The sequence below is a fragment of the Scomber scombrus genome, chromosome 5, assembly GCF_963691925.1.
Source record: "Scomber scombrus chromosome 5, fScoSco1.1, whole genome shotgun sequence".
Classification (NCBI taxonomy): Eukaryota; Metazoa; Chordata; class Actinopteri; order Scombriformes; family Scombridae; genus Scomber; species Scomber scombrus.
Window position 1 is genome coordinate 13,516,842 of NC_084974.1, and position 72,089 is coordinate 13,588,930.

General features: G+C 38.3%; 2 protein-coding genes across 3 annotated transcripts; one reads left to right on the plus strand and one right to left on the minus strand.

The window, feature by feature from the left end:
• Positions 1-26,240: 26,240 nt before the first annotated feature.
• Positions 26,241-43,417, plus strand: drd2a (dopamine receptor D2a). Of its 2 annotated transcripts, XM_062419036.1 has the most exons (7): positions 26,241-26,519; positions 33,679-33,788; positions 37,917-38,053; positions 39,651-39,859; positions 40,951-41,044; positions 41,371-41,739; positions 43,153-43,417. In XM_062419036.1, the coding sequence occupies exons 1-7, from the start codon at positions 26,241-26,243 to the stop codon at positions 43,347-43,349; spliced, it is 1,395 nt and encodes a 464-aa protein (XP_062275020.1). In that variant the 3' UTR covers positions 43,350-43,417. The 2 variants fall into 2 exon arrangements, with proteins under 2 accessions (XP_062275020.1, XP_062275021.1); XM_062419037.1 differs by lacking the exon at positions 40,951-41,044 and having other exon boundaries at positions 39,651-39,817; positions 41,352-41,739.
• Positions 43,418-57,051: 13,634 nt separating this feature from the next.
• Positions 57,052-66,627, minus strand: ankk1 (ankyrin repeat and kinase domain containing 1). Its single transcript, XM_062419483.1, has 9 exons — positions 66,282-66,627; positions 65,746-66,028; positions 65,455-65,606; positions 65,083-65,132; positions 62,998-63,153; positions 61,804-61,928; positions 61,468-61,501; positions 60,344-60,584; positions 57,052-59,426 (listed from the first exon to the last, which is right to left on the minus strand). Exons 1-9 carry the CDS (start codon positions 66,461-66,463, stop codon positions 58,385-58,387), a joined length of 2,265 nt encoding a protein of 754 aa, XP_062275467.1. The 5' UTR covers positions 66,464-66,627; the 3' UTR covers positions 57,052-58,384.
• Between the last annotated feature and the right edge of the window lie 5,462 nt (positions 66,628-72,089).

A 72,089-nucleotide genomic window follows, 5' to 3' on the forward strand; every position in this document is an offset into this window, starting at 1 on the left:
TCAATGGCTTAAGAGTATGTGTGCTGTGTGTGTCCATGTGAGTGAGAACCTTTTATGTCACAGTAGCATCCTCGTTCTTATCCAAGTCCTCTCCTAGGCTGAATTCAAGTCGGCATCGGCTCACTGGTGGCAACTCTGTGCTTAGCCAAACTTTGAGAGCTACTTGTGTGTCTGGAATCTACAATCTGAGGCTGAATGAGGCTGAAAATGCATGGCAATTAATGAGATGAACTTAACCCCAACTCGACATTAACATTGTATGTAATATGTGGATCTCATGGCTAGTTGAAATCCTTAGTGGATTATGGCACATTACGTTAGCATGGCACGAGGGTGAAGCCGGTGTGTGTAAAGTGGCATGAACTGAACACTGCCATCAAAGCTGCTCTGATTTATTTAGGATTCTGCCAACATCCACTCATCAACACAAGTTAATAGAGGCCATATCAGGCAACACCAGGCTGCAATGGTGCCTTTTGGCAGTCAGCAGTTAGATGTGTTTGTGCCTCCCACAGCAAGCCTGGGGACTGTGCGTGTTTGTGTGTGTGTGTTTGTGTGTGTGTGTGTGTGTGTGTGTGTGTGTGTGTGTGTGTGTGTGTGTGTGTGTGTGTGTGTGTGTGTGTGTATTATATGGGCGTATGCATCTGAGCGTGTGTATATTTTTGTGAGAGTGAGTGAGAACATCTAAACTGTGAATTTGCAAACTTATTGGGTACTGCTGTTCCCACAACGGCACAATACTGAGAAAAGCCGTTCTGCATGAGTGCTGCTTCCCACATACTAGTAATAGTATGGTAATTAGTATGGTAAGTATAGTAATTTTATAAGATGATTTCAGTTGTAATTTAGCTTTTTTCGCTTTATCTGTTCCCTCAGCCTGTATTGCTTCACTTCCCAGAATGTCCTTTGGCAGCCCCAGAACATTTCCAAACTTGTTGCATCCAGCTGTGGAGGCAAAGACAGAAATGATTACAGGTAATATTAGTGTTAATGACTGCATGCAGTAGGGAAAAACGATACTCAAAACATAATAAATCAGGCGGTTGTGTGGCTTTATGGGAGTTAAGGGTGCAGAGAGGTGTTAGATGCTCCTCTGCCACTGTGGATTTCCGCCAAGAGTGATTCCTGAATATGAATGAAAGATAAGGAAGGAGATCCTTCAACTTTAATACTGGTGTACTGAGCATAACACCTAATATTCTCACAGGAAATGTTTTAATGTGATGTTATGTTTTATTATTTTTCAACAATAATTAACAAAATACATAGTATGTAGAAATATTCAGATTCTTATGTAAAGGCAACAATACCACAATGTCAACGGTTGCTGTGGTTATTCTACTGTATTTTAAACATAAGAAATACGAAATAATTAATAATATTGATGTCTGTCTTATATTACTTGCAAAAAATATATTCTAGTACATTTACTCAAGTAGCTTACTGTATTTAAGAGCAATTAATGGCATTTTTTTTTTTACTTTGTTTTACATTCAGAGTGGAAAAAGCTTGTGTTAAATTTCTTTTTGCATGAATTCCAGTTTTCCTTCCAGTTATTAAGTTTCTATGCCTACAGTCAATGATTAATACTTCAAGTCAGTGTCAAATTAACATAGATTAAAGGTAAAAAAAAAACAACTCAGTTGACTAATTTCCTACAGAAATGTTCAGCGTTATCTCTCTTTGTATTTTCTGGTAATGAGAACACGCTACTCTATTGATTGCAGTGAGTGTTGTGTTACCGTACATTAACCAGGTTGTGCTTTAACATAAGTTATTCCAGTGCCATCTGTATAGAGGAGTAGAAAGCAAGGTGATGTAAAATTACCAAACATTTTAACAATTGTTGGTCCCACTGAAGCCAAATGTGTTTGTCAGGAATTCACTTATGAAAGCAGTATTTGCTCCTTTAAAAAAATTATTACTGAAGCTCTACAGTACAGTACATTTACACCAACTCTGGCTGTGAAATATAATGAGATATGTAATGAGGATCATGACTGTAATCATGCTGCTTTCCAGGAGGATGCACGCACAAGCAACAACATTGGCTACAGAAAGAAACCCAATCCTACAACATTCAATGACGTGAGAAATTCATGTGACACTTGAAAATGCTATTGTGCTATTTCTGATATACTTTATATAAAAAAACAATTTCAGTGTTGTGTCCTTGTGTCCCTTCACAAACACCAGGGGTACAGTTGAGAGAAATCCTATTTGCGCTTTGTCTTCCCATTTTAAGCCATCATATAAAAGGTCAAAAGTGGATCCCACTGAAAACAATTCAGTTTGTAGCCAAACATACTCTTCTCATTATATTAATGTATAGTCTTATGTTCAAGGTGCTCTGTCTGTAACATGAATCTGAAGTCTACAGGCTGAAATAAAGCTCTATGATGTGACGTCAAATTTGTGGTACATTGTACATTAGTGTTTCTCAATTCTGCCCCACTGGGCCCAGAATGCTACTGGTTTTCTATCCTTCCAGCCACTTAATTGCATTCAAAAAGCATCCCATGTGTAAACCAGCTCCTGATTACATGGCAAGAATGAAAGCCAGCAGAGCTCTGAGGACTGAGATGTCAGTTATTAAATAATGACAGGGTTTATTAATGGAGAAAAACACAATTGTTGCTTGTCTGACAGAGAGGGAAAAAAAGAGAGAGAGAGAGAGAGAGAGAGAGAGAGAGAGAGAGAGAGAGAGAGAGAGAGAGAGAGAGAGAGAGAGAGAGAGAGAGAGAGAGAGAGAGAGTGAGAGAGAGAGATTTGTTAATATAAGTACATGGTTCCAAATGCAATTTTCACTACAGTCTTTCTTTAATTCACTAGGCTACTACATTACCATTTTCCACGTCTTGCACTAGTGTGCTGGTCTGTCACAGGCCATCACAGGAGCATACTGTGTCCAATTTTAACTAAACGAATTTAATTGTAAGCCTAGCATCTGAAGCTGAGATTCCACATATTCACATTTTTACTTTTTTAAAATCTTTTTTTCTCTAACTACAGACGGAGAGTGGAGAGGGCAGTGCGAGGAACTGCGAGAAAAGCATAGGTAATGTAAGATTTCATGCTGTTAACATTAAAGGCAACATAGGTCCCTGCCAGGGTTTAAACAGATGTAACCCCGCCTTGATTTTCCACAGTCCTTTACAGTCACCGCGTCTCCTGCCTCCCTCAGTAGCGAAGGTAACTCCGTGCGTAAAGCTCCTGGACACCAGACGGACCCCGCGCACTTTCAGCCTCTGCTTCAGCTCTCTGACGACCGAAACAGCATAAAACCATCCGTTGATGTTTCAGTTAAAAAAAAACGGAAAACATTTAACGATTCAAAGCGTGTTATTACTTTTCTTTTTGTTCCATTTGTATGTGTTTTTGGCGCTCGGTTGCGCATTTTTCCCTGACAGCCTGTACTTATGCCTCGCACCCACTCGATAATTCGTAAAGAGTAAACAATGTGCAAAGCAAATGATGGACATAGTGGGAGTTAACTGTGGATGCTCTTGGATTTAACAATCGGTGCCTGTAAAAACAAAGACTCGGTCAAACTTATGGCGTGAAGGTAAGGCTTTTTTTCTGTGATGTGCCAAACTTAGCAAAGAACAAGATAATGTATGGCTTCAATCACTCTACAGCATTAAATATTGCCCTCTGATATATATATGTAAAAGCATTTCGGTCCAGCAATGGTCCAGTCCTACCTATTCAATGAAAGAATCGGGATGATACAAAGTGATTTATAGGGTGTGATATAAACGCTCAAGGTGAATTTGCCGCTGCTGTTATCTGACTATTTGTGGCTGAACAGCAAAGGACATTTTGCACATTTCAAAACGAACACTTGGTGTCCGTTTTTGTGAAGCAAGGAGTCTCTGAGTGTAAGCACACTAACAGTGCATATGTCACATGCACAGCTACGTTTTATGAGGATTTGTAAAACAGGTCGGCTGTTTACAGTATTGATCTGGGTTGGTCTTTAATGTAAAACAACTGAAAACAAAAATTTGCTCTCTGCCGAAATCCAGCCAAGGAAAAGTGCTCTGAGTGAGCTGTAGTTCATTTCTTGAGATGTTACAGTGTGTCTGTGTCAAGCTATCCTTTCCAACCGACGGTGCGCTGATTTCAGATCTGTTTGTGCCTGTTTGTGTAATTAGTGCTGGGTTGTCCAGATACAGCGCTTCTTGCAGGGCAGGTGACTGGTGTTCTAGCTGCACAACCCGTCTAATCCTATCAACGCTCACTGAGCAGCTTTAACAAGTTAACAACAGCAGGCAATATAAATGATTTGAAAAAGCGGGATTTTTTATCCACAGCTCCCCTAATAAATCTGTCATGCTTACAGCGTATTGATGCTATTAAAGAGAGAGTTTATAGTGGCCTTTTCATGCTTGATGGTATTTTAATAATCTCCATTATAGTCTAATACTGCTGTACTGATGCATTTGTTTAGCTGCAAGTACTTTGCCTCTACAAACAGCTGGTTTACATAAGTGCTTGCATTTTTGTGGTCATTTTTCCAAATAACAGATGATTGAGACTGATTATCATGATGCTGACACTGATAGTCAGTTTTATAGTTGCTTTTTAATGAGTCAGTAACAACTAATAACAAAAGGTGGAACGAGCAAAACATGTGACCGGCTAATGCAAAACATTGCCAAACCCTACCTTATAACTCCTGTAAAATATGGCAGGGCATTTGGTCAGCAGCTGTTCTGAAAGTCAGCAGGTATGAATTTCTAGATAACTCAGACCTGGTCATAACACATGGCTGCCAAATTGGTGCTGTCATGAAAAAGGACACTGTCAAGATTTATTTGACAGGTGAAATGGGTTATGTCAACTTCACTTGGGCATAATTAATAATTTTCAATGTTTTTGTAACAGAGGAGGATTAACAGCAAATCCCAAGTGAATGGATCTTTAGTTATGTATCTGCTGTGACTGGATGCTGTGTTCAATAGCTGTCTAACCAGTGACAGTCCTCAGACACATTGTCCATCCATATGGATTCCACACCTTCCTGCGTCTGATGTGCCACACCTCATTATGTGGAAAACAGCCTGCTAGAACTGCCTGATGCAGCACCTGTCAAGCCCAGCTGTTTGACACAAACAGCTCTATTGAATAAAACTCCTGGATGGTTCCTGAGAATGATCAGTTAAAAAAACAGCATGAATTAAATTAATATCAGGAAATGATAATACAATACAAACACCTCAGATTCCAAAGCATCTTATATATGCAGATATGCTATCACTTTACACTGAGAGTGATTGGCTTACATGAGGATGCTTACTGTAAATGAAGGTGGTACACTGTATTTAAGTGGATAAGGCACAGTATTAGCACATTAGTTACTGTAAGTGGTTTAAAGCCAAATCACTTGATGCAGCTGGTCAGTCAACACTGACATTTAAATACAACACACTGCTCCCAAGAGAGTTTACATGCATTTGACAAAAATAACACTATCTCAGCTTGTGCTTATTAAATTCAATTACAAAACAAACAAAAGTTATTTGTTTGTGTGGCTCTGGCATCCAGATTTGAACCAACCTGTGGAATTTCTAAACAGATCTGAAAGCTTTTTACCACTGAAACTTGACAAATGCTGAACTCTGGTATTCCAAGAACAGTAACCATAGACACACAGAACTAAGTCTTTGAAAACATTAACATGACTTCTAGTTATACGATGTACAAAAAGGAAACATCTTTTTCATCATTTTTTTCATTCTCTGTGGAGGCAGCGGTTGGCCAGTAAACTCTATTGGAAAGTGAAAATAATGTTTATTACCTTAATGCAGGTAAATGGTGTCATGTATACTATCATATTTACAGGATTATGTGTGTAACTGGACTGTCAGAAAAATGACACCATACTGATGAATGTCAAGGTCCACAAGCATCTTCTAATCATGATGAATTGATAATGCATCTCTCACATGAGACTTAGATCGTAAAAAAGCCATGGGTGTATCCCATTGGTGGGCCAATGTAAGTAGATGAAAAGAAAGTTTAGTTGTTTGGACCAGAATGAACAAAAAAGGCAAGGGAATAGAGACAGTGACCTTTGCATGTGGTTCTGTCTGGAACACAAGCAAGCTAAGATGAAATATAGATAGTTTATATTTTCAGCAAAACCAAAAGCTTACTAGCTGGATGCCCCAAATGACCTCCAAGTTACAGACAGTGTAACCAAAAGCTCCATAACTATTTTCTTACTGTACTTGTACGGTGGTCATGTGGCTCAGGCAGCCCCATTGTCTTTTAACAAGTAAATCATTTAATTGTATTGGATCTCTGTTAATGTATCCAACTGGCCTACATTCTCTCTCTCCTGAAACCCATTTCCCACCATGTCAAATATGTCAACACTCTGGGGACCAACAACATTGCTGAAAGGATGGAGGAGCCAATTAGGTCCAAAAGCCAATAAGAGATCCATCATGATCTGGTTATGCTCCAGGTTACAGTTATATGCTGAGAAAGTTATGTCAGCTGGTTGGTCAGTCTGTACATTAATGGTGTGTTCATGCTACATATTGATCCACATGGTGTATAAATAGTTTGGTGTATTATGTTTGAGTAGTAAACGTGACCCTAAATGAGTATGTTGCTAGTATTTTGTTGCATTCAGTAGGTTCTGTTTGTTGCTTTGTATCACTGAATATTATTTCTTAGCACTCATTATAATTACTATCGCTATATTTTGCCTCTTAGCATCTACATGAGTCACACTGTGATATGCGCACAAACAGTGTGTTATTTGCCTTTACACTGCAGTCTAAACATTTAAAAGTCACTAACACCTTCACAGTTTTGTATGTATATTTAGAATACATACATATGCAAATTCCCAAAGTTGCCAAAGTGACTGCCTTGCTGTTAAAAGAGTTACAAATAACTTGTGCACAGCTACTGCATCACCAGTTTTAATTTGAATAACAGCCCATTGGTTTTGATCGTTTCAAGCACAAGCAACAGGCAGTCAAAACTCAAGGTGCGTAGAAAGAACTATGAACCTTTCCATGACTCTATTTCAGTGAGCCAGCATGGAGCAACACACAAACACACACGTAATATTCCCCTGAGAGGTGTGAAAGCGCTTTAGTTACAGTTAGGCTACACTGTCAGAGGAGATCAGGCAACCCTCTTACAGAGCTACATATGAATGCATGGATGCACATGTGCACTGCATACAGGCACACATGGAATATCGTTGTAAAGGGAATGTCCTTATTGGCTTTGGCTCCTGTAAAACCTGATAAAATCTCAGAAGTAAATGGCTAAAAAAACTACTTCTAGACCCACAAGGGAATTCTCAGAATTTTCCAGCGAACCATCTGGACCAATGGCATGACAGAGATTGTGCAGTGAGTAACAGGATGACTAGTAGAGGAGAGGGGAAGGAATGAGGATTAATGTCAAAAGCAGAAATAAAGAACAGAGTTTCCCAAGAGAAGTACAATTTCTTCCCTATTATCTTGGTGTGTAGTACATTTGGTCTGAATACCCTGAAATGTGAATGTGTGGTCCATTAAAGAGTATTTCCCCATAGCCTTTAAATTAGTAGCACCAGTTCCAGGTCATTCCAACTCCAGCAGATGGAGCTTGACACACACAGACCCTTAAGGTGTGGAAAGAAATATTATTTTCAAAGTTCACTCAAAAGGGCAGACCGAATCTCTACTGAATCTTAGCCTGTAAAAGGCAAAAAAATAAAAGGTAAAGTTAGGTGATATGTAAGTTTCAAGCTTTGCATGGCATGATTTGTGTGTCACTTTGGACAATTTATTTCAACTTCTTGTGTCAAGTGCCAAATAAAACTAGGGTTGTACTGAACAGTATTACATTTTCCTCTAGAGTCCGGTGGTCTTTTGTTTGGTGAACAAAGCAAGCATAGATCCTTCTTGCCTGTACAGAATGACCTTTTGGTCTTAGCTTGATAAATTATTGTCCAACCAAATACTTTCTTAGCAACTGCTTATCTCTGAAAAATAACACATACAAAGACCACAGCTTTGAAATAATCTGCATCAAGATCCTCAAAGAATTAAATAAGTGAGTGGCAAAGCAAACAATAAGGAGGTTATATCTGCTAATTTCAGCTCCATTTGATGATTTTACAAAGGGTGCAAGGAGTGCAAATGTACCCTCTCAAGATCATAGGGAAACAGTGGTGAACGAAATTTGACGTGAATTTTATAATTAATTCTATTTTTTACATCAACATCCAATCAAATAAATTGTTGCTTAGAAACAACACTAAATGAGCTGGTTACATTACACATTCCTTACATTCATTGTTTTGGTTTCTCACCAACCCCCCACTTAACCATAGGAAGCCATTTCCTACAGATAAGCTCATCTGAGAGTACACTGCCTTCTCAACATGAAATGGCAGAGAAACAAAGGGAACTAGAAGCTGGTGAAACAGGCCATTAACCACTGAGCATCAAGCAAGAGTTTCAAGTTCCAACCAGGATTTAGAAAAAGTGAATATTGCCCTTACAATTTTGGGGGCCAAGGGCCAGAAACATGATCCCAGGGCTCAGATGTGTCATCTCTGCTGAATGTATTTGCTATCGATATGGTGATTTTATAGTTTATAGTCTCATACTCAGACTGTTCACCTGCTACGTTTTTTTTCAATGTGGTAGCTCTGTATTCAAATAATGTTTAATGCCACAGCCAGATACTGACAGTTACACTCTCTGAGTGATGACAGAGCACCTTGAAAGTAAAAAAAAACATCACTTGTGTAACTGGTAAGAATGACAACCACGAGATAACAGTTTCTGTTGTCGCTACCAATCCGTCTGGCCATGTGACCTTTTTGGAAACTCACACTTGTTGCATCTGAAGTCCCACTGTGTTCTCTCAAAATCAGATTTTAAGAAGTTGAATTACATTGTGGGCATGAAATCTCACGCACACAAACATAACACAATAAGCTGTATTTGTTTGTGGCATGCTGTCACAAGCCCCAACATTTACACATGTAAAGATAGCAACACAGATTGCAGTCCGGTGACAACTAATCTCTTCTTACACAGTAAATGATGATAATGCAGTGGTGTGATCACAATTTAGCAGCAAATGTGTTAAACAGACTGTATCTCTGTGTAAGAGAACACAGACAACACATTGTTTATACTTAGCTACTGCTTTAAAAATCGATTACAGAAACACACAGGTATCACAGAGTATCCATACTTTTGGTATTGATCCGCTTATCACTAGTGCAAAAGATTCTTTCTGCCTGATTGCATCTCTCATCCCAGCATGGCCAACAGCACCATCCAGGTCAGAATGGGGATAGGCAGGATTATAAACTGACTCAGATGATTGTGGAGTAACCTCAGTCATGGATCAGGAAGGAAGAAACACCCTGTATTATTTACCTTGCCCATTTTATAAACACCACAGCTGTTGCAGACAGTTACAGCAGCACCTGATTTACCTGGGGCTTACAAGCCTCTGTTGAGCAGGCAAGGTGTGTCAGGAAAAAGTGGGAGTAGAGACGTTGTGAATGTGTGGATGTGTGTGTGTTTGTGCATACACCTTCTTCTTCTCCTACATGTGTGTCTGTATGTTTCATGGTGTGTAATGGAAACACAGCCAGGGTTGTGTGTGTATGCAGCATGCAGCCTCACAAGAGACAAGACCGGTTGTTAGGTTGGCGCTTCCCTACAACCTAATGAGGTCGATAGAGGCTTGTTACCAACCTCTCTCTCCTCTCTTTCTAGTGGGCGGATGTTCTACCATTTCCCCCCCTCATGCCTTGATTTGAGTAGGTAATGTCTGAAATGAATCCATCCATCTCAAAATTTTTCACATTTATTAATGTGTACATTGCCGTAAGACTGTATCTGATGCTTCCTGTCACAAACTGCGAGGGAGAACGGTCATTTTCTCAAATGTGCAGGATAAAAAATGAACTTCTGACAAAAATGACCCAGAGATGCCTTAACAGTTTGTCACTCAAAGCCATAGAGGCTGAACTGGTCCGAGAGTTGGACTTTGATGACCTTATCAAGGACTTTTCCTCGAAGAAGGCCAAGAAAAAGCTGGTGGTTTAGGTGAGTTTCACTGTGGTTTTGTGTGGTCGTAGCTGTGGCTCTTTACTGATGTTCATTCATATTGCCTTTATTACTTTCAGGATTTGTTTATGTGGTCATATTTTAATTAAGGTGTGTTTTACTCCATAATACTGCAAAGGCTGGCTATTTGAGCTTGCTTGCTGTCCCATAATATGTATATTGTCCTGTACATGGCAGGTGCCAAACAAAACAGACCTAAAATGACAGTAATTTTGTGTGGTTGTGTGTTACCCGGTGTTGTTATGTGCGTAATGGAAAGAGCGCCTTGGCGCGTGCACAGTTTGCGTGTGTAGGCAGGGGCCCGTGGCGAGTTTGTGTCCAAGGCCCGTGGTCATGCCGTCTATGCTGAATGCCATGTCCAGTGATAGCCTACAGGTTATTGCATGTGTCAGTCAAGTAAATGACTGAAAGGTCCCAGTAGTACTTTTTTTATAAGTGAAGTCAGATATTCTAGTATCCAGAATGTCTTCTTCTTTTTCCTCTTCATCTTATATTTTTGCAGTTTTAATATAAGTACATTAATCCGATGCACCATGCCTGAAGATAGATTTGATTTGTACTCATGGATATGAACACTTTCCTTCATTATTTTAGTATGTTTATTATTTCTAAGAACACAACAGATGAGCCATAGTGGCTAAAACAGTAAATGCACTATATGTCTTATTAAGCATTCACCATTTTTTCATTTTCTTTATTACAACCATTTATTACCCTTACCCCAGAAGGGTTCCAAACCAAACTGAATGAACCTTTATGGATCTTTCATAATGATAAGTGCAGCGACAAAAGGGCCATAATTGCAACACCAAGATAATGACACAGTAATTGCTACTCTGAATGAGCAGGTTTATTTTCAGCACAGTAAAAGTCATAGCAGCTACCACCTACTCAGCCAGTCCGTAGAAAAAGTGGCTACACAATTGCGGTGACTTGCTTCTTCGCTCGTATGGCAACAAAAGATAGCTGTTTTCGAGAAAGGGAACTCACAGTCATTGAGTTTGCCAGCATCAATGATGTTGACTTGGCAACTAAGAGGGTTGTAGCAGATTGAAAACTAATTAGGATGAAGGCTATCGCAGGGTAGGATCAAACACTTTGACAGTATTGACACAGTGGTATCAGCTTGAGGTTTTGCCTTCCTTTTGCATAGGCTGATACTGGGAATTAAGGAAAGATTTCATGTTGCAGGAGTCTCAACCCTTTGAACTGCAAATGCTTATTATCTTATCTGCATAAACAATTCTATGAGGAAAATCAGGTGTGAATAATTGGTTTCCATTTAGAAACAACAATTTCCCTGATACATTATCCACACAAATTTGATTTATGAATCCACTATAAGATCATTTCCATTTGAGACAGATGTAGGTTATGATGCATTCACTGCTACTAGTATCATAACATTTCAAACAAAGAGTATATGGAGCAAAGATAGCAAAACAAGACTAATGAGGTGTATCTTGTATGGTAGAGGGGAAATGGAGTCGTACAAAATGGTGCTTCTGTTTTATGTAAATGCCCTGTTTATGCACAAATGTGATGTGTGTGCATCATGAAACCTTGCATGCATGCACGCACCTTTGTATGAGTGTGTTTGAGGTGATTTAACAATCAAATTTCAGGGATCTGGAGTAGCAGAGATTCAACAGCCAAATTGTTGATTAAATGGGGCTTATTGTAAGATTAACAGTGCAGTTTATTGCAAGGTTTAATAAACTGATGACTGCATCCCTGCTGCATGACTGGATGAGATTAGTACTCAACAGCAAGGAACTGGCCTGATTATTAGTTTTTCTCTGCCTGACACCAATTCACAAACCATTTAAAGTGATTGGAGATTTGATTGCAATTATGAAACAGTTGCTATTCATGATGCAAGATAACAGCCAAAAAATTAATGGAGTTTAAGATTTTTGAAATTGAAAACATTTTGTGGGTATAATATGGTTGCTACAGAGGCAGGGAAACACAAACTCGAAATGACAGGTTGTAGTTTTTTTGTACAGGTTTAGGGAAATATACAATAATTATGGTTAAACTATTTTTAATTAGATGAAACTTATATTTACTGGTTAAAGTTGTGACTATTTTGCTCCATCGTAACTAAATTATGGTACCCCATAATTATTTATAAGTGCCTTATTATTGTAAAATAATTACACCAAACTTTGCTGGCTGTAATCTAAAACAACTATAAGAGTGCACTCATTAGAGTGGAGATCTCTACCAGGTGTGTACAGTCCAGATGGCATCGAACAAAACAAAAATAGGGATTTATTCATGCCGTATTGCAGACAAACTTTAGTGGACATATTGGGTGTGGAAATAATCTGCAGATGCTCCAGTTGAAGATGAGACCAAACTTTTCTACAGATGCCAAGTTTGAACTTTTGAGCCACAACAAAGGCCAAATGTGACAACAGACAACAGACTGAACCTTGTTTTTTTGCCTAACTGATTGCCGGAAATGCCTTCATCTATGTCGTAACACATATCGTAAAATGGCGAAGACTGCTGAAAAGATGAAATTCTAAGTTTTACGATAGGTTCACTATCGTACGAACCCACTCTCAAGGTACCAAAATGTGGCACTGATTGTTCTAACGTGGATCTAACGTGGACACATGGCATGATTAGTTGTCTCTAGCTGAATCAAGATTCCAAACTGAAGCAGTTGTTGATCCCTTGCAGCCCCTACAGGCTGGTCAAAAGGGGTGAGGGGTCAGCATTCAGTGGCGATATAAAATAGAGCAGACAATGGTAGCAGACCATTTTTGAAAAACCTATTTGGTTTTTTAAAAATTGATTCCTATACAGAATCAATCTGTGTAAGTACTATAGAACAGTTTCTACACCAGACCAATATGAGAACTGAGCACTGCCAAACACTGACACTAATGGCGCTTTTCCACTACACAGTTCCAGCACGACTCGCCTCGACTCGCCTCGCCTCGCCTCGGTTCTTTTTGCGTTTCCACTAGGGAAAGTACCTGGTACCTGGTCCTTTTTTAGTACCTGCTCTGGTGAGGTTCCAAGCGAGCCAAGCCGGTACTAAAATGTGACGTCGACACACTGCTGGCTGCTGATTGGTAGTTGTCGCTGGAAGCGTCATGAGCCGTCCCACACAAGAATCAAACCCGGCATTTATAAATACCGGCAGCAGCGTTACAACCATAGTTACAGCCATACGGCTCAATTTTCTTGCTTTGTGTGTGACAGAAAGCCTCATACAGCAGCAAGTACACCACTGCCTCAGTGTCCTCCATGGTTTTATGTGTTTTGTGTCGCGTATAAAACAAAGTCACAGCAGTTTCGCAGAGCCGTGCTATGACGACCCCGCCCACGTTGAGTAGGTACTTTTTTGTAATGGAAAAGGTCTGTTCTGGAACCGTACCGAGTCGAGGCAAGCCAAGTCGAGGCGAGTCGTGCTGGAACTGTGTAGTGGAAAAGCGCCATAACTGTCTGGGACCTCTGACTATCAGTGCTGCAAAACTTACAGTTACATTTATAAAACACTGCACAGATGTCTCCATCCTAACTGCACTGCTTGTATATGGGGCCACTGAAATGAAGCAAAAGTCCAATATCCTAAAGTTCAAAATCTCATCTGCTAATCTCATCTATTTTTTCTTTATTGTATTGTTTAATGTCTTATTGTTTTATAGATTACAGCAAATCTTTTTTGTTTTTTTTACATTGAGCAAATTTGAACTTTTGTCTATTTTAATTGCTGTTTGCTATGTGTGAATGCACTGCCAGGTTTGCTACTTATTTTCGTTGTACTCTGTGCAATGATGATAAAGGAATTCTATTTTATTCTATGACCTGTCACTCTTCTGTAAATGTTTGTGTTACATATTGCTATTTCCTCTTGGACTGAAGTTCTTCACTTTATCTGATGAAAGAAATCAAGCAGCCAAAACCCTGCATGGAAGATGTGTAGTTGGGTACAAGACAAAAATCCTTACTTGTGGTTCTTATCTGTTTTAGTTGGGCAGTTGAGGCCAATCTACAGAGAAAAGCCTTGTCACTACTGTGGAAATCCAGGATAGTCAGATAATGCCTCCTGCTTTCATAGATCAGTGCTGGGGTCACCTGGGAATAAGAGGATGCGGTTAGATGTGAAACTGAGGGATTGTGGGTAGAAAGTGAGGTCAGGCTATTTAAGGAATATATCCAGGACAGGTCAACTGCTCACAATTGAGAGGTCAACTGTTGGTTATTTAACTTGTTTAATGATACCAGCTGGATGTACTGTAGCTGCTGCTCAGCAATCCATTTAATATTTTAAAAAAATGCAGTATGCATATATAGGAAAGAATACATTATAGCAGAAATAGCTCTCTGTGTGCTCATTATATCTGAATGTGGCTTTCTTGATACTGATTGTGAGACAGGGACATTTTCAAAATGTATAGTGCATCCAATCCATATTAATTAATTTACTCCAAATTCTTAAATAATTGCCTCTGTAATAGATAAAGGTGTGAAAACATTTATGCATTGTGACTCATCTTCTGGGCTGTGCCCATTGATTGCATGCAGCAGCTCAAACACCCTGTCCTCTGGGACCCATTTTCAGCTTTTAACTGACAACAATCTTGCATAGTGCATAACAATGGGTGACAACAATGACAACTATAACAATGATAATATTGGCAGATTTAGTATTTGGAATCCTTTTTGAGTTTCCGAAACAATAGTTCTTTGATTTCATACAGATGTAAAGAGATTGCTAATTTGTGTCTGACAATCAGCAATCTTGCTGCTGGAATTAGAAGAATTTATTTTTGTTGGTAGCTGTAATACTAACTCCACAAGCTAGTTGAAAAGTTTCAGCAGCCTCTTTTTAAAACAAAACACATGGTGTTAAATATGCAAAAATATGGGGCTTGATGGCGACATACATAGTATATTATTTACTTATAGCTAGAACACTGCATGCTAAAGTTGTCCCAGCTAAAAATTCCTCACCAGCCATGATCCATATTAAATGGTAAATGGACTTTACTTATACAGTGCTTTTCTAGTCTTTTTGACCACTCAAAGCACTTTTACACTACATGTCACATTCACCCATTCACACACACACTCATACACTGATGACAGGGGCTACCAAGCAGGGTGCCGACCTGCTCATCAGGTTGGAGCTAACATTCACTCACACATTCACACATCGTTGGCACAGCCATTGGGAGCAATTTGGGGTTAAGCATCATGCCCAAGGACACATTTGACATGCAGACAGGAGGAGCAGGAAGGAGGAATCAAACCACCAATCTTCTGATTGTTGACAACTGCTCTACCTCCTGAGCCACAGCCGCCTCATATTAAAGACATGTCAAGAAGAAGCAGCATTGTTCTTATTCTTATTGCAGAATAGAGCTTGTTATTGCTAGAAGTTACTGGAGTGTAAGCTTCCCCAAATCCAATACAGAGCAGGACAGAGCCACACAGATACATTTTGCACAGTTGTCATGTCTGAAAGACTGCTTCACCTCATTTTCTAGTCTATATAATATGTATTAACTTAGATGGTTTACCCTGCTTCCTTGCAATCTTTAAGCTATGTTAGGGTTTTGGTCTATGTATCTCAGTGCTGCTCAGTAATGAAATTAATCAATCTTATCCTCTAACTCTGGATAAAACAGCAGAAGAATATGTATAAAAATGTCCAAGTCTTCCTTTTACAGCCTACAAAGGAGAATTTACAACACTGTTTTATGCACTTGTATTTCAGAACCATTACTTTTTATTATCTAACCACAGTGTACTCTCTAAAGTATGAATAACTCAACAGTATTGAGAGTTTGAAACATGTAATCTGTGAAATGATTTTATTATTTCCTGTTGCTGCTTTAGACAGTTCTTCTGAGTGCTAAGAATGCTTATAGCCCATTTACGACCAAGCATAAAGTTTGCAAGTCATCATTCTAAATATTGTCATGCTGTTTTATTACAGAATTGCATTTTCTGACATAAACTTCGCTCTATCACATCAGGCCAGCAAGAAGTCTGCTTCTCTGCAGTCTTGATCTTCCTGAGAGTGAACCAGCCACATTTTTGCAATGTTATTATAATTCTGCCAATTAGACTAAAACAAATCCCCATGAATAAAAACATATTTGAATTTTAATTGGATTTGGGGAGATATTTGAACAGCGTTGTAGTGGTAATATGTACATGTATTTGTAATTGCGTGCACTTCTATGTACTTATACATTGTTTTATGTATGCTGGTGGACATGGTGAAACGTGCACTGTGTCAGGTCAGCCTTTTCAGTGTTGAATGTTTGTTGTTCAACATGAGCCTTCTCTTTCTACATGGTGATTGATTGTTTTATACATTTTATGACTCACTGGGCTTACTGGGCTTTCAGTTCTCTGGTTTACTGGCCGCACACCCAAAAAAATCGTCCAACAGTTTGAGCCAAACTAATTAAAGCACAGACTCACACTTGTCTTACACATCAAATACAGTAACTGATGTAACTGGTACAATGATTTTCACATAATTTCAACTATAATAGTCTACACTTTTTTTTACTTTTCTGGCTGCCAGTTTTGTTTGACAGAACATGAAGAACACCCGGTAGGCTACTTCAATTTTTTTTATCTGTGATCATAAGATGCACTTTTAATTTAATGCTACCGGTTGTAGTCTGGTCATTTTATGAAATTAAGTTTGCTGTTTAGCATTTTCTTACCACCAGCTTATTGGCTGTTCTTATTCACACTTCACATGACACATGATAAAGGAAAACTAATGAGAGAGCTTCAAGATAATAAATCATGACAGAGAAATAAAAATAATATGCATTATGATATTGTTTTCTTGTTTTTAGCCATGTTTTCTTTGCTTGAGCACCACAAAGTTTATATGTTTGTTGCCGAAATATGTTTTATTTCCCAAGAACACAAAAAAAATAATTACAAAAAAGTGCTATTAATCACTATCACAATTAAACCTTTACAGATATGACATTTTCAGTTTGTGCTCTGAGGGTGTAAACCTTCTGTTTGTTGCACTTTATACATTATTGATTTTTTTTAAAAATTATGACATTCATCATGGCCATTATTTAATTGTTCAGTTTGTGCATCATTTACACCTTTTATTTAACAACAAACGATCCAGGGTAGTGGACACGATACCCAACATAGACTACCACGACACACCATGGTATTATTATGCAGTGATGGTTGTTCATCTTTATTCTATGAAAAGAAAAGAGGCAGAATGATCAATGCAAGGAACAATCAATGTTTTTTTTGTTTTTATACTACAATGCAATCAAACCAGTAATGTATAAAATCAACACAGGGAATCAAAGATAAAATTATCCATGCATAATAAAATGTCCTGAAGAAAGTTATTGAGCAGCCTTCAGTTGCTTGCAAAACCACATTTGCCACCTCTGTAATTATGTGAGGCAATTCATTTCGCTCCATTGCTCTGGCACACATGAAGAAAATTACGTATCCTAGTCTTATATCTATAAAGTTTCAGGTCTATTAGTGCCGATAATGTGCCATTAAAGTTTTCCTACCTTTTTAAAGTAGTCAAGAAAGTACACAGGGACTCCTCCCTATAAAAGCATACAGATTTTATGTTCCCAGGCCATCAATAGAAGCCACTGAAGCTTGAAGAAGTGACACCTGCTCAATGACTTCTATTGAATCATTCTTCTTCATTCTTTGAAGTGTCTGTGTCCTTATTGTTGGCCCCATTCCACAAACTAATCACACAGACAAAAAGACACCTAAAAGGCTGCTGTGGCTCAGGAGGTAGAGCAGGTCATCCACTAATCGGAAGGTTAGTGGTTCGATCTTTGGCTCCTCCTGTCTACACGTTTAAGTATCCTTGGGCAAGACACTGAACCTCAAATTGCTCCTGTGTGTTTGAATGGGTGAGCGTAGAAACATTGTGGGTGCTTTGGAAGCACTGTATCGCTCCTGATGAGTAAGTTGGCATCGTGCATGGCAGCTCCCGCCATCATTATATGAATGAACGTGTGTGAATGATTGAATGTTGGCATGTATTGTAAAGCGCTTTGAGTGGTCAATAAGACTAGCAAGCTATATAAATTCAGTCCATTTACCAGACTGGGCAGTAGGCCAGTTGCTCAGACATTACAATGAATTCATCATTCAATTTAGCTTCCCTGGCCAGGTATCTATTTCTGGCATTTTGTTTGCTCAAAATCTTCAAAACCAAGCACAACCCTGTATACTAGTCTTTGATCAAGATTAACAGAGTCCTGTCTGAATGGGGTTGAAGCCATTTAGTATTTTGCTCAACCCAGTCACTGTGACTTGATGTCATTTACAGTCGACACAGAAACTTTTAGCAGTTGTTAGCTGTGGCTTGGAGCAGTTAGCTTGATGTTTAACGTGGTTTGAGGCAGCATTGTGTGGGTCATATAAGTTTGTAATCTGTAAATCATTAAATATCAATTTAACTCCTCACTCTTCATTTATTTTATTGTCACTGTATCCAAACCAACTTTCAGCATCTTTTTCCTTAATCCTCCATCAAATTATGTACAATTAGAATCGCTGAATCCTACTACACTATTTTCTCAAGTACTACAGGGGCCATTATATAAATACAACTTTTTCAATGACCTATGGGGGAAACAGCAAAACAAAACAAAACATTCAGAAAGGCCTTCAAGTACACACTAGTATGCTTTGTTCTGTTTCAGTGCTCTGTTTTAGGAGCTTTAATTTCAGTGGGTCAATTTGAGCTCAATAAAGCTGCTGTGTAGTGTCACCATGCTTATTTTGTCCCTGGGACAATTATGTTACATTCTCAACTTTACAAAGATGCTGATTGGCTCAGCTATTTCTGCAGCCAGGGAAACATGAATCCTGTGAGTCAAATTTAAGATAATAGTAGGGATTCAGAGGCCTTGAACCAGGCTGGTAGTACCTTCTTGTCTCATAATTAGGTCTATACCTTGCTCATCATTTGGTATTTACTATATCATAACTTTGTCCTTTTGTGAGACAAAAATGCCATACAATTACATGACGACATAGTTCATTCTAATTCTAGGGTAGTGTCAACCCTGAATACTACCCTGGGACCTCCACAAATAAAGTAACAAGCTGACAAATCTCTACCGACCTCAATCCGCTTGTCCCTTACTGACAGATAAATCCACACTAACAGGCATTGACTTGGATTGCGTAAAACTATGTTTGACCATCACTAAGGACTTTTGTAGGTGTTTTAGACAGCTTATAAAATCGACAACATGTAAGGGAGTCAAGCAGGATTATCTAAAACCAGACTGAAAATCAAAAAGATTTTGTTCTCATTTCAATCAGGAGAGACCAGAGATAAAGTAAAATATGTTTATTATGCAGATGATATTAATGATTAGGTATTGTCATAGTCTTTGGCGCTTGGACTCTGCAGGGAGAATTTTTTAATCGAAGGACGTAAGTCCTGAGCATCAGCATGATAGATCCCCCCCATGGAGTCCAGACACTGGTGGTGGTGGCTGATGACTTCGATCAATCAATCTCGGGCCAGATCACAACAAGTCATCTTAAGGCTGAAACTGATCGGGCTGATGAAGTTGAAGTGTTGCTTTGAGGAATCTGAAGACTGGGTGGTGATGGGGAGGTGGTGGGTTGCGCAAAACAGCATCAAGAGAGCACCTGAGCAGAGAGGGAGAACATTTAAATATACAGCTGCAATATGATAGGCTGACAATGAAGGTGTGTCACCGTGCTATTGGTTAGACTTGACCAGGTGATGTGAACAGCTGATGTGTCAATTGATGCTCCAGAAATAACAGCAAGGAAAATATGAGCTTTGACAGAGATCAGTATGAGCTGTAAGAAGGATCAGGATGACTAAAGAATGAGAAATAAAACTATGATGTGAGCATACAAAAAGGTGGTCTTCCTGAACTTTCGCTAAGCTTCATGTTGTATTTGAAAGTTCACCTTCTCCAAGTAACATCTGATTGTTTTTTGAATAACTGCTCCTAAGAAAGAGCAAACAAACAATCCTACAGTATGTCCTGGAAGAACCTTCTAGCACATGTTTCTGGTAAAGGGGATGAGAACATGATCACAAATTTGGTGCTTAATCACTTCAGTTTGTAGAAGTAAATACATATTAACAGGGCAGCATGGTGAGTAGTCTGTTTGCTTCAAATGTCAACATACTGAAAGCAGAATCTTGGGGTACCCACATCACAAAGCAAAAATTGCTTCCCCACAGAGACCTCTATGCGATCCCTGATTTAACTGGATGCCCTCATAAAACACAAGTGCCAGAGTTCATGAGAGGCAAGCCTCTGAGGGATTATGTCCTTGTTGCTGTACTAGCAGCTCCTACTGGTTGCTAGGTGCCTAGCAACCAATTACAATTACAATTCCTTTAAATGCTTTTTTTAAATTTAAATTTAAATTTTAACGTTTGGTTGACTACATTTTAGTGAAGTCAAGGCCTTAAGTCAGGATATATAAGAATTAAGTACAATACACATTAGAAACCAGAACATTTCAATAGTGACACTGAATTCAAATCAGGTACGCTGGTTCATGTTTTAGCACTTGGCTTATATTATTGGCCCTGACCTGCGAATTACCTGTAGATATGGAAATTATTATTATTATTATTATTATCATGATCAGATAGGCTACAGGTCAAAGAGGATGTCATTTATAGAATAAAAGTTGTCCAGGGCAGCAGGGAAAGAGCAGAGGTTTTTGTTTATAAGCCAGCACCAGCTATCAGGCCAGCAGTGAGAACAGTCTCACATACTGTACAGTAAGTAAGGAAATAGAGTGGGCAAATAAATAAGATTAGACAGCGCAGGGCATCTGCAGGGTACACACACAGACTGGTGCCCCAGAGCAATGCTTACACATCCTCACTCACTCCCCTACTCTCTCTCTCTCTTTTCTTCTCACTATTTCTATCTAAATCCTCCCCCCTCTACTCCCTGCACTGAGACTGTGTCCTCTGACCTCCTCTAGTAACTGCTCTTATTACAGTTTTTCTAGACACATTTTTCTTGAAATTATGCTCAATTTTCCAAAACTCTAAACACAAATGCCTAACTGCAAGCTTCATAATCTTCAAACTTCCTTGTCAAAACCAAACTGTGGACTCAAAACCATGTAATCTTGCATCTAAGCCAAACTTTACCTTCATACAAAAGCCACACATCCATTACAAAATAACCATTACACACTGGTGAGATCAATTTAAAACACTACTGTAAAAAAATATTACTGCAATGAATAATGAACAATGAACACGATATAACACAACATGTGTACAATTTTATTTTTTTAATTGTTCACCATACTGTTGTAAAATCAACTGAAACTGAATGAAAAAGTAAATGTACTGTAAAAATATGCAACTGATAAAGATGCAAATGGAAACGTAATGTAAGTACAAATAATTTCCATATATTTACCAATATAAAGCAATCAAGCAACAGTTTGTACATATAGAAAATAAATCACATTTATTTTGGCTCAGGTCTTTTGTGGATGCATTGGGGGAAGTGACCCGTGGCCCTGTTATCTATCTATCCTGAGGCTCTGATTGGTGTGGGAACAACTTTGACTCACACTGTTTTCACCTGGAGAATTGTGTGTTAATTGGGTTCCAGCTGCGATTACTTGATTTAATGATATTGAATGCCAGTGCTCTCTAAATGAACACATGAGTGAACACAGGGGAATAGTGTTTTGGGAAGATGGCATCATGGTTTGGGATGTTTTAATTAAATGGCCCGGTTATGGTGTGTAAGCAATAAGCTGTTTATGTTGTTCTATTTTCTAGAAAAAAATACATTGTAATATGTTCATCTTAGCAATGATGGTGAATAAACATGATGTGAATTACTGTAGAAACAGCAGACAATCAATGAACAAACATGAACTACTTCACATCTTCACATTCACATTCCAAGTCAAGGTTGGACCAGGTGTTCGACGTATAAGGTAATATAATCAGTGCAGGGGCATTCAGATGTTCCGTAGGTTAGATATATCTGACCCTATTAAAAAAGTGACACATTACTAAGAGAGTCTGTCCTTCACAAGTGAAACGTGTCCTAATAGCAGCTTTCCAACGACCTCTGAATAATAATAGTTGGTGTTTGGTTAAGGCTAAAGAAGGAAGTCAAAGCTCCAGCCACACCTGTAGGAGAACTTTATTAACAGACCAACGCGCTTTGGTTTGCAGCCTTCATCAGGGTCATCATAAAACATATTACAAGCAGCATTTATATAGGTTTTTTTTTTTTTTTTAATTTAAATTTAAAGGTAAAAAAAAAAAACCCAATGTGCATTCATCCAGATATGCAATGGATAATGCACCAAGGTGGATTGGGTACATAGTCATGTGACTTCTGGCCAATCATTGTCCCAGGCAGGCAGGTAGGCAGGGGGAGTATCCAATACATGACAAGGGTGACACCTTCTCCACGCACCTTGGAAGTAGTGGAAGTGCCAGAAACCTCCACCCTGTTTTAAAGGCTGACAAGTATCTCTAAAGAGTCAACAGTTAAACAGATAAATACAAGTTGAAAAAAGTCAACGTTGCTGCCAAACTGAGTTCATAGGCTCCATACTAAGCCCAAGGAGGTGATGAAAAGATGTATGGTACTAACTGCAGGCATCTCTGTCACTTGCTACAAGTAGCTTCACTGATCAAGAGATGAATCATTGATCATGAATGAGCATGGAGAAAAAGCACTGCCTTGAAAAATCTCAAAGGAAAGCATGGCTTCACATGTCAGGTTTATTAAAGACAACCTGGATGTATGTTCCTGGATGTAAGCCTCTGGCACTATATTTTGTAGGCAGATAAGACAAAAGACATCATGTTAGAAAGAAAGAAAACACTGCATAGAAACACCTACTCATAAAACATTGATGCAGGCAACATCTTGGTTTTCCTCAGAATCTGGACAGCTTGCAGCCCCTCAGGATCAGTTCAGTGTTGCAACCCTGTCTCATGATGTTGGCAAACATAATCAGCGTATGTGCACAGGCCTGATTTTTTCACATGAATGAGGCACTACATCTATGAGGTTGTAGGGAGACGGTACGGGTGGATGGAAGTTGTACAAAATCAGGACAGTGACACTGAAGATCGGGGCTTCCATCCTGAGTCCTGTGTGTGATTAGGTTTAGGCAACATAAGCACTTTAGTTAAGGTTAGAGAGACATGTTTAGGTACAAAAACCACTTAGAGTTGGGGAACAATCATAATTTGGGATAAAGGGTGTTGGTCCAATATAATGATATAAAAGGCTTCACCAAATCACTTTATTGTCACTTATTGTCAAAAAAACTACTCTGTCTGTCTTTGGCTGCAGATTTGTGGTGATGTGTGTTCATGTTGTGATGCTCTGATCTATATGTACACACAGCCCTTTTACACGTTGCACTGCTGCACATAAATGAACCAAAATAACAGGGGAATATTGAGATGTCCACACAGTCCTAAGATTTATTGCCTTGTACTTGAACACTTGAAATATGGTGTGGATTACAGGTACTACATCCTTAAAGTTAGACCACCTTCATTGCCATGTCACTAGACGGTGTCTGTCACTCAAACGTAATTACAGGTCATTCTTCGCAACTGACGTTATGACCTACAGCGGGATTTTTAATTGGGAGTGTAGACTCAAAGAAAATTAGGATTTTGGAATGGCAAAGCCAGAGGACTGATAATGGTGTTGTGTTATCTGATGGTAGTCATGGAGATATCCAAAATATAAAAATGTACTTAGTACTAAATGTGTTCTCAAAATTAATCAGGATTTGAATGTTTTTTGTGTCACCTTATTTGTCATGTGCACATGTATTTTAGCACAGTGTACATCTGAAAACTCTTACAACTCCATGCTATTCATTCATTCTTTAACTTTATTTAACCAGATTTTACAGTAATGTGTGCAACACTCAGCAGTTAACAGTGATAGATAACAGTCCTAACCTAAAAACTAAATTAAGTTAAAATTACAGTACATGACAACAACGATCACAAGAAACCATTACATGAGTAAGAAAATAATTGTTGTGTTCTGGAAATGAAATTAGGTGCAGAGATAAAATGAGTTAGATGTGATTTGAAGTAGATTTCAGTCAGCAGGAGCAGCTGCCTGAAAGGCTGTAGAATCAATTATGGTGTGAGTGAGAGAGGGAGGAAGTGAAAATGGAGGTGGAAAGTGGGCAATGACAAACATTAATCCAGACAGGTATGAGGGAACTGCACTGCTAAGGGTTTTGTAAAATAAGATATATATGTTTCAATGTTATTCAAAAAGGATTAGATTTATTAAGTTTGCAGAGTAGTGGGTTTCATAACATGTCCATTGCAAAGCTGAGATTTGAATGATGTTTAGTGTCAAATTTGTTGAGAAGGGATTTAGATAAACAATGAACCACGGTCTATTCAAACTTAAAAATTGAAGAGGAGAGAGAGAAACGAGAGGAGAGAGAAGCACATTGAAAATCAACTTTGAAAATAGTATGTCCAGGACAGGAAAATGGTGGATCCAATACATAAATCAAGGAATCTAAGTCTGTCTCAATGTCACAGTATTTTTCAATCACATGTAACAAGAAATACAGTAATTAAAGGAACTGAACACATTCAGTCTGTTTTAATTAAACAATGCTGCTGTTTAGTAGCATAATACCATTAATTGTGATTTCCTAAATCATGTGGATCCAACGGAAGACAGCTACATTTTTCTCACAAATATTGACGAACCTGATATTAATTTTTCCATCTTATTTTCAACAAACCACAAGTGCAGAGCCAAACCAACAATGAACTCATTCTATTTTCAAGTATAACATTCAAAATCATTAGCCTAACCCTTTAAGCATACTGAGCAGAGTTTTTGACCACTAGTAATATTTCAATGTGTTTGTGAACACACCAATACATGCAAGAACATGTGGGTGACACCATACACATTCCTACCAATTGCAGAGGGCATACAACCTATGCTATTCTGCCATTATCAATTTGTGGTGGTTATAGGCCAAGAAATGTAGCTATTAGACTGGAACAGGCAGGTAAGAAGAAGACTGGTAAGAATTTAAATATGGACAGTGCAGGCTTTTGTTTATGTTTCATGTTTTGTTATAATTCCTGTTTTATTTTGTAACCCATGTACACTTGTGTTGATTCCTATATTACTTCCGGTTACCCGAGTTCCCACCGGTTTTCCCGCACACCTGTACCTTGTAATCAGTCCTGCCCTGTTTATACCCTTATGTCACTTCTAGTTTCCTGTCAGATTGTCATTGTCCCCTTCATGAGTACATGTTTTTCTGCCTTTTTTCCTTGTATTTGCCTGCCCAGTTTGAATATTTGGATTTTGATTTTTGTGCTCAATCTCTGAATGCTTTTTGCTGCCTCTGCTGATTGTCTTTTTGTATATGACCCGTGAGTACTCAAGTTAAGAGTTTCACTTTACGGACTGTGTGCTGAGTTTTGTTTTGCCCTCTGCCTCTGGGTCCCAGCAAGTATTACACAAACAATGCATCTTGGTTAAAAAACACAAACTAGTGTATTTGCTTACAATAAAACTCCACAGGGTACTTACAACTTTCTGATTTTTTACAAAAAGAATAAAATGAAATTAAGTTAAAATTCTGTGCACTGGATGTATAACAATATGTTGTAGTGAATGTGGACTTTGTGCTTTGAAGTTTTATATACAAGGTCACCTACGAGATTAATTTATACCAGTTCCCTAAATTAAGTCTACATTTCTCCTTAAATTCAAGACATCATAGATTGTATGGTTGTAGTTTCATTAGATGGAAATATGGCAGGTACCTTCTACATTATTTACACATATTTGGAATCTCCACTATAATTAAAATAAATATGGGTCTATTACTCAGTGCAGCAGGGTTAAAGAGATTAATATCCAAGTTTCTATTAAACAACTACATAAGGAATACAGATTATTCCAAAGTGTTACATTCTCATTTCTTCACAAACTCTCTGGAAGCTTTCACATAAATACATGTATAAATCCAAATAAAATATTCTGTCTGTCTTCATGTTTTGCAGGGCCTGCTTTTGGCCGTCATCACTCACAGCTAATGGATGTCTTTACCCAGTATGCCTATAATGACAGTTTCTATGACAATGGAACATGGGGCTTCAACGAAACAGACCACGAGCAGAAGCACCCTTACAACTACTATGCCATGCTGCTTACGCTGCTCATCTTCGTTATCGTCTTTGGCAACGTGCTGGTGTGCATGGCTGTGTCAAGAGAGAAGGCTCTGCAGACCACCACTAACTACCTGATCGTCAGCTTGGCAGTAGCTGACCTACTGGTGGCCACACTGGTTATGCCCTGGGTCGTCTACTTGGAGGTAGGAGAGCAGAGATGCACACATGAACATGCACACACACGCACACACGCACACACACACACACACACACACACATGCACTCTTCATACATACTCGATAAGACATACATAAGCTGACATGCCCTACACAACAAACATGCTCTCCCTTACCATGCTATCTTCCTTAACCTCTTTTTCTCTTTGTGTTTATCTTGTGTCAAGGGACCAGGATCAGAAAACAAAAGTGGAGATAAATTAGAAAAAGGGATTTGCAGATTTGCAGTGTAATAGCTATAAGAGGGTTTGTACCGTTAATAAAACATTAGAGGGTGAGCTCTGAAAGCAATTAGCGCCTCGCTTTTGGAAAGAATATCAAGTTAAAAGACAGACTTCAGTTAGGCATTATGAGGTTTAATCTGAGAAAGCATTTAAAATATATGACAGGTATTTATATGTAATTTGACACCAGTAAAATAATGGTGAATGAAGGGTTTGTGCCAAGCAAGCTGCCCATAGTTATCAGCAGGTCAGGAGCTCAAGGTGAAACTGGGGTGAACGTTAATGTGTTCACATTAGCATTGCAAATATCAGTCCTGCAGTGGTTAATGTAGCAGCACTATGTGACAAAGTCAAAATATCAGACCGGTCCGTTCAGTCAGATGTCAGATGTTTATGAATAATTCTTCTTCATTCTAAAAAACCTAATTTTGCATTCTCTGCTGTTTAAAAAAGAAAAAAGAAGCAGTTATGACACATCAACGCCTGCTATCCAGCGCAGCCTAAACACAGAACAGAGACTGGGGTCTACATAAAATCAGCTCCAGTCTAAAAATCAATAGTAAGCAGGATGTGGGCTATCTTTCAGAAAAATATCTCTCTCTATCTATCTGTCTATGCTCATCTCTTCTGTCTATCTACGTGGTCCTGGGGTTACTCCTGACCATCAGGCTTTAGGTCACGCTGTCTGATGTTGAGAAAGGCAATCTAAGACTACAGGGACTCTAATCCTCCTGCGTCTCTCAGTGAGCCATGATGATTATCACTCTGATCAGATTACAGTGTATAAATCCATGGGATGTCATGGTCTCTCCCTGTCACTATGCATGTTTGTTTGTACATACAACACAATGGTGTTCGGAAATATGTCACATGGCCTCTTATTGGAATATTAATACTTTTGCTTTTACTATTCAAATGCTGTTACACAGAAAACCTTTTTTGTTGCCAATCGCACCAATTATGAGACTAAAGTTTGTTTGTCCATAAGGGATGCAACCTGCATGCTGTGTTTGTTTTTATCAGGATTATTTACCTCTGTCTCTGTGGATGTGGGCAGCCGGGTAAACACAGAGGGAGCCTAGATCAAGAGAAAGATTGAGAAAAGAGGGAGTTGAATTTTAACCAGCTCTCAGCTATCAAAGCTCCAAACTTTCAAGCGTACAACATTCTCAATTAAATATTAACTATAGACTATATCATAGCAGCAAAGTGATTCTCTGATTATGTAAAGTGGTTTGAATTGCACAGGTGTTTGTTGCTAATTGTGATGAGTAGTGGAAACAAACTGAAACCTGCAGTTGATAAAAGTGGTAATACTATATGTGTTTTGGGAGCAACTCCATCACTTTGCTATCAGAACATTGAGCAAAACACTGGATTATGTTCAGTTTAACTGTTTTACACTTCTAACAGTGTTTTTTTAAAGATTTGCTAAATTATTATTGCTTTATACAATCTGTGAATGATTAAGGTAAAGAAAGTATAATTAATGTATATTTATGATTAGGCAACATTGATATATTATCGCCATGGCGAACTGGCAAGCAAACAATTTGTACACAACCAGCAGACATACAGCAACATTAGAATTCATTTGGAGTTGTTTCTGTCCACCTGGTGAATGTAAGTCCAATATTCACTCTCTTTTTTAGCTCTGTCTAAAACTCCTGAGAGAAATATCTGTGTCAAAATGATCCACCACATTCACCAGCTAGCCGCTAATTCTGTCTGTTTCCCGTTTGTTGCTGGGCAGGTAGCATAGAGAGGGTTATTCACAACATATTCACAAGAAAACAGCTGCCTGTTGCTACTGAAAACGATGCTGATGAGAGCAATGACAATGAACCAAAATACTCAAGCTGTGGTCCAAAAAACCAAAACATTGAATATAAAGATGCTGAAATGCTCATCAAGCTGAAGGGAACAACACAGTCTGGTGATAATGATCTGTGGGTTTAGGTAGGAATGACTGTTTTCACATGTTAGTGGTCATGTGGTGATGTGGTTTCCAGGGATACTGGGCCGTCTTTGGAGACATATTAGACAATCTTGTTTCCTGTAACCTCACGTGGATAGTAACATGGAAACATCAGTTTACAAGAACACTTTTATAGCTGCTGTCTTGATTCCGCTAGAATCTAATGTGGCTTTTTTTGCGGTCTAGAGAAGGGTCACCAGTATCACACAGTCCTTTCTGACAAGATGAGGACAGGAACATGTATAAAAAATAGTTATGGTAGTTAAAAAGGCAAATATGTTCCCTGAAAATGTGTCCTCTACAATACACAATAGTCATAGTCATTAAACTTTAAGCAATTTGGAAGATCATTTGAAAAGAAACTCTGAAACAGGATACTTGTGTGGTCTGTTGGTTCATTTAGGATCGATGGTGGTGGATCTGCAGTAAAGGATTGTTGCTATTTTGCTCACTAACTTATTTGCTGGATATATTTAGACACATTTAGATCACACATTCTTTCACAAAATTATTTATGTGAGTCACATGAATTTCAGCGACCGCAATGATAAATATTTCATTTAGCTTAAGAATTGTTTACGGTTTCACAATGTTTTCTTGAACACGCGTGAGGATGGAGGGTGATACACACCAAGTCTAAAGAACAAGAACAATCCCTTTTAGGCAGTTTCTTACACAGAGTAGTACTCCAACTTATTTATATTCTTATCTGTCTAACCATCTTTTTATCCCTAGACAATTTGATGAAGTTCTCCACATATTAATATGCTGAGAAATGGGCCCTAGTTGTTTGTCAGAATAAAAATGGATTACCCAGCATGTGTTTGGAGTGGGATCCTCATCTGATTTTGGCCCATCTTTGTAATCATCTTAGGCTGTCATGCCTCCTGCTAATGTGAAGTGGGATACACTGAGACAGTATTAGTTAGACTTAAATACTATAAATTCTTGTAAATAAGAAATTATAAGTGGGTATGTTGATTTTTCTGATTGCCTGAGTCTGATTAAGGTTAAAAGTCAAATACAGATAAACACATCGAAAAGCCAGTTTATGATAATTTCTAAATTTACATTTAAGTTGAGAAAGTGAACATTAGGAATTCACAACAGCTGAGTTTTGGTTTAGAGGCCTTTAATGATAATAATAATGATAACAGTTAACACTTTCTGAGAGTTTGGTAACAATATTGTGACATAACAGCCTCTATTCTCTCCCGATACACACTCCAAATTTTTCGTTATCTATCTGCAAACTTGTTTTACTATATTTTAGTGTCTCAGACAAAGGCTGTGAATGAGTTTCTTGTGTTAAAAATATATTAGCATGAACTACAGTGAGAGCTTAGTCACAGAGTGTGGGCAAGGCATTAACTTGCCCTTTATTACTAAATGCTAAATTAGCATTAATTACCATAATTTTCGCTTTCTGCCAGGTGTGACTGATTTAGAGCATGTATGGGGGGCACATTATGCTTGACTTCAGGTTTAGTGTTTGTTTAAAATCAAGGTGAAAAAAAAGCACTGATGTCTTTTAGAGGTTTAGGGTTAATAATAATACCAAGAAGAACAAGAAGAGAATGAATGACAAAAACAACAAAATATGAGATAGTGAAATTTTAAAATGAAATTAAAGGATCTAGCTTCAGTGTATTTTGTAGTTCAGTCTGTTCAAAATGTGCAGAGTGCATGAAACTTGCATACGCTTATAGCTATTAGGGTTAAGTAATTAATTGTGTTCTGCTGCTAAATGAGAGAGGAGATGAAGCTTTAATTGTAGAACTTTGTAGATTGTCATGATGTAAGTATAGTATTCCCTATTGTCAATAAGCAAATCTGATCACACTTTAACATAAAAGCACTGATGAGCATAGAATTATTTATTATGAGACTTGCATGTTATATGTGCAAGGAATGTATCCTATGTTCTTTGAAAAGCTGTTTGTCTTTGTAGTACTTTTCAGGTTGTCCTTTTGTGTATGTACTTCATAATTTGTTCTATGCAAGTCCTACAATAATGAAACGTATTCTTTATTATAAAATTATGAATAAAGACAGCCAGTTCCCCAGCCTTCATTACTGCATTCTCAATTTCCCAACACCTTTACAAATTAAATCAGAATGATGATACATCCTGAATTTTGATACAGTACACACATATGCACAGTCTGAAGCAATACATTAATACAGAGGAGTGGAGGACAAATAGGACAAAACTGAGAAAATGTGTATGTCCCACAGTCAACATTTCATAACAGTTATTCTGTTTTAGCATAGCTTTGTTTTGATTTCATTGCGTGAGACATGGTGCTGTAAAAGTTTCACATGCAGTAGATGTGTGTCTTCACACTGATGTGATTAGACATGTGTTGCAGCCATGAGGGCTTCTAATGGCTTTTAGCTCTTGTGAGCAAGGCCGCAGGACGTAGGTGTGTGGAGGGTGCTGTAGCAGCCCCTGGCATATGGTAGAGGTCCTGCACCTTCACAACAAGGCTATAACTGGCTCAGTTTTAAAGCTAGAGTAGAAATTCTGGTATGATATGAAACTAGATGAATCAGGAACTATCTTGCTAGCTTTTCCGGAAGGGGGCTAAATAATTCACCAAAATTGGGCTAAATACTGGCAAGGGAAAAATTGCCATGGTCATTTTCACCTCTCTCAAGAATCTGAATGAAAATGGTTTCTATGGGTACACATGAGTCTCCCCTTTACAGACATGCCTGCTTTATGCTAATCTCATGCAGTTTTATGCATGCAGTATAAATGTGTTATTTTCACCTATTCTAAAAATGGTGTATTTGAATATTTCTGCATACTGGAATCCCTAAACAGTCTTGGAATTGTATAAATTTCATATGACTGGAAAGCTGAGACTTTTGTAGATTCAATGAGACAAACTGCATCTATGTGTAATGATGTTAGTGTCCATAGTAACCATTTTATTGTAGTGAGACCATTTAAAAAAAACTTGAACTCACTGTATAAATAATCTATTGTTACCTCTAGGATAATGACAGCCTCATGAAACGTTACAGCTACAAACTAGAGGACTAATTTCGTTCATTAAGAGTATGCATGGCTTTCCTAGGTTGGTTTCTGGTATTCTTCCAGAAGTCTCCAAATGTCAAAAGTTTTTAATACCAAATCATAACATAATTTTTTCTATGGTATTCCTCAAGGTCTTCATGTGGTATTTTGAAGGGAGTTTTTACCATTTTTTATCAATTCTCAAATGGTCAAAAATTGTTAAAATCTGTGTAACAAATGGTATCAACAGTGGTTGCAACAACTTATGAGACATAATTGAGCATAGGAATGGCCATCATATACTTCCCTCATAACATTTCAAGTCTTCCAAACTTTCAAAATTTCAATAGGCACCTAATCAAAACACAACATTTATTACAGACAAATGTCTGGAAAAATTCACACACACACACAGTGCTGAGCTGCATTTAAAATTAAATTTCAGGTTCCCAGCTTTCAGAATATGTATACCATGTCTATGTGGCATATACTATGGACCTGTTATCTCCCCAAAAGAAATTACCTGTCCCTTTCCCCAAAAAAGACAAAAATAGGTCTATGATGGGTTTCTCAGGGTTACATAAATAAATAAAGTTTAATTTAATATTTGATGGTTATGTTCATATGCTAATGATATTTTGATTTCAGTAAGTGGTTAGTTTTGGACCTTGTGTTCCAAATTTTCTTTGTTTCATGATTCTTTTCATAGACAAGTATTGCATGTTTATCAAAGTATACAATTTTTTAAGGTTCATAATCATGTGAGAAAACACTTTACAGCACATATAATTTATAAAGTTCTTCATTCCCCACAACTTAGGCATAATGCATCGTCCCCACAGCATCCCCACTTAAAACATGTTCCCCAGGCTATGCTTGTTAGTCTGATGAATTTGTTATGGGCTGCAGCAATGATGAGGATATAAAAAGTACAGCGTGGGGCCCATAGAGCTGATGATGGTAGCAACCTGTAGATTGAAAAAGAGAGATCCAAAAGAGAAAGTGAATGCAGAGGATAGTGAAGAAACACAGAGAAGACAAATGTCAGGAGCAAAAGGTTGGAAAAATGCAAAAGAGGAAAAAAGAGAGGTTGCGACAGGGAGAAGGGCACTCATTAGGCTGTCGGATCATTCTGCAATCACCTTTAGTGTTGTAGACACCAGCAATAACATATGTCTCTTTAAACTGTCTTTATTTCATAAAGACATGGCCTATGGACAAAGATTAATCAGCCACAGAGAGGTAGCAGCCCCCCACACACACACACATCTTTGTTACCCTTTTCAGAGCTGTGGGAGGAAGCGGGCAAGCTGTACTGTCAGGTGAGGTGGGTGGCATCAGTGCCGTCAGGCCTGTCAGAGCATTACTGATGATGTTAGTTTCATTATAGGGTTCGACCATGTAACAGAAAGCAGCAAAGGGATGAATACAAATCGGTTTCTATCATGTCTTTCATTGAAAGCCACTTGGAGCTCAGGATCTGGGTGCATGTTATAGGATAATTATCTCACTAACGTTGAGGGTAGACTTGCAATAATCTATAATGTTTATTTCCTTCCATTGTCAGTGAGAAGATGCAATCTAGATATGTAGATAGTCTGCCACTTTACCCCATGTCAGGTGTAACTTTTTATTTTATTTTAACCCCCTTACCCCTCCACCCCCATCATTCTTTTCTCCCATGGTTCAGTTGTGCTCTTCATTCTCTCTCTCTTTCTGTTACTGGTGTGGAAACAGTATTAAAAAATATACATGTAGGCTTGCCTGTCATGCCTGTCAGGATTGCTTTTTGTTGAAGAGGGAAAACACATAATTTCTGTCGAAGTGTGGGCAAGTGCGCTGCCTTTGTTCTGTTGACTGTTACTGTGAACTGCCATTTGTTCATGTTTTCTCTTCTAGGTAGTCGGAGAATGGCGCTTTAGCAAGATCCACTGTGACATATTTGTCACATTGGATGTGATGATGTGTACAGCCAGCATCCTCAATCTCTGTGCCATCAGCATTGATCGGTGAGTTTACCACTATACGGATTGTTTAGTCCTGCCTGTCATGTTTCCCGCATGGATTTCCAAAGGAAATCTTTACCTTCTGAATAACAAAAGAGAAAGGGTAGCTTTAAATGCATGACCATCAAAGCCCACAAGTCTATTTATAGACTAAATGCCTTTTCCAGACATGGATTTCACACCATGCATAAGACCTCATATCATGTTTATTTGTATGGAGGTGCAATACCAGTCATAGTTACTAGTTACTCCCTCCAGATGTTCCAGGGATATAAATGTGAATATCTCAATATGACAAATTACAGCAATTAAGTGTGCATAATCCAATAAACACCTATAAAACAGGTGTGTAGGAGAATGGAATTTAGTGGCAAAGTTGTGGAATCCTGTACAATGTACAAAAAATGAAACCTGTACATTTATCAGGCATAAAAGAAACACAAAATACTTCCAAAAATATGTATTAACATAGAAAGTGTGTTAATACACATGTTTAAATGTTCTTAAGTTAAGTTTTTCATAATTAAGGGGCGTGACCAGTGATAGGGGGGTGCCGTCATAAGCAAGTCGCTACCACGGCGACAACGTTGGTTAAGTAATGTAATCACGGGGTAACCCCAGCTTCACAGAGTATAGGCTTAGCCATCACTATTTCAGTGTTTTTTCAGTTCATGACCATTAATTGTAACATATTGATCACCTAAAAATGTTTGTTCAGCATTTGGTTGTACTAAAAGATCCTCTAAAGCCTTGGCTCTTCAGTTTTGTCAAATCAACACATCTTGTTGAAATGGTTTTAATTCTGTTTTTCACTAGCAAAAATTAGCATTAGCATTACAATTCACCGTAGACTGTAAATGTACCGTGTTAACGAAGTTAGCAGCTAGTATTAGGGTTAACTCCACCCTGTTGTGCAAATATGATCACTTCTGGCTGGTGACAGTCAATTTAAGGCTTCACAACGGGAGTCCACAAATCAACGGGTGACATCACAGTGGCTGTGTCCATTATTTTTTTTATAGTCTACACTCTGATGACACACATCAGTGATACTGTCAGATGTGCAAAAGACTTGAAACTCCGAATCAGAAGGGCAGTCAAACACCGCTTTTCAGCCTAGTGTCAAGTTACTCTCTAATAATGGCCCCTGGGAATATACTTGTCGGTGCACAGCAGCTCCATTCATCCACAATTCAGTAATCTGACATAAGACAATATGTTTCATCTAAATAAATACGGAAATAAACAAAGTGCTATTTAAAACACCAGTGCATGAAAGCACCCAATGTTTTGTTACAAAACATTTCCCATCCAAATTCATTCATTATAATTCATCGATGCCTTGCCCGAAAATACATTCACAGCGCTTGTTAGTTGTGTAACTGGCATGATGACTCAGTGATTAATAATGGTGCCTCTATTAAAGTACAAACAGTTGAAGGAAGCAGAGTTGAATCAGAAAGCTGCTCATCAAAAGAACATGTAAAGCTTGAGCTTTCAATAAAACACAGCAGGAAGCAATCATGTATTCCAGGCAACCAGTATATGTCTTAGGTGCGTGAGAAAACTCTGTATTGTGTATGTAGCGCTTAAATTATCTAAATTATCATTCCCATATTTTCATTTTATCGAATCCTGTCATGTTTAATTTTACATGATTTTCTGCTTGGCTGCAATTCAATCTTAAATCCTTCTGCAAAACTAATATTCACCATCGTCCTACACACACACATACACACACACACACACACACACACATAGAATTTCAACTTGCATTGAAGTGATTGAATTAGAAAAGAAATGTCTCTCGTATGTGTAGAAAATTGTATTAGTCTGAATAATCTCATGGTAGATCATTGTTGTTGTGTACATCTGAAATGAATGCTACATGCATGCCAGAGAGGAATAACATCAACATTTACATTTAGATATTATTCATATGACGTGTGCATGCTCGCTGTGTACTTCTGAATACTAATCACTGAAGGGATGAGTGTGACATTATCAAGATTCACCTCCCCTGGCTTTGAGTACATTCCTGTGTCTACCAAAATGATGCTCATTTATGAAAGTTCACACAAATTTGTTTCCTTTTATCAATTCAGCAGCTCCAGGCAGCATTGTAATTTATACATCAAAGGGTTGTTTTTTTTTCCCTGTTAACTTTGTTCTTGTTCATAAACGTGTGATGAATTGGGAGGTGATCACATTTCGAGCTCTAGTTCTGTGACTCTATATGCTCATACAAATCTGACTGTTAGAGAAAAGACTATTAAGCAAGTTAGTCAGTCAGTCAGTCAATCAGTCAGTCAGTCAGTCAGTCAGTCAGTTAGTTAGTTAGTTAGTTAGTTAGTCCATTGTTAAAGTGATGAATACATTATTAGCATTTTGGGGTGCCCTCCAACATTGACCAATTAACTCACATCCCCCTTTTAAAGCAGAACTAATTAGACTAAGACAAAACTGCTTTTGTGTAGGAGGTGATATGAATATACGCATGCCAAATATGATGTTACATCTCTCTAATAATGTTGCCAAAAGCCAGACTGTTTTTAAGTTAAATTGGAAAGACATTTCCCAATCATTGTGCTTTAAGTGAGTCATGGACTATGCTGGCTAAACAGTTAGGCTCCAACTCGTGGTAAAATAAAATATATTTCTGTAAAGTTTATGTGCTGCCTATCATTTTTCTATTGACAAAAGTGAATCAAAAAGTGATTCAGTTTGTTATTTGCATGTGTTTGCACACACAGACAATTATGACACACCAAATAATGAGAAAGCAGCAAAAGACTGTTCAAGATGTTTATGTGAATTGACAGCTCTCTATAGCAATCCAGTTAATTTGACAAAAGTCTTCCTTCATCTTATTCCAGAGAGCCAATGTTCCATCTGGGTACAAACACTTGGTGTGTCATGCAAAATTGCACATCACTTTGATTATATAATATAGATATAATATGCATTTTTTATCATTCATGCTGCCATGCTACTCAAATGTACCCATCTGGAAGAGCAGGCAAGATTTTGTAAGTGACACCAATAAATTGTAGGCAGCACAGATTCTACTTTAAATCATGTTGAGCTTATATTTTTATGTGCAGAAAGTGGAAGACATACTGTAAAGCTCAACATAAGGATCTATGTGACTCTAGACAGGGCTGTTTGTGAACCTCTATGAAAATAGCATAGACCACCCCCATCTTATGTTAAGTCGTACTCGTTTGGGGATGAATGCAGGCTCAGTTAAATTTCAAAATGCATATTCAAATTCATTGTGACTTGACCTGCATTAACACAACTGCTCCATCTTGGTGCTTGACAGTGCTGTTTCCAGCTCCAAAGCTGTGATACAGGTTCAGATGGACAAAATATGTAACTGGTAATGCTTTATAAATTGTCACTTTTTCACACATGAGCCAAAAGCAAAGGTTTTAATTCTCATGGCTTATTTTCTCTAAGACTTGATGCACAATCCATGCCAACATACTGTTCGTGGAATAATAAAATGTCCTTAGATTTAGCCTGACGTCTCCAATGCATCTTTATAAACAAAGCCATTCAAAATAGTCTCTTGAAAGCCTTACCCGTTTGACTTTATGTCTAAACTCTTTTAAACCAAATTACACAGAAATCGATGCATGAGGCACTGTAGAAACCTGTGCATTTCCTGGTGATTAGAGCAGGTTCACTAATAAGGCCAGCCAATGTACCAAGGTTAACTGATAAGGTCTTTCCAGCAAGACGCTGGGGGAAAAACACAGCTTACCTCACAGTGCATCCTCTTCATATAAACTGCAGCACACAGCACATAGCTATTTCAAAAGGTCTACTCACCATCACAAAGGATCTGATGAAAGATGACAAGCAACATTTCTTGGTTTCACCACTTGTACATAGGCTTCATGCTTTTGGTCCTTCTTTAAGCTACATCTTCCACTGATGAAGGAAGGAAAATAGGGGAACAAATAGGGGATAATATGTTCCTTAAGCACATCAAATCATAGTCAAACAAATGAATAACTTACAGTTTAGATGAAGTTGTCATATTTCCCCTGTTGTCTTGCAGAAAAGTTTAATGTTTATATACATTCCAACTAAAGCAGCTATTTTTTTCCTTCGCCCTTTCAGTTATACAGCTGTTGCAATGCCAATGCTGTACAATACTCGCTACAGTTCCAGGAGACGGGTCACAGTAATGATCTCCGTGGTGTGGGTACTCTCATTCGCCATATCATGTCCCCTGTTGTTTGGCCTGAATAACACAGGTAAGAAAGAGTAAAATACACAACTGCTGCAGTCTTCGAATCAAAAATGTTTTTTAGTAGTGTTTGACTAAAATGGTAGAGCAATTGTTGTGCTGAACTGTTTTATTCATGGGTGCAAGCTTGCGTATCTTTTAAATGTTTGTTCTTTTAAATGTTCATATTAATGTTTCTCTATAGTACAATCTCAATGTCACTGGCCAAGTTGTATAAACTCACCTAGTGAAGTATTAGTTCATACTGACATGTAGCTACCTTTAGCTATTCTGAGCCCTTCAGGTTGCTTTTTCCGCAGACCAGGGGCTGTAACTGAAAATTAGAGTTAAAGTTGGTTCCAATTAAGGGCTTTTTAGGAGGCGCCAACTTGTTGCTGACCAGTTCCCATGGCTCGCTTCCTGTCACTTTGAAGCTCCAGTCATCCCTCAGAGTGCCTTGATGTAGTGCTGATTCAGCCGGGAGTCAGACGTTTGGAGTTGTGAGCCCTGCAACCGTTTTTGAGCAGGCAGTGGCTGCAGATCTAGGCAACATGAGATGCAGGAAACATGAAAGGAGACACCACAGCAGCAGGAACCACTGAAAATGTAATAGTAACTACAAAATACAACCAATCTACATTTGGTTTTAAACTATAGCAGCTCATATTTAAAACATTTCTATTTTTCACAGACTATCACGACCATAGATTTGTCTAGTAGTGACTGCATTTGCACAGTGATTTTTGATGTGATGTGTGAGCATACACACTCATTCGCAAATGAGGGCATGGCAAGTATCTAACATCTGTATCGCGGTTAAGTGACAGGTTCCAGGATGCTTTGACATGTAGACAGGGGATCAGACCTCCAACCCTGTGATTAATGGACAGACCGCTTTACCTCCTGAGGCACAGGCACCCTGTAGTGTGAAGATAACAAGTATCTAACATGAACTGCACAATGAGTGTGACATCCACAAAGTATCCATGACAACTCAGTTGTCATCTGTGCATGTTTGGCCACAATTGTTGCCTAATCAGAGCCTGCCTTTACGTTTTCAAGTTAACTTGGTGTGTTTTGGTTTTTAATCCAAAAGCTGTCCAAGGACTGTCACCTCAGCATGTGCTGGTATGAAGGGAGTTTAAACGACAGTGATGTCGCTCTGGGCAAATTTGGCTGACTTTAAAAGTAAATCAGTAAAATCTCAAATTAAGAAGCAACCAGTGCAGAGAGTCTGAAATTGGGGTGATATGATCTCTACATTTGGCACCAGCCAGAAGCCCTGTGGCAGCGTTCTGGATAAGCTATAAGGCAGTTCTGAGTGAGGTAGGAATAAAAAGGGTTGCAGTTGTCTAAGTAATGGGAGGGGGAAAAAAGAAAATTGTGTGAATGACCTCCAAGTGAGGCGAGTGGAGGAATGGTTACAGTTTTGAATGAATTTTCAAGAGATTTAAATCAAAGAGCCACTTTCAGTTCTTAGCTGGGAGTTCAAGCTTTAGCACGTTTTATTGTAAAACGTTTTCAAAGAGTCACAGTTGCAAAAAAAACTAAACCAAAAAATCATTTTTGGCTGAAACATAATATGCAGTATTAAGCCTTTATTCGCCTTGTGCTTATCTCCACAGCTACTCGTGATGAGTCTCTCTGTGTGATCGCCAATCCGGCCTTTGTAGTGTACTCCTCCATCGTGTCCTTCTATGTTCCCTTCATCATCACGCTGCTGGTTTATGTGCAAATTTATGTGGTGCTGAGAAAGCGCAGAAAACGTGTCAACACAAAACCAAAGCAGCGTGTATGTCAGGCTGCCGACCCCAATGTCGCCCCTTCACTGAAGGTGAGCTGCTCTAGCAATATCGCTCCTGTTTATGACTAACACTTTCATGGCTTGAATATGATACTGAATTGATTTATACCTATTATAGATATTTATCTTTCTGTACATGCTGAATATAGTTTTGCCCTTTGAGTTTACTTGTTGTCTTCATAAAACTGTGGTCAATAATTTTCTTGACCCAATTATGCTAGATGGTTTTATGGGAGGCATTGTATTACGTAACTACATACCGTGATGGGAAAAACATAAAAAAAGAAGAGGATTGATTTTCTCTGAAAAAACAATGGCCATTGAAAGGGCAAGGCTCAGTTTGACCTAAGGCATTTAAGTGCCCCCCCCCCCCCCCCATATCTAATTAATGAATAACTGATTCTATCCAAGAGACAAGTTTTAAACTTAATGTTACATTTATTGACACATTTCAGTGTTGAAAAGTCACCATGCAACACTAAATATGATGACCCCTTAAATTACCTTTTGCTTTTCTGGTTATTGATTTTACTGACGTAGTGAAACTCAATGGGCTCTGCACAGGAAGGCATGTAATGCTTTTGATCCAGTGCACTACATTACTCATGTTGATGCAGGGTTTTACCCTGCATCAACATGGATTTTTACGTGCATGTGTGTGTATGTGCGTGTGTGCATTTGTAAGTGTGTTACAGAAAAAAGACAGGGAAAGCATTCATAACCAACAGGGTTTACAGGGAATTCAGACTATACATTACTATACAATTTAATGATCTGTGAAGTCATTATAGGGCAGCATGTTGACAGATGACATACATAATCATTATGGAGTAAAATAATCTAATTTCTATAAAGTTTCACATATGCTGTTATTTGTTGAGATTGTTTTATTGCATTGAAATAATCTCAGCCAAAAGTTTATTAGGCTGTCATTTTAATGGAGTTGACTTTCAGTTATAGTTGAAGCTGCAGATCAGATTTGTGCTAAACAGTCTTTCTATGCCAAAGCATTGCCTTATTTAACCTGGGAGGCAGTTGGACCTGTGCTTCGGCAGCCTTTCTGTCAGTTGTGGCTTGACATTGTACCCTCCCCTGGCCTGACACAGCTGTTTTCATTTCAGGATAAGTGCACTCATCCAGAGGATGTGAGGTTGTGCACCATGATTGTTAAATCTAATGGGAGTTTCCCTGTCAACAAGAAGAAAGTGGTGCGTGGTGTTTTTTTGCTCTTTTGTTTAAAGCAGAGGGTTTTCCCCCTGAAAAGTTGAATTGTTGGAAACACATTTATTTTAGCAATGTGTCACCTTGAGTTTTTCCTCCATTTCTCAGACAAAATATAGTTTGAAAAGGCACCTTTCCGCCTCTGAGCACAGCAAACCTAAAAAAATAATGAAAGCATAATAGTTAATCTATTTATCTACCCTTTTTTATCTGCTACCTATTATTTCATAATATTTAATAACCTAAATGAAAAATGATGATATGAATCCATGTTTTTTCTGCTCCTCATTACCTTGCTCAGATATTTATCAAAGATGTAGCCAATGATGGGGAGGATCTGGAGCTGGATGAGCTCAACAACAGTGGCAGCAGCCAGAAACAGAAGCAGCAGCCGCACTGTGCTCTTGGAGACACCATGTCCACTAGCCACCAGCTATTGACGGCCAACAAGGCCAACGCTAGCCCCACCTCCTCACCGCCCACCCCTCCTGAAGAGAGCCAAAAAGCAGAGAAGAACGGAGACCCTGCGAAGGAGGTCATGGGGGAGCCAGCTCCCATTGTGGCAAAAGCCTTCCAGACGCAGGCCTTACCTAATGGCAAGACTCAGACCTCTGTGAAAACCCTGAGCAAGAGGAAGATCTCCCAGCAGAAGGAGAAGAAGGCCACTCAGATGTTAGCCATCGTCCTTGGTAAGTTTGTTACTGAAGTTTTTAAAAAATCCCCATTTGGTATAAATTATTTACAGTCAGTTACATTGAAGCTAAGATTAAAGTATATGCTGTTTTATGTGAGTTCACACATAAGAGTGGTGCTAACACTATAGAGTGAATCATTGCCATAAGCAAATATGTTTTTGTTGTCTTTTGCCCATTCAAAACGATGTGTAATCATCACATCAAACATCAATTCAGCAAGGTATTCTGTCAAACTCTTCAAGGCCAAATATTTGTTTCTGTTATAATTTACAAGATAATCTTATAATGTGCAATTTAGAAACATGTTTTTTCTTTTGCACAAGCTCCCAGAAATTTCAGGTCCTCGGCTGCTTCTCGTGGGTTTTTATTTACATCTAAAATATTTGGTAGGACCTAAAATAGAATTTGTAAAGACAGGCCAGACAAGACAGGCAGTGATGCAACTGAAAGAAATCGTTCTGATACTTAAATTGTAGTGTCCAGCTTTTGGTTGTTCAATATGGGGATATCAACTTACCATCGAGAACATTTTTGACCCGTTTGGCATTTTGGTCTATAGGTAAATTTGCATACTAGGGTTACTGTCGTTCGATAAATCAGTGCCAAATTGTGGTAGCTTGTGGGACTGAGAGTGAGCACAGCCCTGAAATAAGTTGACAAACATTTACCAACCAGAGCATCTCACTCAGAGGCTCCGATGCTGACAGGAGCACCAACCCGCAGATACGAAGAGACATGACGGATCCATTTTACTAACCTGCATGGCAGCTAGCAGCTAGTTGGCATGGCTAGCATTTTTAGGAGAGCCTAAACTGTATAAAAATAGGGTGTAGCTGTGGTGTCTCCGGTTTAACAGAATCGTGCTGGGCAGGTGACAGGTGCGTTTACAGCATTTTTTTCTGTGAAATAATTCACAACATGGATATAAAGTCACACAGGTGATGGACTGTTATGCCTAGTATGCTAATCCTATGGTCTATCTGTAATAACAACACAGGTGTTACTTTGTTATGAGTTGGTGTGCCGGATGCTTGAGACGACATATTGCCAGTCAATGTGGGAGAGGGTGAGGGATTGAAAGAGCTACTTTGGTACCTCGAGCCTGGGGTGCATTATGCCAAGAGTTACTATGACTTAACACATTAAAGACACTTGAAGGTGAAGACGGATGAGCTAAAAGTCAAGCTACCCAGGGCAGACAGGCTAGCTCTGACCACCGACTGCTGAACAGCTCTCACAAAGGATAGCTACATTACAATTTTTCTTAAAAATTGGGTGTTGGTCAATTGAAAGCAAAAATAAACTGAAAATGACGTCCTTAGTCTAATATAAGCGCCTCCTTTATCTTAACTTTCCCGAACCTCTTTGTCTTTCTCTAATATTTTCATTTTTCCCATATCTCCTCAGGTGTATTCATCATATGCTGGCTGCCATTTTTCATTACACATATCTTGAACACCCACTGCACAAAATGCAAGGTCCCCGCTGAGATGTATAATGCTTTCACATGGCTGGGCTACGTGAATAGTGCTGTAAATCCTATCATATACACCACCTTTAATATTGAGTTCAGAAAGGCATTCATCAAGATCTTGCACTGCTAAACTGCGACATCACTTGTCTGATCAGACTGAGGGAGGAATGATGAATAAAAAGCATTTCTTCGGGCAAATACCTCATCCTGTTAAGGAAAACGCACCACAGGGGGAAACTGCGATCTGCTTTTTAAAGTTATGGAGCTGAGTGACTGAAATACTGACAGTGTCTTATTGAAAGGCATGTTGGCTCTATGTGAATTGCTTGTGGAGTCATGTTTTCCAAATCACTGAATGTAAAACAAGGAATGTCTGTAACATTGACCTGTTTCATGGAGAAAAGTAAAAATGTAATATTGTTCTCTAAAATCATTGTGGTTGTCACGTAAGGAGCCATCTGTGTATATCACACACATACAAGTTGCAAACTGCTATTTATTGTGTGTGTATTTTTGTGTTTTGATGATGGAAATCTTCTGCAAATCTTATAGATATCAAGTCAGTGTTCATAGCAGTGTTAAAACCGATGCGTGAGCTCTTATTCTTAAAACCTATCACTGATTAAAATGTGTGTTAATGGCAAGAGACAATTTATTCGATTTACACACTGTATAATGTGGCTTTGCCAATATCCACATATTTGCAATTTTTATAAATTGAAAAATCATATATTATTATTATCATTATTATTATCATTATTATAATTGCTGTATATAGTTTTTTCTTAACACATTAACTGTAATTATATGCCTGCAATGGAAATGTGATGCATGCTACTCTGCTCCTCTACTCGACTTCTCAAGAAATGTATGTTTAACAAAAAAATGACAAAAGATGTTTAATAAATGGAGTTATGAGACACTGTAAAGGGCCACATGAATATCAGTGTTCACTGTGTGTATACAGATACACCCATAAATGTGATTTTTCAGCAGTCTCCCTTTTATTCCTAGGATTGGTTTGCAGTTTGAGTGATGTGTTTTACTGAAAGTTACTCTGCTGCACTGCTGCAGTGTGCAGTTGCTCTGTGGCAAACCTGATAATGACCTGTATGTGGACTTTGCAGCCTCCAGATATGTTCACGTGGAAGTGTGCAAACCCTGAATCAGCTCCCCGGGGCCTTTTGCTGAGTAAGAATGAGGTGAACTAAAATGATAGTTATAGCAATACGTCTATGTGTTTTTGTTTCAGACAACAAATCCTGCATTATTTTAAGTTAAATGAACTGAAACATGTTAATGTCAGTTAGTTAAAGGATAGGTTCACAATTTTTCATACTGACCATTAAAATATCCTATTTAAATGTGCTTACAATGTAAGTGATGGGGGGAAATTCACAGTCCTCATTATGAGCAAAAATGTGTTTGAAAGCTCATCTGAGGCTAATATGAGGGTTCAAGCGTCTGAGTTATAAATAGGATATCTTCCACAGTTACACTCCTTTCAGTAAAAAATTCCCTCTTTGTTTCTCAATGGACAGTGTTTTCTTGTTCAGCTACAGTGGAAGACTAACTGAAAGATAATGACTTGATTTGACTAAGTACTGCTGAAGCCTCAAAACTTGTATTTAAAACTTAAAATACTTTAAAGAAATTTTTTTTAAAAAGTAGGACTACGGATTTTGTCCCCCACCACTTACTTTGTAAACACAGTAAAAATAAAAAAGAAGGATCTTTTAATGGTCAGTATGAACAGGAGGAATGATTACAGCAAGAAAGACCTGTTTCAATACTCATATGGGCACCTGATTGTTGTTGAGAAGCGAGGATGTTCCTATTAGGAAAATTTATTTTGTTGTTTAGGATGGAGGAAAAAATTAAAACTCCCCAAATGAAAATAAAAATGTGAACTTAAAATTTTACAGTCTATTTGGTGTCATGTGACCAGTTTATCTCAAAAAACAAATTCAGCAGATGTAGCCTTGCGTGGTGGAGAGTGCCTTTGTTGTTGTCGGGAAGCTGACATCACTGATATTTACATAAGTCTTTATGATGACCACAGCATTCAATTACACCATCTTCAGGGAATAACACTGTTATAGCAAGCCAACTTATAGGGCAAGAGCCAGCATCAACAATGAGAACATCATATTGAAGTTCCTATGCTGCTGTCGCCCACTTGTGACATAATCAAAAAGAAAGTTCTGCTTTTCAAGGCAATTCATTAATCATGACGAGTGCTGCTGCTGACAGACACAAATGAAGACACAAATGCAGAGTTCACCCTTTTTTCCTTGAAATGTTATGTTTGAATTTTTTTTTCTTTTAATAAACAGTTTTAGGTTAATGAATGAATGTGAGGAGACAGTTTTCTCCAATGTGATAACTGCATAAATTGCTACTTTGTCAAGTAAAGAGAAATGTATGGGTAAAAGTGAAACTGCCTATTAAAACTTTCACACAGTGCATTTGCGTACCCTATGAAACATGAAATTTGTTTTAGAAGTGAGGGTTTGGGGGAAGCGGGGGACAAATGAAAAGTAATTAAAGATAGTGATGGCTTTAAAGGAATTATTAAGAAATATACTTATTTGCTTCTTGCAGGGAGTAAAATTAAACACTCTCTTTTCTGTATGCTCAATATGAAACTGCAATCAAGAGAAGACTGTTAGCTTAGCTTATCATGGGGACAGGAAACAGCCACATTACACCTTCCAGCAACCCAAAAGCCATGTGTTTTAGAAGGGGTCCTGGGTTACTTTTGTGTTTTGTTTTTGTAAAAATAAAAATAAAACGTGAAAATATGTAAACTAGTGGGCTTTACAGGTGCTAGTGAGCATTTTTAAAAATCTTTGGACAGAGCTAGGTTAACTGTTTCCCCTGTTTCTAGTTTTCAGGATAAACTAAGCTATCTGTCTCTTGGCTCCAGCTTCATATTTAGAATACATTCATCAGATTATATTGTCTAACTATCAGCAAGGAAGTGAGTGTATTTCCCAAAATGTTGAACTATTTGTAAGCAGTACCTAGACACTGATTTTTATTTTTATTTTTTTTTTTTTTAAATCTATATAGGCTAGTTGTGATGAAGAATATTATATTGTCAGACTACTACTACTGGACTCCCATGATAATGCAAAAATCGCACAGTGTTTAAGGATTCACTCATTTACAGTTAAGTATTCTTCACTGCTGCAACATACACATATAAATTCCTGATTCCTGACTCAAAAGTTTAAATTCTTTTTTAATTTCCTCTTTTCTTGGTTGTGCAACCACAGAGACAGTAGAGTGGGTGTTTTGTCAGTTTCATTGAGCCCCTTCAGGCGACGACTGACTGCTGTGATGTACTTGGTGACACAGCTTAATGGACTTACACCATCTCCTAGGACATTTGGATTCTATTTGCCCCCCAGCAAAACACTATAAGAGTGAAGTTTTTATGAAAGAAACCAGGACGCAGGTCTTTTGATGACAAAGAAAAGACTAGAGAGGAAAAAAAAGCAGTCAGTTATTGTGTATCTCATATTTCACTGTAGGTGGTCCAACTGGACCACAAGAGAATATATTAAAACATCACTTAGTTTAAATATTTATGTGCAAAAACCATATCATATCAAAATATTAAGTCGCATGCAATCTTTTTCCAACCTGGTCTATGTATCTGTTTTACTGGCACAGATCCATATATGATCCATGTGTATATTCCTTCTGCTATATATGGAAATTCCATAGTCCTGTATGACACATGTATGTATGGTATTCCCGTAATAAAATCCCTGGGGATAATTTTCCACACCAATGTACAGGACCAGCACCAATCATGTCTGACACATATTGTATGTTGGCACTGCTCCTGTCTTCATGTTAGCTACTGAATCATTTTAATTAGCACGTATAGTGGTTAACAATTTGAAAGTACTTTTTAAAGTACCTTTTAAAGGTCTGTTTTGAATTTGTGGTGTCTATTATGTTTTGATTATGTAAATGATTAACACATTGTTGTTATTGACATGTATTTGAATTTATTATCAGTGGAAAATTCACTCAGGAGTTAACACCTAATCTCTCCTGAATTCATGAATAATTAAGTGCTTGTTAATGTAAACAAAATGAATGCAAGTATTGTTGTACACACTGACACACACATGCAAACATGTTACGTGGTTATTCTTCACAATGCAGCAGAGCTTAAGTTGTAATGCAGGCTTTTTCAGATCCACCTGTTTTTGTCAGTCTGCAAACAGCTATGGTTTTGATCTCTCTTTTATCATCATTGCTGCAGGGCGACACTGTGTTTCTGATTAAATTTCTGATTACATCAGGGGAAATCTCTGAGTGCTGGCCAGCCTGCCCCTAGTGTCACCCCTTTTGCAGCCCCTAGGGCTCCAATTCAAGCATCGCTGATACACGGAGGCTTTACTCTACCCTGGTGCTACCCACTACACACACACACGCACTGACAGCAGCACATCCACACACCCTCTCTTGTCCACATCAATCTCTGGCATGTCTCTTAATGCAGCATCTGAAATGACACATGGACAAGCAGCGGTGCTCATCTGTGATTAATGATTTTACACATCATATCACTGATTCTGCTGTAAGGAGTATCAAAGAGGATGTCAATTACAAACCAGGTAACCTTAACAGTCATCGGTGCATTAAAGGAGATTCTGCAGCGTGAAACACTGGGTCTCTGAGGAAAGACTTCCTCGTGTCTGTCTCTTCCCGCTTCAACCGTCAGTCGATATCTTCTCTGGTCACCTTTGTACACTCCTAGCTATGCTGAGTGACAGACAGGCATATCTAAAGATATTCCCAGAGGTTGGAGGAGAGTTCAAGCAGAGGTAGGGTTGCCTGTTCAAGCAATAAGAAGAATAATGAACTGAGTCATGATAGCTTTCCTGAATTATTAAAATCTTATAACTATAGGCACATGAATCCTTAAGTGTGATTGCTGCTGGACAATCAGCCAACAGCATTTATTCTCTGCTTGGTTCCTGAAGGCTTTGTGCTTGGCACTATGATAATACATTGGAAAGAAATTACTTGTTAACTTCAAAAGTCAAGTCAAAAAGTTACAAATGTGATTGTTATGACTTCACCGGAGGCACACAGAGGAAATATTAAACAGGCTGCTTTGTTTCGCCACTTTCTGAGAAGTACAGTATTTGAGTTTGTGTTGTCCACATCATGTATAATTTAGTAGTGTAGATTTTGCAGACATTTCCATGCATATTTTTTGGAAGTATTACATTAACATGTGTTACTTTAATTCACAAATTTTAAAGTTTTAAATGACATTTTAGGGTTTTTAAAAAAACACCACTGAGCCTGAGTTCTCTGGCATTGCTTTGGTTGTAGCCTAATGTTTCACTCTTGCTTTAGCTTGTGGCCACAGTGGTTTGGGTTAAAATCTTCCAGCGTGAATCTGTGCTTATGGAGTCTTGAGACATGCATGTTTCTAATCCAGATTTATTGGGGAATCTGTGAAATGACAACATTTTTTCTGAATATTTAATAGGATGTTGGATTGGTTGTTGGGCTATTTGCAGTACTTTTAAGCTGTACCTTCTCTGAAGTACGGCTTCATATTGGGTATGGTGGACCCAATATAAAGTCAATATATATTGGGTATGGAATACACAATAGATCCCTCTCATCCCTCTCATGATGTACTCATGCTGTATGGCATTGTAGCTGCCTCCTAAGTAGCATTTGCAACCTAAAAAATAGATGTTTGAAGGAAAGTGCTGCTGATGACAGATACTAACGTTCACAATCAGGCTCCCCTGTAGTGACAGACAGCCTCTAAAGTCTGTGTTATAAATATATATGCAGTATTAGACTCGACCGAAATATCCTTACTTGTAGGCTAAAAATTGTAACAATATTCAGCTTGCTTCTTTTCTTTTTTTTTGTTTCATGGATGTTTGGAGAAGTGTGTTGTCTGTATGTTCTTCATGGCAGAACAAATAAAACCAGTTTCAAAACTGCACTTCCTGTGAGCTTTTTAAACACTGTGTCCAGGTCGAAGACCACCATTACTGTTGCTGCTACCACTGCAAGTGGTCGTTAGTGTTGGAACTTGTGGAAACTTGAGCTGCAGGACTTTCTGTGTGCTCCTCACTTTAAAGGATAATGAGATAGTATTACATATTGGGCATCTACCATCATTAATGTAGCTCAGTATTACCATTGTTACAGTATGACTTATTTGATATTCTATTTGGTGAAGCACTCAGATGGTCTGCCCACACTAATTGTCAAGGAGCTGATATGGCATTTGAAGAAGGCCCCTTTGAAGCAAAGCAGCCTTTGTACTCTTATCATCGTTCAGGCTCCAATGAGACTCCCGACACTCTGAACAGCTCTTATCATGACCTTTTGAAAAATGTGTTTGTTGCAGTAACTGTCGACAGCTTGAGAACCCCTCCAGGATATCAACAATTATTAAATGATTGCACTCATTTGTATGTTGAATGAAATGTGGGAACATCTTCCCCTTAGTCACAACTCTTGTCTAAGGCAATTATTGCTTCATTTTTTCTGACTTTCTCAATTAAAGTAATGATGCATATAAGATGAAACAATTAACGGGGGGGAGCTTGGGACACCCACTGGTTTTTTAAAAGATTTCAGATAATTATGAGTAATAACTGCAATGTACTTGAGCAAATGTTGTTTCAATTTTAGATTTTCTGACTAGGGTGGCTCGCACAAGAGATGAATAAATATGGAAACAATAAACAGAGAAAAAAATATACAGTTTAATCTAAATTATCTTGATCCAAATGCATTATAAGGTTTAAGTCATTACAGTTGGTGAGCTTGCTACCTCAATTTATGCCAATTTATATGTACATTTATATCTGAATATTTCCTATTTGATGACATGCTCTCCAATATTATTCACATAACGTTGCAACATGTTCATGAAGATGAATGTTGATGATGGTGTACCACTTCATCTGTATTCATGCTAAATCGTTTGCATCTTTTGAAGAAGTGAAGCGGTGCCAGTCATAGTGGCACTATTAGAGGGGAAGCAGTCCCTCTTCTGCAGTAGCAGCAGTAAATCAATTGCATGGTGAAGGCAAGTTAAAAGTGTCGAACAAGAACACAGTAAAGCTTCAAAACATGGAAGGCGTTTAATCTCAAAGTGTGCCTGAAGGGTGGGGAATTGTAAGACAAGGAAAATGTTGCAATTGATATGATTGGATCGATTGGATATGCTTCACGTCTCGTTTCCTCTGATTCTGCAAACTTGGCTTGATATGCATGACAGTATGATGTTGAAAGCAAACGACTAAAAGTGGAATATTTCAACTCGAGCCCATCCCCCTTTCCCTCCTCTCTCTACCCATCTGCTTCCACCTGGCTCTTTCCTGCTTTAGTGTAGGTCTGAGAAGATGGGCCCAATTCATTTGTAATCATTTATCCCCTTAGGCAGAGTATCAATCCAAATCTTCACACAATCTATCAAATCAGAAGCCTGAGTTTGGTATAGGAGCAGTGGGATGTGTTGGTTAATTGTGCTAGGAGTGAAAATGAGAGATTGGAGAGCTCTCTGGGTGCAGATAGTCATAATCATGTTCTTGGTGGAGATGAGTTTTTCTTTCTCCTCTCTCTGTCTCTGTTTAATGCCTTCCATTCTCTGCTTTTGCAAACTGCTCCCTCCACTGCTCCCTCTCTCTTCACTCCCCTCTACAATTATGAGACAGGAGAAGCATTGGAGTGCTGCAGCTGACCCACAAAAATAGACATACATGCTTTTTTTTTTAGCTTAGGTACTGAATAATTAGTTATTCAGTCAGTCATTTAGTTAGTGAGATTGTTTTTGACTGTAAATAATATATATAATAGTTCAAGGTCATCACAGAACTATTTGATATCATGATACTGCATGTAATGGTGTTTTTTAGTTTATCTTCCACTTGAGTGTGAGTCACAGAGGAGGTCATACATCCCCATGATCTCACCAAGAGGCAAATCAAGGTAAATGCTATTATTCTTTATTGATTTCCTGATCACACACCAGAATTTTAAGCTTTGTTCTCATTAGACAGTGCAACAGGCTGCAACTTATTATCAGAAAAGGTACCCTAATACTTTGTGCAGTCAACAACAACGGAGCAGCTGTGGCTCAGGAAGTAGAGCGGGTCGTCCACTAATCGGGAGGCCGGTGGTTTGATTTACGGCTCCTCCAGTCTGCATGTTGAAGTGACCTTGGGCAAGTTACTGAACCCAAAATTGCTCCTGCTCCTTGTGTGTGTGTGTGTGCGAGTGTGTGTTTGGATGGTTAAGTATAGAAACACTGTGGGGCGCTCTGGATAAGAAGCGCTGGATCATTGCTGATGAGCAGGTTTGCACCTTGCGTGAATGCCTCTGCCATCAGTGTATGAATGGGTGAATGTTGGCATGCAGTGTAAAGCGATTTGAGTGGTCGATAAGACTAGAAAAGCACTATATAAATGCAGTCCATTTACCATTTAACAGGATTTCAGTATACTAAACCAAATTTAAAAAGCAATTCTCAGCCTTGGGGTATTCAACATCCCATCGTCCTCCCAGCATCTCACGCATGCTGTGTGTTGACTGTGTGCTCAGCATACATTTTTTTTAAGCTCCCATACTCCGTAGTCAAGAGACCACTTTAACATTGTTGCAGCCCAGGCATCACAGATACTTGACAGTCATTACAGGATAAGGCTGGCAATTTTCTATACTCTGTGGGGTCATTTTCTAAACAAGCTATCGTAACCACTCTCTTCATGGACAAATGAACAGTGGTGAGGCTCTGTTTTTAGTAGTTTTTTGACAACAACAGAAGTCACATGTTTGGCACAGAGAAATTCAGTGAATTAGACTTTGGATGCACACACAGTACCTGTAAATAAGATGACTTTATAGCTGATTTGGCTTAGCACATGAGAGTTATTGACACAATCACCAGATGTATCCTTTAATAGTGTGTGATTTACACACTGTCAACCAGTTATGTATGCAAGTGACATCCTGATACAAAGGCAAAGAGGGAAAATATAGAAATGTATTCCCAATATCTGAATTAGCCTTTTCCCACAAATAAAAGGCACTGAAAAGTATATTCATCATCCTAAATATTAGAAATGTTGAAGCAATGTTTCAAAACGCAATGTGGGTAGTGAAAGCATTGCATAATTAAATGCTCTATACTCTTTCCAATAGTCCAAAGACTCCAGTGTCACCTTAATCTACACTTGTATTGAATGTATTGATTCATTTTCTCTCTTTCTACTAGATCATGGCTGGTGTGAGGGAGTCTGGAGGGGTTATAACAGATAACCTACTCTCAATTCATGTTTTCTACCTTGCTGCAAAGAATATCAAGGAGGGGAAGGGTTCAGTCGTGCATTTGAAGGAGATATGGCCCAATTCTACCAGAAATTCAAAAGTGTAGCCTCTTTGACCTTTTGGGATTATAGATAAAGGTAAAGTAGGACACTTATCAACACCGCTAAAATGCAGTGTCATGTGCCATTATGATTTCGGTTTAATAGCAAGATGAAGGCATCTGGTTTAAGTTATTGTTGTGGGATATTCACAATAGATCCTTCTTGCGCTATCCAGGAAAGCAGTGGGTTTGTCGTCAGCAAATCAGCAAACAACTGCGATAATGACAGCATGGTGCTCTAACATCAGAAACATCAGAATCTGTATGTAACAATAGACATCTTTAAAAAGTTCCATAATCGCCAAACCTATGACTCCATCGTAGTCTTGGGGAGGAAAACCTGAAAATTGATTTCAAATATATTCATTATCCTAGTAACACACAATGTTCATTTCTTTGTAGTTTACTAAAAAAAACATCTTCTTTTATGGAATGCCTTCTCCAGGTAACTTAAGGTTTTAATTTGGAAATCTAACCACCACAGTATTAAAAATGAACTATTAACTAACTATTGTTGTTGTATCATTGTTGTCTACCTCACCGTGGGTCTAAGAGAGCAATTTCAATCCTCTATATGCGCTGTACATGTAGCAGAAATGACAATAAAGTTGACTTTGACTTTGACTATCATTTCAGTCAGTGAACCTCATGGTCGACTTTTGTTTGTTTTATGTGTTACTGTGAGGAATGTCAGTCTCCTCATCACTCCACACACATCTGATGTTTCAGGTGATGTCTGAGTAACATGCTTTTGTTGCATTTTCTTTCGATATGCTCCCATTTCATGCAAATGTAAAACCTTTTTTCTGATATTTGGACTTTTTCATCCATTTCAATTTCTAGTATTTCCACCCAGTTTTATACATAACTGGAGACAACAGAGAAGTAGAGCTGCAAGCGACCTGAAACCCCAGCCTAATACATCCAAGTGTAGCTGTATTACAGAAACTATTATTTCAATTGAATACCCAAGAGGCTTAAGGGCAGATAATAAGCAAATAAGCTATTAGGAGAATACATGTCTAATAGTAAACTGCATCACATCTGTACTGTACATCTGTAGTCTTTAGCCCCGTTTCCACTAAGGAAGTTCCTGGTAAAAATTAGGAGGCGGGACCTTTACAGGAACGTCCTCTCACTCGATCCTCTCAGCCATTGTGTCTCCATAACAGAGTAGGATCAAGATAGGACCCACCGGACTCTGACCGTGACGTAACCGAAAGCATAACAAAGAAAACGACAACAAGGAGGTAAACATGGCAGGAGCTGAGGTGGTTGCTACGTTTGTGGTTTGTGTGTTCGTGTACATGGCGGTGGACGCTATTAATTTTTTTCCAGTGGTGTAGATGCTTTCTACTACTGTTCGTCTTTTACTGTGTTTTTAAAAATGCTGCTTATTTTAGCGCTTTCTGGTGACGCAACATCCAGCTTTGAGTATACCCAATCAGCACTGAGTAAACCTCAAGCCCCACCCAGGAGTTTTTTGGGCCGAACGGAGTACCTACCCCGAGGCAGGGACTCCTTTAGCCCCTGTAAAAATTCCGGGAGATTGTCCCTCGGGGGAGGTTCCTGCTATGGAGACACGCACCAACGGCCCCGGCCCCGTAACATTACCCCGAAGTTCCTGCAGGCTTCTGAGGCAGAACACAAAGAACTTGTGCATTATGTGAAAATGTGCAGGGGCAGTGCTGTGCTCACAGCATTCATCAAATCTTTTGCTTTGTCTGAAAAGAACAAACCACACTATAAGATAAACCATTAAAAAAAATACTTATTTTTCTTGCGCAGATGATATTTTACACCAAAACTTCAGAGGAGTGCTCTTCATCATGAATGCTAAAAGTATATGATACTTTATAAAGATAGCGTTCAAAATGGCTTTTCACTTAAATGTTGTCAGGGACTTACAGTATTCTTTGAAACAAATGATTTTGAGGAAGAAATAATTAAACAGTTGCCAAAGCTTTACATCCCCTCAGAGTCATTATAGATAATTTATTATAAAAGAACTAAATATTTTTCATTGTAGAAGATTAAATGAAAGAGTGACAAGGGAGCATAAATAACATTCACAGACTCTGTAATTTATTTTACCAACCGTTAGCAGATATGGGACATACAGCCCTCCCCAGTATGAGACAATGCCAGACAATGCAGAGTGTACTGTATAGTGTATTCAAATAGTGTAAAGTTACAGAGTATTGAGGGTTCTGCTCTGTGCTATGGAGATAGCAGTCAGCGAACCACCATTAATCATTTTTCAGGAACATGACAACACCAAGCAAGGGAGGTTAAAGGATAATAACAATACACTAGAGAAAACAAGGCCATTCAGTAGCAATAGTTCTACTTCATAGGAATAGATTATCAGTTTAAAAAAAAAAAAAAAGAAATAATAAAGAATAGTCTCTCAAAATGCATTGTGTGTTGTGTTTTCACGTAGGTTAGTTGCTCAATGTGTATCTGTGGGGAGAAAGAAAAACGCTATCTTTCTGAATGGAGGTTCATCGGGGTGAAAAGAACAATCATTTGCACAACAGCGAGCAACAACCTTGGGGATTTAGAGAGACTGACTTGGGGTGTTTTTCCACTGTCAAATTGCTGAGTGAGAGGTCGCTAAGAGATGACAAGGGCGAAAAAATGTTTTCCATATCATCACTCTGAAAAAAAAATCCCCCAAGAGATTTGATGGATCATTCAATCAATTACCAAGGCAAGGACCAGAGGTGCTTGCCCAGATGCCCGCTTGGCCCTGCTGAAGTGGCACACCTGGGTCAAAGACACAGCTGTATCAGTCATGATTGCAGCTGCTTAACACCACAGGGCACAGCTCAATGGTGAATTTAACCCTGACAGGAGGGGCTGTGCAGAGAGCATGTAATGGCTCTCCTCTGAGAAGCTAAATATACCGATAAGTAGCCAGATTACATCCCATCATTAAGACGAGAGCTGTGAATGTCAGGTAGACCTTCTTAACAGTGTATCAAGGTTGTTTGATCTAGGTGCAAAAAGAATAAATGTTTAAATCCTCATGTAAATACAACATCTCTACAGACTACTCTCAAACTTGGGTAAACACGCTGCACAGTGTAAGTGTTTAACAATGAGATTAAGGGAGCTCACCCATTGTAGACCCATATCTAAATGATCTAATTGTGTAACCCATTAAAAATACTATTACATATGTAAATTGCTCCTGAAGACTTTAGAGTCTTTGGTTGCAGCCACATATCTTTGTGTAGGTGGATATACACCATGGTGGGTTGTATTGTATCCTTATTATGAACCACACTTATTAACTTCAGTTGAAGTAATTAGGAAGCAACTTTTTGCCTGAATTTATTTTAAAAGAATTGTACAAGTTGGTATTATTACATTGTGCAAAACAGAAGCAAGAGAACAAGGTATCGTGATAAAGCCTTTCATTAAGTTATTGATACATTCTATATGAATAATATATATAACACAGAAACAGTTGTTAAAGAAAATAAAACACATTACAGCTCTCTTCCTTGTTCCTTTGATGAAAATAAAACACACTACAGCTCTCTTCCTTGTTCCCTTGATGTTTGTGGAACATGACATTATCTTCTTCCTGCTTGTCTCCCCTGTTTGAAAATGAAATTAGTTTAGGCGCCCGTAAATCCAATTACTGGCTAATAGAAGGTATCCGATGTGTCACCATATGTGTAAAAAGGTTTGAGCAGCACCATTGATTTAGGGAGGTCTGATTAGATGTCGTTGGAAAAGTGAGTTTAATTTTTCAGCGACTGGCATTACAAACAGCAGTCTAGTTAAACACAAAGGCTTGTTTCATTTGATTGATACAAGGGCAAAAAAGCTGTTAGACAGGTCAAACATGGACAGAGCTCTGTGGATTCCACAGATGTGTGTCATTCCCATCTGGTAAATCGTTGTTGGAGTGTTTGCTGTAGATAACAATCACATAAATGTGGTTTACTTCCAATTTTTAGGGGATTGAAGGCTTCATAAATTTCAAATGGGAGTCGCTGCCATAAAAAGGACACATTCAAATATAAATCATCATACCCAACCTGAAAATCACAGCGTCCTTCCAGAGAGCTTCATTTCATAATGTGATTAGTGCTTTTCAAACTCTAGTAGATAAATTACAGGGAGAGCAGGGTAAGCAGATACTTGTGATACAAGTCGTATATGTCAACATACATCATACATTTTCTTATTGTAATCTAAGGCAGCCTGACCTGATAGCTGTATAAAGAAATGAGACAGAAAAATGAACTGAATCTTAGTGTCCCAGTGTCACACTTTGTGAAAAGCCTTTCTAGTGTATACCTTTTATTGTGCATCCACCACTCTCAGCTTAATATAGGTTAGTTAGGTTTTTGTCAATGGTATAGTTGTACTTAGATTCAAGATTCAATTACTTTATTGTTGGCAATTGTTGCACAGCAGTAAAAGAATACAAGAAAACACAGAACAAAACAAAACAGAGTGCATAAAAAATATTTTTAAACATATATGTATACAAGTCAAACAGTTAAAATATAAGAAATTCACATTGAATTATTAAGATACTGACTTAACCAGAGTAACAGCTGCAGGGAAAAAAGAGTGCTTGTATGTTATCTCTTTCATGTTATTATGCAAACAGACACTGGGCAGTTTTAGTTGTAGCAAACCTCAAACTTACAACACACCTGACTAAATATAATCAATAGAACACACAGTAGACTTTGCAGACACTTGCAACTGGAAAAAAAATCTCAGCCCAGTTTGAGTCCAATAACTTTGCCTGGCACTTACAGTACAGTAATTTGATGCAGCTCAACTCCCAGTCCCCCATCAGAGTCAGTCTCTTGTGGTTCCAGGGAAAACCCTGTGAACGTGTAGGTCAATACAGTTCCGCAATCCATGCATTTCATTTCAGTTCAATAAGGTGTCACTGTGGTAAATGACTGTTGCATAAATTGGGCGGTACTGTCCACAATCTGCAGGGAATGACTGATAATCAGAGCTATCTGCTGCCATCACCTTTGGCTTGGCATAATACATTTTTGCATTTTTAAATTGAAAAGTGCTGCAGTGTGGTGCCAATAACAGCGATCCAATTCTGTCATCTGTATTTTTTCTTACCAGATTATTAGACACACAATAACTTCATAAAGTACGACAGGTTTAATCAAATGAATGCCTCTATAATTCATTATAACAGCTGCTCTTTATATGTTCATTTTCATCCACGTGTGGCAGCAACATTAATTCTATTCACACATAAGAAGCAAGCTAGTTTATAGAGGAGACTCAATCTGTGTTTTGTCATTAGCTCACTCTTATTTTCTACTATAAATCTTTTAGACTTTGTATCACTATTTTCACTGTAAATGCCTGATTGATGCATTAGAAAATAGACTTATATGGTACTTTTGTAGTAGCTTAAAGGAAGGTAGCCACTGGAAATACTAGGCCAAAAGTTATGTATTTATTATTATTTATTTGGAAACCAAAAAACATGTTGATTATATAATGATTCACAGTATTTGAGTATACTTGACTAATATAGAAAATAGACTTTGTGAACCTTACTTAAAATTGTATTCATAATGTAATAATGGAACTATGATTTAATAATCCATTTAAGTTTTAAGTAGCTTACTACTCAAAGGAAAGATTATTCCAACTGTGTCATTGATGTTTTCATTGTACTGTAATGTTTCCAATCATGTTGCTCTCTAGAGTCATGGTCAACATTCCTTCTCTAATAGTTGCACTATTTCCAATTTTTCATACCTGTGGGCCACCTTCAGAGCTGTGGATCCAGAAGAGTCCAGCAGAGTCTTGTCTGCTCCATTCAGCAGTAGAGCTTTCACAATAGGTGCACAGCCATGCTGGGCGGCCAGGTGTAAAGGTGTCACCTTTCCTGAGTTTACTGCATTCACATCCGCATGATGTGATATCAAGTGGAGGACACTTGGGAAACTAACATTACTACAGGCTACATGTAGTGGAGTCCATCCTTCGCTGTCTTCTGTCACATTTGGGTCAGCTTTGGCTGCCAGGAGCTTTGCCACCACTTCTGCCTCGCTCTGGTGGCAGGCGAGGTGGAGCGCGGTCCATCCATTCTCACCTCTAGCGTTCACACAACAGCCCTGATGCTCCAGCTGGACAACGGTGGTTTCATGTCCCTTTAGGGCAGCCAGGTGCATGGGAGTCCAACCTTGAAGGGTCTTGGAGTCTTGGCTGCCCCCATTTGACAATAGTTGCCTGCATATGCCTGTATGACCCTTCAGAGCTGCCATGTGAAGTGGAGTGTATCCTCTGTCGTCTGCACTGTCAGTATTCGCCCCGCTCTTCACCAACTGTCTGACTACTCTGTTATGGCCTTCCTCAGCTGATAAGTGAAGAGCAGTGGCGAGAGAGTGGTCTGTGGCATTGGGATCTGCTCCGTGAGAAAGGAGGAGCTTGGCAATATTCAGATGCCCATAAGCAGAGGCTACGTGGAGCGGCGTCCTCCCTCTTGCCTCCTCCCTTTCTCCAACTGCTTCGCCTGACAGTCGTGACAGCAGCAGGCGGACTACTGTTTCATGTCCATTCTGGCAGGCCAGGTGGAGGGGCATCCAACCAGATTTTTCGTGGGCATCTGCCACAGCTCCTTTGTCCAGCAGGAGACGGACAGTCCTGTCATCTCCGTTCTGAGCAGCAAAATGAAGCGCTGTCCACTGGTCCTCATCTCCCTGGGTGGTATCAGCCCCATGTTCCAGCAACAAAGAGATGATGTCATGAAGCCTAGAGAAAAGAAGTTTCATCTTTAGTGTAATATATTACATTTAAAGGAATTGTTCAGGAAATATACATATAATGATTAAGTTTTTGGCTCATAATTAGGTAGTTGCTTCCACTTTAAAACATAAAAGGTCTAATCACTACACCCATGTGTCCCCAGTACACTAAATGGAAGAATCAAAGCTGTTAGCAGGCTTTATAAGCTGTATCAACATTTATTTCATGAGATGGCTACAAAACTCTGCTATTTGTAGTGTCACAAAACATTAGTTTTAAGGAGTAAAATGCCACTCTGCATTATTTTAATATGTAAGAATGTCAAAGACCAATAGAGCGATCCGCCACTCAATGAACAATCAAGCATTAGTCACAATTTTCAAACTCTACACATTGGAGCCAGATAGTAGTCAAGCACTGAAAAACCAACAGCGGACATAGAAAATAGTAGCAACAGTCAGAATCCCTGATCCTTTTACGTACAACACATTAATAATTTAATCACCTCAATCAGGATCTGTGGCCTGCAAATTAAACAGCTTAGAGGGAGACTGAGTCAACAGGATCATATCTGATATATTCAGCTGTAATTGTCTGATGTGACCTACCAGTGGTTTGTCAGTACTAACATAAATGTAAAACTTAGCTATCATCACTAAATATAATTACGCTTTTGAATGTCATGATTGGGATAATGAAAATGTCACTTTACATATCAAAGTTATGTTAACTTGAGCTGCTTTCAACAGGTGAACTCTCTGAGAATCTTCTCTAAATTGTAGAACTATTGCTATTAACTTTCAACAGAGGAGCAGAATTGTATTTAGCCTCAGAGAAGCAGACATTTTCAAAATAGCCAGCCGCAAGCACAAACATTTTCTTGTGTAAGTTATAATAAGCTTTATGCGTTTCCTCATACAGACCTGTGCAGGACAGCAATAACAAGAGGAGTGTAACCTCTGGCGGTCGTACAGTTGACTTCAGCACCCAGGCTCATGACATGCTCCACACTCTCTGCATCCCCGCTGGCTACCGTAAAGTGCAGCAGATTCTTTTTACCTGAGAAGTGTGTGTATATGTGCTCTCTTTTCACTGACTGTCTGAAACTACTAAAGTCCTTCTTTGACAGGAAAGCGAGGATGCCATCCTTGCTATGTTGGTCAGCTGTGAAATGAAAGCAAAGGGAATTATTTGAGAGAAAAGATTTCAGAAATTGTGCATGTGGGTTGCAGGAAGTTGTATGAATTTTGCTTTATCAAAGTTGAGTCTACTTCTGTTGTGAAGTACATAATGTACATGTCAAGAAGTCCCCATCCACGTGCCACATGATATCACCTGTCGCAGGGAGGACAACACAAGTACTCCTGTCTAAACAGGAACCACCACCACCCCAGGTGCAACCACTTCACTTCGATGAGAGGCTATATACATGCTATGTTCCTCCTTTTTCGTTCCTTTTTTACCTCAGACATGTTGTGTTTGTCCTGTAGGTTCCCTTTTTTTCATTTAATATCTGCATTAACATCACTGCACACCATTTCTGTTGAGATTTGATGTTAAAAAATTTGTTCTCTCTTTGCTTAAATCACACACACAGACACATTGAAAGGAAAGTCTACAGATAAAATAAAATAAAACAGCTCTGCATTCATGAAACTTGGATCCCTGCCTTGTCTATGGGTCCCTTTCACATATACTCAGCCTTTGTGGATTTGCTATTATATCTTATAATTATAGTCTTGTGCATTAGTGTAGAAAATGCACCCATACAACTTTAAGGGACAGTTGCAATGAAAAGATCAATAAAAATGCAATTGTAAATCATCTCTTCAAAAATCTATTCTACTGTTTCGTAGAGAGGATCCAAGAGCCTGAGTGAATGTTTTTTTATTCTCCCTCTTACATTGATATTTGACTCTGCTTCTCGGTACTAAAGGTAATATTAAAAATGTGACAGCACTGTAAATAGCACTTTTTAAATGTCAGCCCTCCAGGCTTTGTACTGCATTGAACACGGTTTTCCGTCCTTCTCTACCCATGCATTCACCTGAGGGAAGGTCAGGTATCTCAGGCAAAGAAATCTAAAATAGAAAAAAAGAAGATACTTCAAAACGTATTATCTGTGACATCAATCTTGACAAGTGGTTAATATGCAAATATACACACACCATTAATATCAATCATTTTGTGAGATTGGGCGCTAAAGAGTATGAATGACTCAACAGTTAAATAGCCACTGTGTTAATGACTGCATACACAATATGCCCTGAATTTTTAAAAGGATTTGTGTGTACTTTTCTCTTTCTCATTCTGTGCTGAAAACTGAAGAATATACCGTACTACAGTATCATAAAATATATGTAAAGTATTAAACAGAACTAACTTTACACACGGGAGAAACCACACAGCTGTAATCTGATTTCTTTTCATTGTCACCATTTCCGTAACAGTGGATCGGTCCTGGGATCTGTAGGACTTCACTCAGAGCCTCCGTTTTCCTCACAGTGTCTGCAAACAAAACACAACTGCTCTGAATTTGCTTAATCAAACAAATGTATTCCTACGCTTGCAGCTCTGAAGCCCAGTAGGATCTTTTCATAATTGCAACTCTACAGAGAATGAACCGTCATGCATGACTTACGGGTAACACTGAGTTTTTGAGAACATCTTACACTGCAATAGCTGTTGTGTATGAATAAACATGACACCAATTTATATTCATTAACATGACTTCTCAAGCCATAAGAGCTTGTCTAAACAAAGGTAATCCTCTTGTGTAAATAATTTGATCTTATTTAAATGTATGCATTTCACTTAAGAATTAAATGCACTGAGTGAGCAATTGACTACTTGTTAACTGTTGGCTTGACGATAACACACAAGGCCAAGAAGGGAGAATGTGGCTCCTCATTCAGTTTTGTTTGGGGCAGTGGTCTTCTTCATGTAAAAATCTAGACAATTAGTACCAGCACCATATGGATCAAAAGGACAAGTGACAAATGCCTTTTATAGCTACAGATTCAAATATTAATGTTTCAACATGATGTTAAATTGTCTTTTTCCTGAAATGCATTTCTACAGAAAAAAAAAACAAATTCAATCAATGTTGACATTCTCATTAAAGGGAAAATAATTCATATAGTTACAGAATGTCTCGGCTACACAGACCCAAATATTAATTTGACTGAGATGTTAAAATGACAAAAGCAATTTAAAATGACGTTAGATAATTTTGACAAATCATCTCTCTATGGATGCAGCCATATTATGATGCTTTCCCACATGTAGTGTGGTGCATATTGAGAGCTGGTTCAGGATATTGTAATTATTATTATGTTTCATGTGTATGTGAGATTTTAAATAACCTGGACCATTCTCCACAACATTTTATCTGCCTACTAGTACTGTTCCTTTCCATCACAATGCCTTTGGGCAATCAGCTTTTTCTGTCAAGCCACAACTCAGCAGTTCTTGAGATCAGTGGATGAACACAAGAGTTGCATTTCCTTTGAGAGCTTTAAAAGCAAATTAGAAAGCTGGCTGAAAACAGTTCAACTCAGCAATTAAGCATTTGTACCTAAGAACTGCGGCCTCTTCTTGGGATCCTGGTCCCAGCACTGCTTCATGATGCTGATCATCTGATCACACTCATGTGGCTTCCGTTCAGGAAACATCTCCATGCCGGGTCTCTTACCATGTGACACCTGTAAGAGCACTGTGGTCATGCTGCACCCTGGACCCACAAAACAGATGCCAGAAAGGAGATTCAAAACCCAAATTATATTGTGTATTTATTTATCTGAAACATTAAGTTTACTAAAAGTGGCTTAATGTTCTTAATGTGCAGAATGTGTGTATTATATATTATTATTAGGGATGCTCGATATTGACTTTTCTGCCGATATCCGATATTCCGATATTGTCCAACTCTTAATTTCCGATACCGATATCACCCAATACCGATATTTGCAGGCTTTTTAGACCAAAACTATTAGGTAACAACATAACATATCTCCTATTGTGGAATTAACACATTATGCCTAATTTTATTGTGAGGACCCACTGGATGCATACATAAATGCAACATGGCTTTCCAAATATAAATACTGTCTGTGCAAAATAAGAGAACAACTTCAATTTAAGTTATGGAAAAAAGTGCCAATATGGCACTGCCATATTTATTATGCTGCTTTGCAGTAATTGCAAATTACAAATATACTATCTGTAGGACACACTTGGAAATAGTTCCAAACCACAGACATAAGCCCCGTTTCTGGAGGCGGGACCTTTTATAGGGACGTCTTCTCACTCCGTCCTCTCAGCTGTTGTGTCTCCAGCAGAGTAGGATCCAGATAGGACCCACTGGACTCTGACGGTGACGTCACAGGGGCGACTCGCCGAAAGCATAACAGAGCAAATGACAACAAGGAGGTAAATCTTCTGTTTGTGTGTTCGTGTACATGGTAGTGGACGCTTTGAACTTGTTAGCCACAGTTAGAGACCCACGAGTCTAGCGTGTTGTTGTTATACGTCATCAAGCGCGCGCCGGTAAACGTCCCATGCTGCGTTCATGCAGGCTCGGAAATGCTGAAGCCCACAGAACAAATTTCGGTTATAAAAACCCGATACCGATATTTCCCGATATTACATTTTTAAGTGAATATCGGCCGATAATATTGGACATAATATTACCATGGTGACTGACTCAGAGTTTCAGTTACCTCTCTTTCTGGAACGGATAACACGGAGTTTCCCTCATCTCAGGGGTAACTTACTCTGAGTTTTCACATAACCCGCTTTCTGGAATACCCCCCAGGTGTGCATCATTAGGTGCAGTAAACAGTGAGTCATAGGCATTGTCAAGTTTAGATAGGAAAGATAAAACTGTTAGGTAGTAGATTACATTCTGTGTAATTTGGTGCATTCATAGCTGTGCGTGTTTGTCCATAGAAAATTGTAATTTTCAGCAGTAACGGACAAATTCTACATCAGTGTTGGTCTATAAGCTCTGTTCAGTACAGGTAGAAGCAGAAGAGAAAAGCCAGTCACTGCTCAGTTGATATGGATGAGGGAAAGCAGTAGGAGGTGGCTTGCTATGAGGCTGCAGATTAGTTTTGTTTTAGTTTAGGTTATTTTTGTTGAATTTCCCAGAGTTCATTTTTACCTGTGGTTCATTAATATTTTAGTTAAGAAACATTACCTTTTTTGCACATACTCCTGCCAGTTGACCTACTTCATCAGCATCCCTTTAAAAGCCAAACAACACCATCTGCCACCATATGTGTGGCGGGACTAGACCCATCATATATTTTGTATGAAAAAGTTTGGTAAAACTAATTATAGCTGTTAAGTAAATGTAGTGAAGTGAAAAGTACAGCATTTCCCTCTGAACTTTAGTGAAGTCAAAGTATAAATGGAATTAAAATGGAAATACTCAGGTACAGATCCTTAAATGTGTACTTAAGCACAGCACTGTCATGAATTCATTTCATCATGCAATTGTGAAATGAACCCAAGAAACACTGAGATGAAAGGAACTTCACATATATGCTGTTTAAAGGGAGAATATTGTGTTACATGACCTTTGCCAGACTGCTTGTTGAAATAACATCTATAAATCTATTTAATATGAAGCTGTGATTTCTAATTAATTAAAGCCTACCTGCATATGGTTTCTGTTGTGTCAGAATTTCCCACATCACAATACCAAAGCTGTAGATCAAAGCAAAAAGAAGAACTTCAGTCCTAATTTCCCACTTTCATCTATGCTGCTCATTTTGATAATGAAATAGTTTTTGTCGTATAAAAGCATAGTTCTTTAATGATAAAATAACCCCACTGAAAATAAAAGGGTATGAAAAAAAGTCAGACATGGGTAAAATAAATGGAGTATGTCCTTGAGACTTGTGATGGAGTTAAATTATATACAGTAGAGAGCAAGGTTACGCTATGTGAATTGTGGATTGTGCACTGAATCAGACAAAAAGCGGTGACTCTGATGGTGCAATTTTCAAAAATGCCCTTGGCTAGTCACCTGTAAACATCAAAGGTGGTTCCTGGAGGATCAGGGCACTGTGTGAAGGTCTCTGGAGGAATGTAACTTATGTTCCCTCTTGCTGTCAGATGCTCCATGAACAACTTCTTGTTCATTCCCTCCTCCCAGTGGATTAAACCAAAATCTGAAATCTAAGTAGAAAAACAGTGCATGGAGCATTGTTAACTAGTCAGGGATTAGCATACATTACTCAGCAGGGCTCACAAATATCAACAGATCACAGTGAGCATTAACAGTTTCATTGTGTTGTTTTCTATGAGTTTCACTGACTTTGACATGCAGATGATCGTCTAGTAGGATGTTGGACATCTTGAGGTTAAGATGGAGGAGTGGGGGTTGCATGCTGTGGAGGAAATTCATACCCATGGAAGCCTCATGAATCATCTGGAACTTCTTTGGCCACATCAAAGTGTGACTGGCTAGGAGATTGTTCAGCGATCCATTACTCATGTACTCCATCACCATGGCAGTCGCGTCACTGCACAATCCGTAGATGGACACTATGTACTTGAATTTCACAGCAGCTATGTTGGCCGCCTCGTCAATTATTCTCCTGTGACAGAAAAATGCTTTTTAATGCTTTGGACATTAAAAAAGGTATTTTAAACTTTGACCCCTGGAAATATTTTTTCCTGTATCAAACAATTAATACAAAGATTAATGACACCACAAGATATTTTTTAAGGTCAATATTATTAGTACACAACTCTGTATGCTAATACACTGGTGTAAATTCAGGCAGTTGCTTGTATCTGACAGCAAAGTTATATGAAAGCTGTGCTATATTTCATAGTTTCAAGTCTCACCTGTAAAAGTTGTTTGCACAGGTTGTGTCAAAGCTTTTCAGGGCACATTTTTCCCGCCAGAGCTTGAGCTTGACTTGGTACACTTGACCAAATCTGCATTCTGCCACTTTAATCCAGTCAGCCTCAAAGTCGTCCTTTTTGAAGTTGCTGAACTGCCTAGGTGATCCATCAAGGCAATCCATAAAATCCTCTATGACACAAGTCACTATCTAATCCTACACATAAACAGGGTTTATCCTCCAGATCAACATCGATCAGAAGCACCACAGGAGCTGTTGAGATGAAGTTGTAAAACAAGGATACACATTAAAATCAGTGGCAGCTGTCAGGGTGAATCGCATGTGGAGTCACAAATCGTTGATCTGTGGGAGGAGTTGTGGCAGAGAACCTGTTTACACTGCAATGTGGCAAAGCTGGTTTTTAGCTACTCAAACTGCTGACATAGCTTTCAGTCTTCCGAGTACACTGTACACCTTCTTATCTTTACGCTCCAATTCCAGGACTGACCCACATTCCATCTGAATGGAAAACTGAGCAATTCCTGAGAAACATATTGATTCATCACCTACACAGTATCACTTATGATAGTTGATGAACCCATTGTAAATTGTGTCTGTATAGTATATGTAGTAAATGATCTGCTTAATGAGCCATCCACTTCTATCAAACTGCACTTTAACAAGGCACTTAACCCCCAGTAGCTCGAGTTGAACGGCTCACTGGTATGCAATCTGAGTGTGAGAATTCCCGGAAACACTAGGGTGCATGTATGTGTGTTTGTGTGTGTGTGTGTGTGTGTGTGTGTGTAAAATATATTCATCATGCAGTGGAGACATAAATCTATTCTCTCTAACATGTGGAGACTGGACTCCCTTTTAGCGACGAAAAACAAGTCCCCATAATGTAAATCATACAATTTTAGAGTGAAGACTTACCTAGGTAGGGTTACGGTTAGGGTAAGAAATGAAATTAAATCAATGAAATGTTGTCAGAAGCAAGTGAATGAAAGAATGAATGAATGAACTTAGTTTATATATCACCTTTCATATAGTTCACAAAATGCAGCTCAAAGTGCTTTAAAATTGAACAGCAAGTTTAAACAAGACTAGGTCAAAACCTAGACTGCATTTCATTAGTACTTACACTCCCCCCTCAGCCCTTGGTATGACGTAACAGTACAGAGGCCACATGGAGGGCAGAGGGAAAGTGGAGCTGGGGGTGTAAAATGAATTCACTTGTGCTTGCAGTCAGTAGGCTCAACCTAATGAGAAGTTCTGTCTCTTCTTCTATTTCTTTCTTCTTCAGTATTGCATCCCCTAACAATACTGTAATGTGAACATGGTGTAACAAAACAGCATCATTCAGTAACATGAGTAGGTCTGAATGCAAATCATGGGGAATTGTAATATTTCAATCAGGAGAGACTTCAATATTAAGTGATAATAATTGTATTGGACATGCATAATGGTAAATGGTAAATGGCCTGCATTTATACAGCGCCTTTTGGGTCTTCCAACCACTCAAAGCACTTTACACTTCATGACAACATTCACCCATTCACACATATATTCGTACACTGATGGCAAAGGCTGCCATGCAAGGTCCCAACCTGCTCATCAGGATCAAATCTAACGCTCATTCACACACACTCACACACCGACGGCACAGCCTTCGGGAGCAATTTAAAGTTCAGTAAGCGAGGAAAGAGAGAGGAATGACATTGAATGAATGAGTAATAGATAGTCTTCTTGAACTTATGCTAAGCTTAATTCTAGTGAAGTAATTGCTTAAAGCAAATTCCACAGCATGACAAAGATTACATTTTGACATGATTAGTAGCCTGATTACTTATAATCTAGATATTGTTTCTTATACTTGTATATTGTTTGCTCAGACACTCCTTCTACTGAGTTTTTTTTAAATCCGTTTTTTTAAATCTATATTTTATTTATTGCAAACTGAACAATATTAAACATCAATAAACACATATACCAAAGGTTATTCTGAGGTAGGAAAAAAGAAAATGAAAAAATATTCAGTAGTTTAGACAATTATACAATTTACACATAAGAGTTTTTAAGGCTTTGTGGTTTGTAGAGTGTAGAATAGCTTGTATGTATTGTTGCATTTCATTTATAATAGTTTTTCTGTTTGTAAAATGTATTTTTGTGAATGTTACATTTTGCTAAGATAATAAAATGAGGTGAGAACATAAGAACAATGTCTTATACTATTAATAAAATACCGTTTGCACAGTTTCTTTGAAAAGAAAAGAAGTCAAAGGAAAGAGTAATTAAATCTACTGAACTGAATTTGCCTTAAGCATCCAAAATAGAGCTATTGTAATGCATAGGAATTTTTAAAAAAAGGCTTGTCATGTTCTGCAACATTTAGAAAGCAGTAACAACTATTCTTTTGCAAGGTTTTGACTTCTTGGAACCTTTAAATTGTCTTTCATTAAAAGTGTTTCCTATATGTGTTTCCCGAAGTAATTCTGATCTGCAGATTCCTGTCTGATAAATGTAGTCTCTCTGTGAACGGAGGTGATATCAAAGTAAGGGACGTTGTCTAAATTGAACTTTCTAAACTATTGTGCCAAAACATTATGGACTCCTCTGCCATTTTCACAATGTCAACTAAAGGAAGTGAAGCTATTGTCTTTTTGTGGCAACAATTACCCTGCAAAATAAAAGTAATCTATCGCATTCATAAGGATATGGTGTACTTTGTTACCATTCAAAGCTGTAAAATGGTTGGTAAATTGCTTTAAATTGTTTAGAAAATGGAATTTGACTTTAAGACTTAACATTGCTGGCAAAGCTTAAGCATTCATTGTGTTTGCATAAAGCATCTTCTGTGACAAAGCCAGCGATGGGCCTCATTTCTTTTGCAATTGCAGTCAGTCTGGATGTTCCCTGCTCTGTTTAAGATGCAGTGACACTGAGAAAACAAATGCGATTATATGCTTTCATAATGATTTCTGCGAATAATAAAAGCTTATTGTTTTCGACAGCAAGAAGGGAGTAATTTCATGTGTGTTATATTCACTATCTCTTTGCACAGACAGACTGTTAAAATGAGATAGTGCTTTTAAGTTTGATGATCTGCTGGAACTGGTCATCCAACTCATTTAGCACGCTGTAAATTAATCTCTAATTATTAGAGAGACAAATCGTACATTTGCCAACTGTGATGTGTGTACTGCACCTATTTCAGCTCCCAGTGTCAAGACATTTACCATCTTCTACCTTCCTGTTAGACCCCACAGTTGTGGATTTTATCTTTGTGCATCATTAAAGCGGACTGTTATTTGAGAGAAAAGATTTAAACTGCCTGGCTTATGTTAGAGGATTACGGTAATAGGAAGATCATTCAAGAAGATGAGGAAACAAAGATGTCCGCTATAACCTTCCTTTTTATTCCCACCTGCTGTTCAAAGTTATAAGGTCTTCAGCAATATTTTACCAACGCTCTGGGGACATGAGGTAATTTTGTTGTGATGTTAAAGAAATAGACTCAGATGTGATTTATAGAAACAAACACACACACACACACACACACACGCGCACACACACACATATATATATATATATATATATATATATATATATGTGTGTGTGTGCGCGTGTTATAAGTTATAAGGTCTTCAGCAATATTTTCAGCAATATTTTACCAACGCTCTGGGGACATGAGGTAATTTTGTTGTGATGTTAAAGAAATAGACTCAGATGTGATTTATAGAAACAAACACACACACACACACACACACACGCGCACACACACACATATATATATATATATATATATATATATATATATATATATATATATATATATATATATATATATATATATATATATATATATATATATATATATATATATATATATATATATATATATATATATATATATATATATATAAATTGTTCCTGTGGGCCACTAGTAGCTTTGGCAGTCATATAGATATCTGGGCCATCTCCTTTGGGTTTCTTCATTCCTGGCACATCGCCACATTTGAATTCAACATGGCTCCTGCTGACAGCATGACGCAAATCTTCACTACCAACACACAATTGTGTGCAATCCTCATCGCATGCAGTTTGTCTCTCGTTGCCTCTGTCTTTCTCTAGCTATTATAAACTGTAAATGTAAATGTGATTTATTGGGATTTGGTCCATAATGTATGACTCATGAGTGACAGCTAAAGGTCAGGATTCAGTAGTCATTTATTTTCTTCTCCTATATGTTCCGATGTGACTCTTTGTTCAGGCTTTCTTTTCTGAGAGGCAGTAAGAAATTGTATTAATAATTATTCCACTTCAATGGGATTTCCCCACTCCCTGTTCCTTTTAAATATGCTGGTTTACACTACAGGCCTGTGGTAGGGAGAGGATTACATCTGTGGGAGCATTTGAATTTTAATCTCATGGTCTATATTACTGTGTTGTCATCAGCCTGCAGACACCCTAAATATAAAGTGATGTAAACTCATTACTTTACAAACTTTATAGAATTAAGGATTCATTATTTTGCAGTGTACTAAAACACAGTGGGCCATTATGATAGGTTGTCAAAACTTTTTTAGCTAAAATATGAGAATCCAGGTAGAATAGGGTAGAATAATCAATCATAAAAAACATGAAAGAGCATCATCATTAATACACAATCAGTTTTGGCAGATTTGAACAGTGCTTTTCATCATGCAGGTTACATAAAAACCTGTTATCATCACAAGTTTACACTGTATCTTCTCTTTCTGTGGTGTTTTTATTAGATAGTGCTCTGGACATTCCTTTAATTCAAGTGTCAACTCCTTGCAACAAAATGTTCTGTAAGCACCCTATCCTTTCAACTCTCTCTATGTATGCAGGGGTGGTAATAGATGAATTTAACATTCACTGAAAGCCATAGTTTCATGCTTCACTAGCTCACACTATAATTTAGGACAGACTCTTGGATTGATGTTCCAATGAAAACCAGGCGCTCGTGATCAGATTCCTGATAGGCTACCTGAGGGGTGAAGTCTATCTTCATTGATGGAATCCACATCTCGCAGCTCAGCCAATCGCATTAGCAGGCTCCACCATACAGGATAAGCTGACTGGCTGGAGCCAAAGGCTTTTCCATTGCCCCTTGTGTCTTCTATTAACTAACACGCTTAACCTCAAGTGTCTCTGATATTCTCTGAGCATGGAGGGTGCTAAACATAATCAAACAAAATTAAAGAGTTTCAGACTCAAACATTTATTAGTTCCTGTGTATTTCTCAAGAGCACTTAAACGTTTTATAATCAAATCCTTATCTTATGCAGATTTTTACCACTTGTATTTCTGCAGAATTATAAACGTGAGGTACATGAGAGAGAGCAGTAACAAAGTGAATCATGATAACTGGAGGTACAGGACCTCACTTTGTTTATTAAGTGTTAAGTATTCAGTACAGGTATGGTATGTTTTAATTTTCCTATTTTAATAGTCCTGGTTTTCAATACAATTTTAATAATAATCATATTAATCCTTGTTTTCAGCACTTTCAGAGATGTTTACCAGGGTCTGTCCTACTCATTAGTACTCTAGTGATTAAGCTCCACCACTATTAGCTGCTATACTTAACAATGTCCATTTTCTGTATTGTCCATCATTTTTCATTAGGCTTTCCGCATAAAGTTAAAACCCAAGCACAATCAAAAACGGTTCTGCTTCTTTGCATCAGCAACATCTGTGATTAATGGCATGAACTTAAATAACCTCTACCTGCCTGGCCTTAACCATGTACCCCTTGTGTTTTTGGAGGAATATTATATTT

Coding starts and splice junctions, on each gene's coding strand:
- drd2a (XM_062419036.1), top strand. CDS start 26,241: ATGGATGTCTTTACCCAGTATGCCTATAATGACAGTTTCTATGACAAT. Junction 26,520..33,678: donor CCTGGGTCGTCTACTTGGAG/GTAGGAGAGCAG, acceptor TTTCTCTTCTAG/GTAGTCGGAGAATGGCGCTT. Junction 41,740..43,152: donor GATGTTAGCCATCGTCCTTG/GTAAGTTTGTTA, acceptor ATATCTCCTCAG/GTGTATTCATCATATGCTGG.
- ankk1 (XM_062419483.1), bottom strand. CDS start 66,463: ATGGATTGCCTTGATGGATCACCTAGGCAGTTCAGCAACTTCAAAAAG. Junction 65,607..65,745: donor ACGATCATCTGCATGTCAAA/GTCAGTGAAACT, acceptor TTTTCTACTTAG/ATTTCAGATTTTGGTTTAAT. Junction 61,929..62,997: donor GAAGAGGCCGCAGTTCTTAG/GTACAAATGCTT, acceptor TTTTGTTTGCAG/ACACTGTGAGGAAAACGGAG.